Source organism: Haliotis cracherodii, unplaced genomic scaffold, assembly GCF_022045235.1.
Source record: "Haliotis cracherodii isolate W230 unplaced genomic scaffold, xgHalCrac1.p SCAF_8, whole genome shotgun sequence".
In the NCBI taxonomy this organism is placed as follows: domain Eukaryota; kingdom Metazoa; phylum Mollusca; class Gastropoda; order Lepetellida; family Haliotidae; genus Haliotis; species Haliotis cracherodii.
Genome location: NW_027266341.1, coordinates 48,657,120 through 48,729,208, shown reverse-complemented (window position 1 = coordinate 48,729,208; position 72,089 = coordinate 48,657,120). Strand labels below are relative to the sequence as shown.

The 72,089-nt window shown below is 40.0% G+C and overlaps 5 protein-coding genes and 1 pseudogene across 5 annotated transcripts in view; 3 read left to right on the top strand and 3 right to left on the bottom strand.

Moving 5' to 3' along the window:
• The first annotated feature begins 11,670 nt into the window (after window positions 1-11,670).
• Window positions 11,671-12,948, top strand: LOC139451038 (uncharacterized protein F54H12.2-like). Its single transcript, XM_071232850.1, has one exon. It carries the CDS (start codon window positions 11,671-11,673, stop codon window positions 12,946-12,948), a length of 1,278 nt encoding a protein of 425 aa, XP_071088951.1.
• Window positions 12,949-15,081: 2,133 nt separating this feature from the next.
• On the top strand, window positions 15,082-23,204 carry LOC139451037 (uncharacterized; annotated as a pseudogene).
• Window positions 23,205-27,817: 4,613 nt separating this feature from the next.
• LOC139451036 (cysteine and tyrosine-rich protein 1-like) lies at window positions 27,818-32,758 on the top strand. The gene is made up of 4 exons (XM_071232849.1): window positions 27,818-27,866; window positions 29,824-29,941; window positions 31,430-31,620; window positions 32,445-32,758. The coding sequence occupies exons 1-4, from the start codon at window positions 27,818-27,820 to the stop codon at window positions 32,756-32,758; spliced, it is 672 nt and encodes a 223-aa protein (XP_071088950.1).
• Window positions 32,759-39,891: 7,133 nt separating this feature from the next.
• On the bottom strand, window positions 39,892-46,792 carry LOC139450625 (uncharacterized). Its single transcript, XM_071232408.1, has 5 exons — window positions 46,621-46,792; window positions 43,230-43,291; window positions 42,430-42,519; window positions 41,322-41,445; window positions 39,892-40,111 (listed from the first exon to the last, which is right to left on the bottom strand). The coding sequence occupies exons 1-5, from the start codon at window positions 46,728-46,730 to the stop codon at window positions 40,045-40,047; spliced, it is 453 nt and encodes a 150-aa protein (XP_071088509.1). The 5' UTR covers window positions 46,731-46,792; the 3' UTR covers window positions 39,892-40,044.
• A 12,173-nt stretch (window positions 46,793-58,965) lies between these two features.
• On the bottom strand, window positions 58,966-66,084 carry LOC139451035 (uncharacterized). The gene is made up of 4 exons (XM_071232848.1): window positions 65,994-66,084; window positions 63,747-63,914; window positions 60,747-60,870; window positions 58,966-59,017 (listed from the first exon to the last, which is right to left on the bottom strand). The coding sequence occupies exons 1-4, from the start codon at window positions 66,082-66,084 to the stop codon at window positions 58,966-58,968; spliced, it is 435 nt and encodes a 144-aa protein (XP_071088949.1).
• Window positions 66,085-70,349: 4,265 nt separating this feature from the next.
• LOC139449347 (uncharacterized) overlaps window positions 70,350-72,089 on the bottom strand; it is a 3,756-nt gene continuing 2,016 nt past the window's right edge. Inside the window, exons 5-7 of the mRNA XM_071230670.1 lie at window positions 71,610-71,692; window positions 70,852-70,969; window positions 70,350-70,474 (exon numbers count right to left, since the gene is read on the bottom strand). Coding sequence (XP_071086771.1) covers window positions 70,378-70,474; window positions 70,852-70,969; window positions 71,610-71,692 — 298 coding nt within the window. The 3' untranslated portion in view covers window positions 70,350-70,377. The remainder of the gene's footprint in view (window positions 70,475-70,851; window positions 70,970-71,609; window positions 71,693-72,089) is intronic.

The window sequence follows — 72,089 nt, the reverse complement described above, 5'->3', positions numbered from 1 at the left end:
GTCGGGGGACACCAAAAATGAGCTCCACACATTGTACTTATGTGGGGAATTTGTATGACCAGGCGCTTTGTCACGTAAATCTATGACTTTTAATAACAGTTATGACAAGTTGACAAAACGTGTTTACTGAGAGTAACGCTATTTTTCAGGACATTATCATTCATGTCTGCCATTAATGAAGGAGGCTAGTTGAACAAAACAGTGGGTTCTGCAAATGATTGTGCCCTGAAATATAGTGTCAGTTATCATATAAAAAATGAATAGAACTTGTCCTCAGCGTGATAATCAAACAACAACGTTACGAAAGTTATTCACATGAATATCACATAGAAGTTCAGTGTGACACTGACCTAGCCAGAAACACCTCATCAACAGTAAAGACAACGTGCCTTTATCATAAGTCTTTCCATTCTATTTATTGAAGCAGATAATGCGACACAGGGTACTAAAAAGATATTAGCGTTTGGCGGCTGCCTGCTCCAAAGGTCAAATGTAACCACTAAGGGTAGAATTAGACGAAGAAAACTCCCGTGTCATAAAGTCAGCATGAACTTATTAAGCTTACGTTTGTCTGGAGTGATACAAGTTTCTTAAAGCAACCTTTCATCGATCTTACTTCGATCTTAACTCGCTATGCCAACCTTTCTGTTATGGCTGTTTTGTGGAAGGGGCTTTCAGACTTGGGCCCGTCTGCAGGGCAGTGTACACTTAGATGGAGAAAACCAGCTTGTCATTAAGTCAGCATGAACACTATCTTCTTAACTCATACTTACAAAATGTTACCAAGGTAAGGATAACACATCCGATTCGTACACCTTCCATAGCAGCTAATTGGACCGTCGATGTTTGAATACTGTAGGATAGTAGTTGAGGAAGTGTATTGACTATCAACGGGTTGGCCTGTATGCAAGCCACGGGCAGGCAATGGGTCATGACATAATCGCAAACAAACAGGTATAACAATCAATGCCTGCAGACGCGGATCTAGAATGACACTCAGATAGTGACGGCTAATAGCAACCAATTTATCAGTTTAACGGATAAGAAACCGTTTACGTATTTTGTAATGGTAAACGCCCTTAATAAACACAAAAACTAGGTTCATATATGACTGTATCATATATTTTGAATAGAAATATAAGCTGATGTTTCAAAATGAAATGTTTCTTCAACCTAAGACATATTAAGAGGCGTTAAACTCAATCCACTGAAAGTGCTTCTTGAAATGATCATTTAATGTGGTTTCCAACCTGCACAACAACATATATATATAGGGAATGAGGGAACGTCACGAGGATGTGTGTGTGTATGCGTGCGTGCGCGTGTGTGTGTGTGTGTGACAAGAAGCCAAGAAACAGATAAGTGATAAATGTTTGACGAGTTCATAGTAGGCGGGTGGGATGTAATAGCCTTGATCTCTGTTGATTGATGGCTTTTGGCGGCGCATGTGGACTGCTTCTGTTAGTTTCCTTTTAGTGAAATCATGGAAGTTGTTGGCGAGGATTTGGACGTTGTCCCAGTTGATGATGTGATTGGGACAGTTGCTGATATGGTCCAAGATGGCTTACTTACTTACTTACTTTGGAGATTTAACGTGCGCTTTCCGACTGATGCGTATTTCGCACACGGGCCCGGCCAGGCCATTTAATGTGTTTCCGAAAGGGGCGAAAGTGGTCTGTGCAACCCAAGAGGGGGCTTTAGGGGTTGCTTATATAGAATTTGGGAATTTTGAGATTTGGAATAGATGCCGATGGGGTTGGGGAGGAGAACTAAGGGAGCTGGGTATGGTGGATGTTTGTTTGTTTATGTGATTTTGATTTGGTAGGTTATTGTGTTTTTAGATGCGTTTTATTAGTTCCGTTTTTATTAAGAATACGCCTAAGGCCTTGAAGCTTTCTAGTTTATTTTGTGGGTTTAGTATTGCTTCTAGAGTGAGAGCCTTGTTTAGATTGAGGGTGGTTTGTAATGCGGTTCGATGTGTTAGGTAGTGTGTGCAGTGGATGAGTGCGTGTTCTGGGGTTTCTGGTTGTTTGCAGTGTGGGCAGTTACCTGTAGTGTGTTTTTAAAAAAAAATTAGGTGGTTATTCAGGTTGGTGTGTCCTGTTTGGAGTTTAGTGATTACTCTGTCGATTTTTTTTTATGGATGGAGAATTTTTGGTTTGGTTAGTGGTTTGCTGAGCACTTTTTTGATTTGGCTATTTAAGTTTAGATATAGGTTATGCCATTATTTGGTGATTTTTTGCATTTTCACACTTTTAATTTCTGATTTTGAGATGGGTAAGTTTAAGCTTATTTCTGGGATTTTGAGGGATAGCTTAGCTGCTTTATCGGCGTTTTCATTACCGTATATTCCTACGTGGGCGGGTATCCACAAGAAGGATATTTGACTCGTTCCACCTCAACCGACTCATGGAAGCTCTTTGGGAAAAGAATACCCAAAACAGAAGCTGTCTTTTTTTTCTCAAATCGTTATCATTTATATCGTAGTGATAACTTGCATCGTGAATTTGAGTCTAAACCAAACCAATTCCAACATGTGGACCGCATTGCTCAGTTCACATACTACCTAACCCAAAAATCAAATCTAAAAGAGCCACCCTTAACCCGCATGTGTTATATAGATAAACAAGCCAGTGGTTTTAATTTCATTAAAGCAGAACGTTTTAGACACACAGAACAAGTTAAATATTTTTTAGAGATGCTGTTGAGATGGACGACTGATTCCCTCCCCAGCACAGTTGAAAGGAAACACTTGTGTAAACACGACTGTTGTGAAAGGAAATACTTGAAAAACAAGTGCGTTTCTGAGACCGTCTCTAGTTACCGTTACTCGAGCCCTAATGTAATTTGAATACACCTGGTTTTTTTTACCCTATAAATAACAGTGTTGTGACCCAAAATACTGCATTTGGTCTCTATTGGTTCATGAATGAACATTGTGCTTATTCTCCATACCACAGAACTTTTTGGTCTCAATTTGGGAGAGATATATTTTCTGTGTGAAGGTAAGAGTTTAATTTTTTTTATTGATAGACCATATCTTTTTAAAAATGTATTTTAATAATACGTTTTATGTTATTACAAGTATTTCATATCATTGTTTCAATTTAAAAAAACCAAACATTATCTGAGGATGTATTATAATTGTGAAATCATCATGTTGTCTTCATTAGTCTACACAGACATACCAATCTATATTTATTTATTTTTTATTATTTATTTCAGAAAGATAAAAAGTATTCCAAAAACATTGTTTGCCAGACTTTATGTAACAAAAATAATGTCTACCCCATTTACAACACCTGTGTATACATGTGAGTTTTGTCAAAAATCCTACAGCAACAAACAGAACATTGTTAGACATCAGAGAAATTGTGGCCCAGCTTCCAAACATTTTGATTGTCAAATATGTTCCAAATCATTCAACCGTAGTGATAGCTTACAAAGACACATAAAAAGTCAACACAAAGATCCACAACCATCAACTTCTACTTCTACCTTTACTTTTACTTGTCATACATGTTCGACCACTTTCCCATCTGTGAAAGATCTCACTACACACAGGAGACAAACCCATTCAAATCAACAAAGTGGTGGAGGGGCGGCAGCTAAACGTAAGAAAACTAATGTAGATAATCAACAGTCATGTTCCAGACAAGCAATAAATGAAAATGTCAGGGAATTTGATTTTATTCCTCAGGGCCAAGAGGGAAATGATCCCTACTATTATTTTGTGAAAATTCAACCTGACATGATTCATCACTTGAAAACAGAAATTGAAACAAAACATAGTATCAAGTGGGGACTTTGTACCCAATTTAGATTCAGCAAAACAAACTCTGATGGTCTGACTACATTTAGTGAGCCTTACTTTAGAACCAAAATGTCTCCAGCCACCCAAGCTGATGATTTGGATGGGCTGTACACTGAAGTCATAAATACAATCATGAAACTAATGGACAATTACGAAGGAGATAGTTCAAACTTAAACTTTGAAACTGTGTTGAGCGTGAAATTATCCGTGGTTAAATTTCAACACTTTCGCGGAAGTTCATATCTTCCCCTCCCCCCTTCGTTAGAGAAAAAGCGCTGCCTGTTAGACATTAAAAATGTGGACGACAACCTCTGTTTTGCCTATTGCGTTTTGGCTCATCTGTTCCCCGTTCAGTCTCAACTGGTCAGAGAACAAGTGAGTCACTACAAGGACAAACTACATGAGTTAGATTTGAGAGGGTGTGAATTTCCTATGAGCCTCAGTCATATTTCAAAATTTGAAAAAACAAACAATGTAAGTATCAATGTCTATGGTTTTGATGAAGATGAGAACCAACAGCATGTCATCTTTCCTTTACGAATCAGTTCAGTAACTTCCGAAGTACCCAAAGAGCGTCACATCGATCTCCTCCTATTAACTCAAGAAGTGGAGGAGGAAGACGAACCCCCGCTGTCTCATTATGTTCTGATCTCAAGTTTGCCAGCTTTGATCAGAAAAACTGGAGATAGTAACAACAAATTCATTTGTCGAAAATGTTTGGTGTCTTTCACCACTGAAGACAGACTACAAAAGCATACCCCCTACTGTTATCACAAAGCACAGCGAATTAAAATGCCTGAACCAAACAAAGCTTTTCGAACATTTGGGTTGGGCCACTATGCCAAAACAGTCAAAGTCCCCTTTGTGATCTACTGCGATTTTGAATCCGTGTTGTCGCCTTTAGAACATAATGAGACACCGGGGAGGAGAGGAAGTCACCACGTCCATGAGCACATTCCCTGCGGTTACAGTTATCAAATTGTATGTCGGGAACCCGACATGTACACATTTCCATTGAGAACCTATAGCGGGGAACGGGCTTCAGAGCATTTCATGACGCATCTTTTGGAGGATTACGATCAAATCATGGACATCTTAAATCATCCCGTACCCATGACATTAACAGATGAGGAAAAGTTAGCTTTAGTTTTGGAAACCCATTGCTATCTTTGCGGGGAGAAAGTACAGCAGAATGAGCGACACATCGATCACGATCATTTGACGGGTCGAGTCAGGGGTCTGTGTCACAATTACTGCAACGTCAACTACAACGAAGCCAAATTTGTCAATGTCATTTGTCACAATGCTTCGAGGTATGACAATCATTTGATTCTTCAAGCAGCAGAACTGTTTGCCGATCGAAAGTTGACGTGCATAGGTCAAAATTCGGAACACTTCATTATGTTTCAAATAGATCAACTTCGTTTCTTGGACAGTTTCAAATTTTTAAACACCAGCTTACAAAATTTGGCCAACAATTTGAGGAGCAAAGGAGAAGAAGAATTTGTCTTTTTGACAAAGAACTTTCCCGAACATGTGACATTGCTGACTCGAAAGTTACCCTACTTTTATGAGTATGTGGACAGTTTCGAAAAATTAGATCGAACAGACTTTCCGAGTCGTGACGACTTTTATTCTTCCTTATCGGAAGACACCATTTCTGAACGAGACTATGCCTTCGCCCATCACATTTGGGAGACTTTCAAAATTACATCGGTGAGACAGTTCATGGAATTGTACGTTGCCGTAGACACTTTGATTTTGACCGATGTGTTCGAAGCATTCCGTGACATGTGTCTGAGCTACTACAGATTGGACCCGTGTCAGTACTTTACTCTCCCGGGGATGGCCATGGATGCTTGTCTTTTGATGACGGGGGTGAGCTTAGATCTTATGACCGATCCCGATATGTACAACTTTGTCTCAAACGCAGTGAGAGGAGGCGTGGCGAGTATCAATCATCGCCACGCTCAAGCAAATAACAAACACATGTCCGATTTCAACCCCTCCAAACCCGAATCTCACCTGATGTACTTTGACATTAACAATTTGTATGGTGCAGCCATGAGTTGTCCTTTACCTCGAGGTCATTTTGACTGGGTAGACGAAACAGAAATAGAGTCTATTGATTGGTTGCAACTCGACCCCGAAGGTAGCGTGTGTTACATTGTAGAGTGTGATTTGGAATATCAACGTCACCTTCATTCTGTCCATCAGTCTCTGCCCCTCGCTCCCACCAAAGAAAGCATTCCCTTTGAAGATATGTCCCCCTATCATAGAGAATTGCTCGCAGAGCTTGGTATCAAAGGCGTGAAAGCCACGGGAACCAAACTTTTTGGCACATTGATAGACAAAGAAAATTATATCATTTACTTTGCTACTTTGCAACAATATTTACAATTGGGTTTGAAACTGAAAAAAGTACACAAAGTTTTGAAATTTACTCAATCCAAATGGATGAAGCCCTACATTGACTTTAACACTCAGAAACGAAAAGAAGCCATGGATGACTTTTCGAAAGATTTGTTTAAACTGCTCTCAAATGCCGTGTATGGGAAACAGTTGCAAAATGTAAGAAATTACAAACAAATTGAATTAATTGCGACCGAGGAAAGACTGCGAAGGTTTTCATCAAAACCCAATTTCAAATTTTTTTTTAAAAGTGTAAACATCTTTTCGGAAAATTTGGTCGTGGTAAGCATGGAAAACGTGTCTGTAACTTTGAACCAACCCGTCGCCGTGGGCTTCACCATTTTGGAACACGCAAAAAGATTTCTTTATAACTTTCACTACAATGTCATGTTGAAGGAATATGATAGTGACAATGTCAGGGTCCTCATGACAGACACGGATAGCTTGTTTTATCAAATCTGGTCCCCCGTGGGTACTCCTGTCCGCAATCCTCAAGACTTTATGTCAGCTAACACCCACCTCTTTGACACCTCAAACTATCCCGTAGACCACCCACTTCATTCCATGGAAAGACACAAAGTCATCGGTTTGATGAAAGATGAAGTGGGTGGCAAAACCATCAGAGAGTTTGTCGGACTTCGTCCCAAAAACTATAGTTTTATTTTGGACAAAACTCCCGGTGAAAGGGTAGAGAAACGCACTGCTAAAGGTGTGCAGAAAGCTTTTGTCCAAAACCATCTCCGTCACCGGATGTTTAAAGATTGTCTTTTTAAACACCAACAAAACATGGCAACATTTCATCAAATTCGATCCATTCATAACACACTCTTGACAGTCAAAGTGACCAAATTGGGTTTAACTCCTCAAGATGATAAGCGATACTTGTGGGCAGATGGCATTCAACCCTATTTAGAACTTTGTAACTAACATTCCCCATTCCAAGAAAAAAATAAATAAAAAATGAGATCGTCTAGCAAACAATGACCACATCCACAAAATGATGAAACCTCTGGAGTGTTCCTCGACACGTGACAGGTAGTAAACACATTTCATTTTTGTTGTTTTTAAAAATACTTTTGGAAAAATATGTTGTGAAATAAATTTTAAAAGACAGTTAGTAATGAAAGCTTGAAAAAAAATTGGCAGAAACAAATAGGTTTGACATCAACACATAAAAAAAATTGGTTTGACATAAAACTGAAAATAGATTTTATCAAATGAAAAAAAAACACACAAAAAAACAAACAAATAAAATAAAACACTAGAAATATGTTTGAGAGTAACAAAATATGTTTGAAAAAAAAATGTGCAGGATATAAAGTTTTAAAAAAAAAAAAAATGTGTTTTCTATAAACAGGATGAGTGGACGAGCAACTTCCTACCACTACAGGGTGAGAGGGGGAAGAGGAGAACTTATTCGAGATGGGGCACAATCGAGACGATCTCTCCTTGCTGCTTATCTTGCTGGATGTCGATCTCTGGAGAGAACCCTGAGAACTCATCGTCAACAGAATAGCACATCAGCGGATATATTAACAGGACCTTTCACTATTAGCGTCCGGGAAGTGAGTATTCCCGAACGAAATCATAATCTTCGATCAAACAGAGAACAATTTGAAATGGTCCTTGAAAAGCTTTACTTGGACCGCCTGTGTGTCAAAGTCAATGAATTGTGCAATAGTAATTGTTATGGGTGTGAGATAAATCACCCATCGCAACGGCATCATCAGTGTTTGATGATGGAGCCGGATGAACGTGTGATGATGTACTTTGACGATGCTTTAGAAGCTGTGTCCCATGGCAACATCCTTGAAGAGGCGAGGACACAAAAGAATTCTTCTGGAGTTGACTTCCTGGACATTCAAAACCTGCCCTATGAGAATGTTGATGACTTGAACAGACATTTTTTAACTTCCAGTAGGAAGGAACGATTGGAGTCCAAATTGATTGAGATCATATGATGAGATCATGAAAGTATTCATTTACGTATCATAAACTGATGAAATAATGCATAGTCAGTGAATTCAATTGATATATTGTAAATAAATAATATGTCTGTTACTCAGTGTGAATAAAAGTTAGAATAAAAGAATAATGTGTTCTTTTCATGCGTGTTTGTCTTTCTTTGTTGAATGTATTATGAACAAGAGATAACAGAATGGTTATCAGAGAGAGAGTTTGAATAGAATTCAACCCATAAATATACTACATAAACACCCACTCAACAACCAATGAAATGTTTTTTTCATGTAGATCCAATCATCAAAGGTTTTCATGAACACGTGATCAACAAACTAACCAACCAACCAATGAATTTGAAATAATAGAATAGTGTCATGCTCGTCATTGCGCTTAAATCACACGCATTTCATCCTGTACCTTCAGAGACTCGAGTTGTGTCAGAAAAAACACGGTTACTGTATCATGGCACCAAGGTTAGTGTTCACTCCATTTTGATTTACAATTAACATAGCTAATGTCTTTTAAGTTGTTAATCATAGTTTTAGTGTTCACTCGACATAGCTATTGCCTTTTAATTTGTTAATGCTGGTATTTGTCACTTTTTGGTTTTTAAAGAAAAAAATAAAATAAATAAATAACAAAGAGCCGTCACAGAAATTCTAAATTCGGTCATTCTATCTTTAAACAGAGTGGGAAGAAAAGACAAATCTACTTTCTATTGCTGGAAGCAGGTCATGAAAATGCCGCACACCCTAAACGAGGCAGTCATTTGTCAATCTCACGAATGGTTTCCAAGTTGAGACGAATGCGTGAAGGATGCCAAGCGCAAGTTTGAAGACGAATTCAACGTCACGAAGCGAGTCATCATCAAGAAATCTCGCTGGGCACTGTCCGCGGACGAGGTCGCTATGGCGGAGAAGATGAAACTCGTGGAAAACCTGTTGACTCTATGCTACTGTATTCAAGTCACCAAGATAATCGAACGACTGTCTCGTGAACTGTGTTTCGGGTGCATGTTCGATGCGGAAGGTGAACGGGACCACACCTGCAACTTGTCTGAACAACAACTGGTGGAGAAATACTTTAACATGACATTATCCGACGTAGACGATGGAGAGGTGCACGAAAGCTGGAGAAAACTGCTGCTAGAAGACCCGAGTTTTTGAGATGTGAGGGACTTTAACTTGGTCCCGTATCGATGCAAGGACTATCGTGACTCTCAATTTAAAACGTCTCAATGGAAGGAGGGATTGAAAGAACACGTCGAGAAAATGTTAAAGTTAGACAAAAGAATGTGAATGTACATTTTTTTTTTTTTAAATATCCCTTTTGACAGCTGAATGGTGAGATGTTTTCTCGAGCATTATGTTAGTTTGTTTTTTTTAATTATGATATTGAAAATAAAAATCAATGTTGAAAATTTGTTTTGTTTTGTATTTCATCTTCAGACACGCATAGATGACAATGATATAAAACGAAACATCATCCATTATATTCTATCATTACACGATGAGCTCGAGAGAGATAACTTCTGACAAAGTACTGGAAGATTATTATTTCACTCCCAGAAATCCGGGCGTGTTTTGGGGTCTGAGTAAACTCAAAAAGGTGTTAAAAGGTCAATTGAAAGTTCCAACGAGGGGTGTCAGACGGTTTGTCAACAATCAAGGTGCTTACAGTTTACACAAACCAGTCAGATACCGTTTCAAACGAATGAAAGTCAGAGTGAATTCTATCCACGAAATGTTTGACGTGGATTTGGCCGACCTGTCTAGGTTTACGAAGTGGAACGATGGTGTGAGATACTTGCTGGTGGCCATCGACATATTGAGCCGCTTTGCATTCGCCCTTCCGTTAAACGATAAGAAACCAGAAACCGTCTTGAAAGCTTTCAAACAAATCCTCGAGCAGCAACGTCCCGAGAAAGTGAGAGTAGATGGTGGAAGCGAATTTAAGGGCGCGTTCAAGATGTTTTTACAAAAGATAAAACTCACCATAGCTCGCAACGAAAACATCAAAAGTAATTACGTGGAACGTTTCAACAGAACACTGAAATCGCTGATCACCAGATACATGACCCACAATAACACCAAACATTATCTGGACGTTCTGGCGGAATTAGTATCCAATTATAATCATACCCTACATTCGTCTCTACCCCGTCTCTCTCCGGCAGATGTCGATAAAACCAACGAAGTGAAAGTGTGGAATCACGTCTATCTGGAACCTCTGAGAAAAGTCAAACCTGTCATCAAGAAATACTTATTTAAATTGGGCGACCTGGTTCGCATCTCATACCTCAGGAAACCTTTCAGCAAGGAACTCGATCTCAAATGGACGGAAGAACTGTTTAAAGTGGCCCAACGTTACAAGAAACAAACCTTCCCTCAGTACAAGCTGAAAGATTTTCACGACGAACCCCTGGAAGGCAGCTTTTACGCGAGCGAACTGCAGAAGGTTGACAAAGCTGCAGATGTCTTGTGGCAGGTGGAGAAAATTCTGAAGAGAAAAAAAGTGAAAGGGAAAACCTACGCTCTCGTACGTTGGCTCGGCTGGCCTTCGTCTTTTGATTCCTACGTAGAAGAGAGCGAACTGAAAGACCTCTAAAAAAAAATAAAGACACAATGGAAAAGTACATCTTTCTGAAAAGCACAGATTCCAAAACGACAGCCTTTCCGGAGAATTCACCTTATCACTTCCGCGTCAAATTAAATCAAAGGTTAACCTTCGACGGATTCTGGACGGTGTCTTTGGTCGAGCTCAATTTTGGAAAGCTGAATCTGACAAAAATCGCCGGTGGCGACCCCTACGTGGACGTGTCATGCAACTTAGGCGACAGTTTGTTGGTGGGGGAAACTCAACTGGCCTTATTGAGACGCATCGATCTGAGACAGGGACCTACGTACACTGTTGGTACCGAATTTAACATTCGTATCAAATTGAAAGAAACCGACAATATCGAGTTGTATTTAAAGTCGGAAAATACCTCAATGCCTTCATTCTTAACGGAGGAGACCTACGCCACACTTCATTTGAGACGTTATCCTTTCGTGGAGTAGTAGTAGTATTGTGACCATGGATTCGTCTTCCCGTCCGCTGTACTTTCCCGACTACGCCAAGTTTAAACATTACTTTGACAAAAAGAGGTCGCCTAGACTAGTCAACCGGAAATTACAAAGGATGGTGATCCAACCCCATCGACCGACAGCAGCAGCAGCAGCAGCACAAACAGCACAAACAGCACAACGGTCAGATGCATCTAATATGGTCGTTCAAATGACTTCGGAATCCCAGAGCGAGGTTGACAGGGCAGAGGCTCAAGACAAGAGGGTGAAGGCTTTAAAACGAAAGGCAGGAGTCAAATGCGTCACTACGAAGAAAATTCGTTGAACTGACAACATCAACGCCACACCTTCCAAGACGGCGAAAGTGCTCAAGTGTACCCCGGTGAAAGAAGACGATATCTTTAGTTAAAAGTAATCATGGCTCTGTTGAACGATAAAGAATTTGAAGAGCTGGTGCCAGAAACTTTGAACCTCTTCACTCTACCCCCTTATCAGACTAGCGTTCAGAAACATTACTTCGTCAACGTGCGCCCTTTGAGCCAAATCAACGATTCCACGCCTTTGGAATTTCACGTGTCCAATTCCGGAGGCGACTACGTCGATCTGAAGCGCACCCGTCTGCACCTCAAAGTCAAAGTCACTCAAACGGACGGTACGGCTTTGGCAGAAGATGAAAATGTGGCCCCCGTGAATCTGTTTTTGCAGTCGCTTTTTTCACAAGTGACGGTCTACCTGCAGAATCAGCTGGTGTCTTCCACCAACAACCATTACGCTTACAAAAGTATGATGAAGACCCTGTTGGAGTATGGACACGAGGCCAAGAGCACTCAGTTGACCACGCAGCTGTTCTACAAGGACGTAGCCGAACAAAACTCTGACCTGGAGAGCAGCAACGTCACCGGATCTATCAACGACGGAATGTCGTCGAGAGCCTCCTACATAGCGGACAGCAAAGTACTGACCATGTCGGGACCCATCTACGAAGATATCTTCGACGTGAACCGGTACCTGCTGAACGAGGTAGACCTGACATTGAAGATGTACAGATCGGATCCTAAATTCTGCTTGATGAGCAACGTGACCGAGCACGAATTCAAAGTTCAGATCTTGGACGCCTACCTGCAGGTGTGCAAAGTCAAAGTCAACCCCGCCCTGATCTTGGCTCACAACGAACTCTTCGTAAAGTCCAACGCCCTCTACCCGTACACCAAAACCGAGGTCAAGGTCACCAGCATCCCCACCAGCCAGCAGACGCACTCCATCGACAACGTGTCCAACCTGGTGGCCAACAGCGCCAGTTTGAACGGGTCGTATACCGGAAACCCCTTTAATTTCAAGTCCTCCATGCTTAAAAAAGTGACCCTGTACGTCGACGGCGTCAGTGTGCCGAGTCAACCCACGGAGGCGGACGATGTCGAGTCTTACGTCAACATGCTCGACGGCATGGATCTCTGGAAGAAGGACGAAGGAAACGCCATCACCAGAAGCGACTTTCTCTTGGGGAGCGCCTTGTTCGTCTTCGACCTGGACAAGAAGTGCGAAGATTCGGAGTACCTGAACCTGGTGAAATCGGGCACCGTCAGGCTGGAACTGGAATTTAAATCGGCACTGATCAATCCTCTCAGTTGCGTCGTCTTGACTCAGAGGAATTCCCTCATCGAAATCGACCAAGCCCGCAACGTGTTCGTCAAGTAAGCGAGGCGATGAAGGCTTCTCAGTTGATGTGCACCATACAGTGCGACTCGAGCTTACAGAGACACGTGTTAGGCGTTTATGCAAAAGATACTTTACCCGTTCTCCCCCCTTCTTTGCTGAAAAAGGGAGTCGGTCTCATCGTCAATACAGATGTTAGACAAAACAGAGGTCGCCACTGGATTGCTGTGTATCTCCGAGGAAACAACAGAGCAGAACTGTTTGACAGTTTGGCAGAACCAGTTGACGTTGTATTCGATCATTATTTAAAGTCCTATGTCGGTTCTTACACTCGCAATATTCAACAGTTACAATCTACAGATTCCAAGGGGTGTGGGTTTTACTGCTTGTATTTTTTACTGTGTATATTTAAAGATCATTTAAGATTGAACCAGATTGTCCATCAGTTTGATGTCAATGAATTACAATGGAATGACGCCTTTGTCACTAGCTTCATTTGTAACTACTTCAAATACTGCACTCATGTGAGCACTCCTTGTATTGATTTTTAAAAATATTACTGTGCTTGTAAAAAAATAAAAAAAATAAAAAGTAGTTCAATTCCAATCATATCTTTGTTGTGTATAAATAACTTTGACCGGTAGTCATTCAGATCAGTTCTGAGGTCGACAGCGGTAGAGATAACATGGAAGAAAAGAAGTGCCTGATACCTTTTCACACATCAGCTACCATATCAGTGTTAGGTGGAACTTCGAGCGGAAAAACGTTTTGGACCGCTCGACTCTTAAAACAAGCCAATACCACGTTTGATCCGCCGCCCAACCTGATTATTTACTGTTACGCCGTCTGGCAAGATGTCTACAATGACATGGAAAGAACCATTCCAAATATTCGATTTCAAGATTCACTACCTACAGAAGACCAGCTAAATTCTTATTCGTCAGAGTCGGGCAAACGATGTCTTCTCGTGACAGATGACTTCATGCAGCAAGTTTGCAAAAATCAGTTGTTTTTACATCTTTACACCACGCTATCGCATCATCTGGGGATTTCCGTCATCAACATACAACAATCCGCCTATCCCAAAGGAGAATGCAACAGAACCATGTCTCTGAACACCCATTACTTCGTTCTGCTATCCAACCCGCGTTCAGCGCACGAATACAAAATTTTGGCATCGCAAATATTTTCGGGACAGGCAAAATATTTTGCGGAATCCTTTCAAGATGCCGTTGGGGGGAAAAAATATGGGTATCTCGTTTTGGATGTTTCGCCTTATGCTAATCCGCAGTATGGTCGTTTGCGCACTGGAATATTTCCCGATGAAGTGTGTACGGTGTACTTGCCCCAGTGATGTTACTAAACAACAACAAAAAAAAAGGTGATTTTGCACCGGAGTTCCAACATTTCACTTTCAACCCTCGAAGCGAGCAGACCTTTCTCCTCGTCGTCGTCGTCATTATGGATGTATGTGGAAGATTTGACGACGTAGTTCCAGACTGCGCCAAAGCAGACCTCTGTACTGAGGTGTATGGACAAAAGTTTAGTGACAGACTAAAGACTTTTGACAAGTGGCCACTGCAGATGAAGCAGTCACCAACATCGATGGCTAAGGCCGGATTTATATACACTGGGCAATCTGATAAAGCCTACTGTTTCAAGTGCAAGCTACGCGTTCATCGTTGGATACCAGAAGATGATCCGATGATCGAACATTTCCGACTCTCTCCTCACTGTAGCTATATCCACATGGTGGACGAGCCCCAAAGTCAACAAGAAATGTTAGACCAAACAAAAATGCTATAAAACGACATCGGTCAACGCACGCTGGAACATTTGTGAGCGACCATCTCAACATGAGTGAGCTACTAGAAAAACATGTGACTTTTCTTCTGATGTTGAACCAAGCTAATGCCGGACAAAGAAAAGCTTTGTTGAAACATGCGTCGGGCGACCAGTTTATGGCAGTGATAACTCTGATATTTAACATTCTGAGAGGAAACATACACTTACCGGATGAGGATAAAATACGACTGTCGCGACACAAGAAGTACATTCGTATCTTGGCCAGCAAGACGATCGGTCGACGCGTCAAACGGGAGTTGTTAATCACGCATCATTCGATTCTACCGATTTGCATAAGATCCTATCGATCCTACCTCTCAACCCTTCACGATGAGCAAGCCGATGATTCTTCTGACAAGGGATACCTACCAGAGACTGATGTCCGAACAGGAAGAAGAACAGAAGAAGAAGAAGAAGAAGATGATGATGATGATGACACCCAGTCCGATAGCGAATCAAAATCATCGGACACGTGAACACGTAACTGTGGACATAATGCTTCAATAGTGACAGCTACTACACAACAACTGTTCATTCAAGCCACAGACCCCAGTAAGTCACCTAAAACAAACACGGGAACATAAGGTACACGTCCAAATAAGGAACTGCATCATACATAATTTTTGTTCATGATGTGTCACATCTGAAAATTTCCTCCATGTCAACCATAAAACGTTTTTGACACTCTTTGGTATCTTGGTAGAAAGTCCATGCTCGATTGGACCTCAAAAGATGTGAAATGTAGACGCCAAATGCTGGAACTGCTGTAATATTGCTTGACATAAAGGGGAAAGTTGACTGTTGGAAAGTGAGGTTCCCTTTTGTAGTACAGACATGTGGAGACTGTTTTGTCACTCTGAATCTGAACTAACTGTGAGTGAGTGAGCATTTTTCTACGCCGCTTTTAGCAATAACACGACGGGGGACACCAGAAATGGGCTTCACAAATTGTACCCATATCAGGAATCGAACCGAGGTATTCGGCGTGACGTGCGAACGCTTTAACCACTAGGCTACGCGACCGCCCCGAACTAAATGTGAAAGAGATGAGGTGGTTTCACTGGTCTTCTATTCTTAGGTTCAGGCGGGTAAATCAGTGGAAGACAATTGTCTCTATGACCGTTATTGAACGATACAAATGTATATAGCGTATTTTATCCAGATAGTTCCTGCTCAAGAGCGCTCAGTCATATGCTCTTTTCAAGAGGATGGTCTTGAGGGTTGACCGGAAGCTGCTGACCGCCTCGAATCTCATGACATCCACTGGAAGCTCTTCTCATAGAGCAGTGCCAGCAGTGCTAAAGGTTCTGTTTTCACACGTTGTTTCTGGGCTGGTGGTACCGGTTGTTGGAATGCAGATCGTGATGCCCGTTCAGGTTGGTAGGTACACTGCAACCAGACCATTGGGTGATTTGTAGACACATACCAGCAGCATGAACATAATTCTCAGTCTCACTGGTAGCCAATGCGATTCTTTGATGATCGGTGTCACGTGGTCGTTCGATAACGTATGATGAGCATTGCAACTGTATTTTCCACACGCTGTAGCTTGTCCAGACGAATTTGCTGAAGACCATGCAGGAGACTTTTGCAAAAGTCTAACCTTAAAGTGACAAATGCGCTAAGTATTTGACAGCATTATTGTCCACATATAAACTTACACGTCTGATATTCCTTATCTGTTGTTAAACAGCTGAATGTTAACTCTGTCATCATGCCTAGATTCTTTGCGTGACTGCTTGACTGATCAATACTATCCTCATCCTCCCTGCATATTCGGAGTTGAAACCAGGGCATCATTAGTTTTGGATTGATGATCAAAATTTCATTTTTGTCTTCATACAATCTGATAAAAGTGGTCATCATCCAATTTTTGTGTGCTAAAAGCAGGCTGTGATTCTCCAGAATGTCCCATGAACTGGGTGAACCCTTAGTGGTTACATTTGACCTTTCCTTAGGTTGTTTTGTGGAACATGGTTAAGTCCATCAGGCAGCCGCCAAACGTCTATTACACACTTGTGTATATTCATGTAATGGGAATGCATGTTCCTCAATATCTTTTTTTAGTACCCTGTGTCGCATTATCTGCTTCAATAAATAGAATGACTTATGATAAAACGGAAGGCACGTTGTCTTTACTGTTGATGAGGTGTTTCTTGCTAGGTCAGTGTCACACTGAACTTATATGTGATATTCATGTGAATAACTTTCATAACGTTGTTGTTTGATTATCACGCTGAGTACACATTCTGTCGATTTTTTATATGATAACTGACACTATTTTTCAGGGCACTATCATTTGCAGAACTCTCGGTCTGTTCAACTAGCCTCCTTCGTTAATGGCACAATGTGTGAAGTACATGAGTACAATGTGTGAAGCTCATTTTTGGTGTCCCCCGGCGTAATATTGCTGGAGTATTGCGGCGTAAAAGCAAATTCACTAGCCCACTCGCTCATAATAGAAAGTTAATGTCAGATCTGAATGACAGCGCCCTGAAAAATAGAGTTACCCTTATACAATCAGTAAACACGTCGTGTGAACTTGTGATGACTGTTATTAATATTCCTAGATTGACTTGACTAAGCACCTGCTTTTCATGATCTATGTGTTATTGATTAATTTACGTTAAGTAATAGAATGTGAATAATTGTATTATCACGTCCTGGTAGATAATCTTATGAGCAGCCGTGCAACAACTATAAAAATGTACTCTATTTGCTATGTCCCTGTCAACAACATGTCTCGCGCTATCATGACCACATCAGTCATACATTGTAGACACCTCTTTAATGTGTTCATTTGCAGCTTTTGCCTTTGAAATATGCTCCGAGAAACAATTCGACTTATAAGACACAGACCTGCCCTTACTCGTGCTGTGGCAGCATGTACATTAAGTACTGTTGTAGCTCCTCAAGGTGAGTCTTCAATATCTGGTGGATATACAACTCAGCACTGTACTAAAGTATGGTCACACAAAGCATTAAGTGATGTTACTGGTGTACGTAACACTTGGCCCTATACCTAATAAAGTATGGTCACGCGCAGCTTTAAGCACTGTTGTCATACCTCTATGTCAGAATGATGAGATCTGATTGGTCCAAATGATCTTGATAAAATACTATAACACCCGCCCTGGAGGTCACTGCACTTATCAGCGGGGGAATAAATCTCTTTTACTTTGCCACGAGCATGTAAGGCTTCACGTAGATTTCTGAGAGGTAGAAAACATAAATCCCTCATACCCCACTTCAAAGCAAAAAGACGCACGAGTCACGTTACACGGCACAAATTAACCTCAGCGCAATCGTAGAGCTGTTTTCTATCAGTTTTGTATTTGTCTTAATTCTTTTACAATGTCACATAAAATTTGTCTGTAAGATAAATTCGTTGTACCTCTAGGTGCGTCTTTAATAGCTGGTGTATAGAACACTAAATATAGTTTAGTCACACACAGCATTAAGTACTGTTGTTGTTCCAGGCGACTCTTTAATAGCTGGTGTATAGAACACCGGGTCATGTACTAAATATAGTTTAGTCACACATAGCATTAAGTACTGTTGTTGTTCCAGGAGAGTCTTTAATAGCTGGCGTATATAACACTCGGTCTTGTACTAAATATAGTATGGTCACACACAGCATTAAGTGCTGTTGTTGTTCCAGGCGACTCTTTAATAGCTGGTGTATAGAACACTGGGTCATGTACTAAATATAGTTTGGTCACACACAGCATTAAGTACTGTTGTTGTTCCAGGCGAGTCTTTATTAAGTCTTTGATAAGCATTTATAAGTTGGGAGAACATGCATAGATGCCACTTTTTATGGATAGCAATCACTGTACGACGTTTCATAGCTGCTTCATCAGGTGAATGCCTAGTAAGTGCATAAAGTAATATATATATTCAAAAACCAGTTTCTCCCCTAACATTCCACAAATAAAATTTGCCGTTGTTGATCATTTTTCGTCAACAAGCAGCTCCTGAAAAAAACCCACCCTGACAGCACAAGAGACCAGCATACGCACATCTTCCCCACAACCAGACCATCAATTTACATGGATTACAAACATCTCTTAAAAACAACAACACAGCCTCAGCCACAGGTACAGATAATATTAGCTATATCATTCTTAATCACCTCACTGTCATAATTAAAAAATATTATTACAATTATATACTCAAATTTGGATTTCTGTCCCCATCCCCAAAACGTGAATACAATCGAGGTACCTAGCAACAATCTTTTAAACGAGGACATCATTAAATTTGTACATTTGTGAGAACTGTATTCTCCTGTTTTACCAGTGTTTCATGCCTTTTCGAGGTGTAACACAACATCACTATTTGTTGGGAAAAGTAAAAAGTTAGCCTGGCAAGCTTTGGATGACTCTAGACGAAGTCACAGAAACCTTTGAACATCTACCCACCATTCATGAACATTCTGGTGACTTCCAAATGCTTGAGCGCTCTACTGTTGCCATGTTCGAGAAGATGTCCCCTGCAACCAATGAGCTGAGAATGGAATTCTTCTTCCAATTCAAGAAACCTTGCTACTCCATACAATTTCCATTCTCTGAGGGTTTTGGGTTTTCCAAAGTTGGTACTTCATGGAATCTAGTTTGGATTGATGGAACGCACCAAATGTACATGCAAACCAAACTGCACTACTTGTATTAAACTTCACAATAAGTAGATCCGAAACTAAAACCTTATTTAAAATTGTAAATCCACCAGGATAAAGTCGTTGCTTACTCCGCTGTTATTTATGAAAATATTATTATTATTTCAAGTTTACTGTACTAGTCTAGTGACTTTGACTTTTGTGAAACTATGAGCACTTCCGCCCATTTCAGTTCGTGGGAAAGGTTGAACCCCGAGGTCGTGGAACGAGTCATACCCCGTTTGTCAGATACCCCATTTGTTGGACAATTGAGTGGAGATGGCTTGTGGAGATGACATATGAGATTTACCCTTTGTTGTAATTGGCCAGTCATAATAGACTTCATCCTCGGTATGAAATCAAATAAATAAAGACGTTATAAGTTCATGAGTAACATCACCTATTTTATCAAGAACAGAATTGGGAGATTCTACAAAAATGACAATATTGTCACATGCGTTCATCACAAATTGAGTCAATAAATTTATTTATTTTGTCATAATTATTGTAATCTATGTTAACATTTATAATCATATGAATCTTAATTAGTTTGTATCTATATCAGAATTGGTTCTTTTGAAAGTTGCATGCTGTTTAGTTAAAGTTTGCTAGGATAGAGCTTGATTATTATACTGAGTACCAAAGGGTACACCTAGATGGATACGTCACACATTTTATAGTGTACGTATTTCTACATTTCGTTGTTTAATAGAAAATTAATAGAAAAATGTGTTTGAAGCAAAACAAACTTCGAACTGATAACATCCAAAATGAGAAGCAGAATCAACATCTAAAAAATGTGTTATAATGTTGAAACACAGATGTGAAAATTGTGCTCTTAATCAAGAGAATAGCATGTTTTAGTCAGTGACAACATTTTGCCATTTTTTGAAGAATGACCCGATTATGAGATTATCTGTCCACTGGAGATGCGTTATTAAGACATGTACATAAACTGGGTTGACTCAAGTACTCGGTTCCAAAGTAAACCATGAAACAATTTTGATGTATTTATGTGGCTATTACAGCCAATGAAACACAAGGAAAGTATTTTCATTTATATATTATAAGTCTTAATATTCTTATGAGGTGTGTGACAAATGGGGTATCATCGGGACTTTCAGGCATAATACAATGTATCTGATCTTTGGATTAACTATAAGTATATGCTTATTGAATATAGTTCTGTTATCATTTTATCATAATATGGAACACTGTTGTTTTCTCTGCAGTAAGGGTGAAAATGAAACGTGTGCATTCCAGGATATACGAAACAGAAACGTTGGATGTATTGAGTAATAAACCAAATAAGGCAGGAACTGTGAATTATGTAACGTAAGTACAGTTGTTAAATTCCACGGTCTATATACATGTTGATGGTTTTGAAATAATGTTAAGATTGTACATGTTGGTGGCTTTGTGCCTTTAAATGGAAGCTAAGATTGCATTAGTACTTTGTTTCGCTGCTCGTACCATGTTTTGTAGTCATCGTGATACCTGAAAATAGTCTTACCACATCAAGTATTCAGCTATGTCTTTGACATCTTCCCGAGGCAAGAGAGTTAACTGACTTTAAAAGTCCAGTTTCCACCCTTGCCGAACTAGGCTGGAAGTACTGGGCTCGGTCGTAGCGCCACCAGTGGCTATTGCGAGTTATGTCCTTTCTATGCCTCTCCTATTGACCAGTCAGATTCAACCTCTCGTACCACTTGCATTTGCTTCAAACAAAACGGTGGCCCCCAAGCAAGACGATCTGATTGATAATCAAGATATATATTGTGATATAACAAGTTTTACATCGCGAAGTGCATCAAATCACGTGAGCACCGTGATTAAAAGCAAGAAAAGATTTAGAAAGTATCTGTTGACAACGAGTTAGCGGTGCATATGCTTTGCAAATCCTGCAGTCGACAGAAATCTGCATGACACTTTACGAACCGGATTTCGATTTCAGTGCGCGATTTTGATTGGACTATGCATAGACTCGTTAGTCCAGCCAAAATGTAACTCCATAACACCAGCCTGGTTTGGCAAGGATGGAAACTGGACTTTTAGAGTCAGTTAACACTCTTGCCTCGGGAAGATGTGTCTTTGAATGAATATCAATATATGTTTCCATGAAACCCTTGCATTAATAGTCTACATAATTCTTAGAATATTCATAAAACTGTATATCCAATTGAATGTTTCTCTTCATATATATTTTGAATACCTGCTCAATATTTTTTATTTTTTGAAGTTTTTGAATTTCAGAAAACTATGTGAAGACAAAATTAAAGCAAGAAGATCAATAATTTTGAACAGTGTACAAGTTTTCAGTTTTCTAAAAATCTCCACACAACTGTGATTTATTTTCTTATTTTGTTTGCTGCAAAACAACCATAACGGTGTCCGACTATTTGTCACAGCCATATGTATCTTCTTGTTAAACAGTTGGTGTTTCGAACATTGTCAGCAAAACATGTTTTTCTGTTTACTGGACTAATCGCCCTGGTTCGTTTTCAAAGCATTGCCAAAACGTTTCCAGAACCATACTTATTCACGTGAATAAAACATTTTCTGATACATTTCCGGAACATTTCGCAATTATATTTTTCACGTCCTCACATTATCGTGTGCGTTCTCGCGCGCGTGCGTGCGTCCGTGCGTCCGTGCGTCCGTGTATGTTTGTATGAATGATGGTTGATTGATAGGTTCTGAGACTAACATAGAAGGAATTGCGTAATTGTGAAATACTTAGTTGTGGACATTACATGATGTCATAGAGGTTTTTCCACAAAAGCTTGAGTCAGTTGAAAAACTGTTTCGCTGTGACCCGTATTTATATTTGGGATGTGATGAAATGAGAGTTAATTGTGCACAAAGGTGGGAATTCCCACACTCCATATTGTAAAAGTGAAGTAAAATGAATCATTTGATCACATGTCATGTGATAATCCCAATTAATAGTCCACTCCTTGCAGAAGGAATGGCATGACGCAAATGTGCCCTCATTTCGTATCAGTTGCGATCGTTTCTTATGAGAGGCTCAACGTTGAGGTCGCTACGTGTAGTCAGTGTGTCAAGTTCCCCTGACTTAACTGGTATCTCTGAACCTGTCCGATGACTGTTTCAGCTCCGTCAACGTTCATTACTCGTGGACCACAGGAGCTATTATTGGCATCGTCATTGGCGTAATCGCGTTGATCGGTCTCATCGTGGGAATCATCATCTGCTGTGTCTGCTGTTGTAGGTCATCACAAGGACAAAGAGGTCACGTAGTGCAACACCAACAGCAACTGACTGTAGTATCAGGTATGACAACTGCTCGCCATTCACTTTGCCCAAACCAACTTTACCCACGAGTTTATGTGTCCTCGAAGTCTGATGGTATTACTTATGCCATTGTACCCTAATGGAGTTGGTTATTGTTTTTTCGGCTTATGATCTATCACTTACTTTGGAAGTTGCTTGGATGTAGTTGTTCTATTGCTATCTACTGTTGCGAAAACAACATTCACTCGTTCCCTTGACGATTCTATACGTAAGTATCTCCCCGTTTCAGGTACAGCAAACACAGCCTATACTCCTGGGTATGGCTACCCGGTTCAATCCACGCTTGGGGCATACCCGCCTGTAGCAAACTACTCTCAACCATCCTATCCTCCAGAGAAGCAGGGAACATATCAACAGGGTGGAGCATACCTGCCCCCACAAGGTGGAGTAAATCCACCCCCACAGAGTGCAGCATACCCTCCTCCACAAGGAGATGCCTCTCCCACCACCGAGTGAAGTCTGCTAGTCTCCAGCTTATGGTGAAAATATATAATCAGCACCAAAAAATAAATAAAGAGACAAATCCCTTTCCATATCCAATAGAAACCTCTGCATAAAGCAGAGTCTTTTGTACACAAACACATGCAAAGGCAAGTCATGATCAATGCTCTCAAATATCCCAAATGATGCCACACAATATCGTCACTTAATTATCGCACGTTCCATTGCATAACAACAATATTTGTCTTCACAAAATACGATAACAAATGATTCATTTTTGGTAACATTGCTCTAGTTTATGAAAATTTAAAACCCATTATATATGGTAATGAGCGTTCCGACTTACAAAGGTAACTGAGGTGTTTGTTTCACAAAAGGACAAAAGCCATATTTATGATTACGAGTATTTGGCTTGTATTTTTCATTAGTGTGTATTCAGCAGGTCCAATCGACTACATTGCAACAAAACAAATCAATTTGAATCTTCAACAATAAATAAATTTTTCTACATTATGACTTTCTTTCTTGAGACCTTTATATGCAAATACACCCGGTCATGAACAAATCCCACTTTATTTGCCAACAAAAGATTCTTAAACATTTATATTGTTCAGTGACATAGAACCGTAAGCTTCATAAAAGTAGAAGTTTCCTTCACTTTAACGACTCGAACAAGTGTTCAAAAGGGGCATTTCCATCAAGATGCTATGGAACATAGTTGATCCTTAGCCGTATTGTCCTCGCCTGACATCTTTCATGGCCATGGAGTACCCGCCAGCTTGTTTGGTTTGATTGAGATATCAACCCTCACCCGAGAAGCCATAGACATCAGCAATCCTGACAGTCTTAGCAAAGAAATCCGGCACCATAAACACACAACATTTAAAAAAGCCAGGAAACCCAGGAAAAAGGTCCAATTTCCAAGTCCAAAGCATCCCCATCACCCATCCTCGTCAGCATCACATACCAAGACCCTACCAGCCACCAGATCAGCAGTCTTCTCACGAAAAACAACCAATGGATGTGACATTTACCTTCGACAAGACACTTAGAAACATCTTCCATCCCTAAACCCTAGTGGATGTGTGTATGAGATCTCATGCAACTGTGGAGACAAATATATTGGAGACACTTCACGTTCCATTGCCACCAGAATAAACGAAGACAAGACCTCTGTTGAAAATATCTGACAAAAATCTGCCCTTTCAGAACATCTCATCAAAAACCCTATCCATCAATATTTCCAGACAACAAACTAAGATTCTCCATATCAGTCACTGGTCATAGGAAATTATATTGTTATCTTTGTATATTAATTATACCTTGTGTAAACATATCATCATATATTTATATAACATGCAGTTCACACGTGATGCGACTTGTACATTGGACAAGAGACCAGTCACATGACAGCAAAACTGACGTTCATAAGAGTCTGAATGACACATTTTGATGTTTACACGGTTTTCACAAGGTTATATTCCAATGCCTCCAGAACGTCTCTTTGCTTTAGAACGATGTTGCAAAAATATTTTATAACCATTCAACCTGAATTCATCAAATGAGTCAGTTTTTGTTTCCTGAAAACATAAAATATCATTATGTTCAATTAAATCAATAAACTCGGGGTACTCGAGTCTTTTTCGTAAACCCAGCAATTCAAACTAACTAAACGCACACCTTCCTGAGATAACGTATTAAAGTCATTTTGATCATTTATTACACTCTCACTATGTGAGCTGGAGACGGTTATCAACGTAGAGCTTATCTACAACGATGTGAGCTCTCTTTTTCTCAGCTCTTGCAACTTTCATCAGGGGCATAAGAACATTTCTCCTATAATCTGAGACTTCCCCCGGGAACTGTTCTGAGATTACATATGGTGTACCGGCCAGCATTTTACCGCATCTCTTCACTGCGTCTCGTTCCTTTGTAACCAAGAATTTGGCGATAATCGGCCGATGTTTGACTTCACCCGTGTATTGAGGGGTACGTCTCCTGCCTATTCTATGAACTCGCTGAAACTGTCAGTTCTCACTGTCAAATTTAAGATGTTTTTCAATAAAGTCTCTCAGAACCTTCTCTGTGTTCTCAGTTTCAAAGCGTTGAAAGCGGCGTTAAACCCAACTCACTCACACTCTTACTGAAAAAACATTATCCCGTATACATACACAACTGTCAAATCTTCCCAAGTAACAACACAGTACAGTAACACATGTGATTAGCAGCTGGCAGATGTTGTGAGATGGCAGATTTCCTCCTGGGTGGGATGGGTGATTCAAACCCTCTGACCCCAGGGTGGCAACTTTACACCAAGCCAAATCTCCTCTCTTAGGAACGATACTGGGTTAGGCAAAAGAGCGTAAAATTAACTTATAATAAATCCGAAGAACGTAATTTGGATTTGGTTGTATCGAAACCTCGAATACTGGTTTGAATATGAAAACCCAGAAATATTAGAAAACTTGAGTTTGGATATTGTTTTATGTAAGATACACATTTAGTGTGACAAAATCAGAATTTTAACTACATCAAAATTTGTAAGTATTCATTTAGTTAAATTAATTTAAGAAAAGCAGATTTTGGAAATGATATTTACATACAATCTAATACAATACGATAAACATGTATGCAAGATCTTTTCAATGATATTTACCATGCGCAAAAAGATTACCCCAGTCATACCCATATCCTCTGCAATGACTGCACTGAAGTGTGACCCTTGATTCACGCAGAAGTGCAGCAAATCAGCTAATGTCCGTGCTTCTTGGACATGTGTACAGGTATATATACAGGTAGATACACAGGTAGACAAACATGTAGATACCTATGCAGATGTACAGGTAGATAAACCTTCCTATTACGTAGATCATATGCTCTTTTGAAGAGCATGGTCTTGAGAGTTGACCGGAAGCTGGTGACATGCTTGGATCTCCTGACATCCACTGGAAGCTCATTTCCTAGAGCGTGCTAACTCTGCTAAGGATTCTGTTTCCATTTCTTGTCGTCTGGGGTATCCATGGAGTGACTTGTAAACAAATGCCAGCATCCTCAACTTGATTCTCTGCCTCACTGGTAGCCGAAGCAATTCTTTGAGAAACGGTTGTTCGACATCCTGTGATGACCTGTAGTTTGTATACACTATAGTTTGTCCAGCTGATGTTACTGAATGCCATGCAGGTGTAAATTGAGTTATTCTAATGATCTTGAGGTGGCAAGTGCATGGAGTAAGGATTTGGCAGAGTCTTTATCCACAAATCTCCTTATTTGTATGATAGTCTTTATCGGATGACATATATATTTGTTATATGATTTCTCAAACTGATGGTTGGATCATGCTTAGAATTCCCATGTGACTGCTTGGTTGGACAATTCCATCACGAACCTGTATATTGGGAAGATGCAGCTTGTGCTGCATTAGTTTAACTGATGATCAACATTTCCGTTTCGTTCTCATTCAATTTGCGGAAGTTTGACATCATTCAACTTTTGACATCAACAATGCGAACTTAGATTCTCTGAAATGTCTCACTAACCGACGGTTTGTATCTAAAATAGAGCTGCGTACATTTTTATTATCAGCATACAAATCACGTTGTTTTGCTAACCTTTCAAAAGGAAAGGTCTACGTAGATCCCTGTGGCACTCCAAATTTCAGTTTCCTCCTAGCTGAACTCATTCCATCAATGATCATTGACTGTTGGTTACCTGTGTGTTATGACATGATTACCTGATGCTTTTGCCAATATGAAATATGCAATTGTGCTGGTTGGTTAGAATGAGGTGATGTGAAATGGGGCTCAACGCGGTGTTCAAGATAAACGCACTTGTATATCGTCGTGTATGCACGTGTCTGTGTGTGTGACTTCTTGTACTAGTTCGAACTAATGCCAATTTTATAGTGCTAGTTCACTCTATCAAAGTGTTAAGTACATACATGTAGTTACATGCCATGTTACATAAAAAACAAGCTTGTTTGATTTGACTAGTTGCAACATGATATCAAGCTGTCAACTCACACCCCAGTAGCCCGTTCTGTGTTTACTGCCCTAACCGGAGCCTTGCCCGCTACTACAAAAGCAAACTTTGCTGCTGTTGGAGGTGGCATGTTCTCCTGATCGGTTTCAAGACTCAAACGTTAAATTAGCACGATGTTGATATCACCATGATATTCCAGCATATACAATAATCGTTAAGAAGGATGGGCTGTTGGTAATATATTTTGTAAAAGGAAAGTCTCTTTAGTAGTTTCTCCACACATACAAACATCTATATACCTACACTGTAGGCGTGAAGGTTGGAAACAGCATAACATCATCTGTTCAAATACTTTGAATTTTTTCAGGATGATGCACTTAAACAGTTGAAGCATTTGGAAACAGCCTATATTCTTTCTTCACAATGTTTTGATACAACCATGAACCGAATATGTAAACGGTTTCTGATTGGTTACACTGATCAATTGGCGACCATTAGCCATTACTATCTGAGTATAATCCAAGATCCGTATCTGCAGGCGTTCATTGTTATACCTATTGTCTGATGTCCCATTGCCTGCCCGTGGCTTGCATACAGGCCAACCCGTGGATAGTCAATACACTTCCTTAACTGTCATCTAATAGTCTTCAAACATCGATGGTTCAGTTTACTACCATGTGTGGTGTACGAATTGGATGTGTTATCCTTACCGTGGTTACATTTTGTAAGTATGATATTGTTCATAATGACTTAGTGAGAAACCGATTTTCTTTATTTAAGTGTACATTGTCGATCCCAAGACTCAAGGGCCCAATTCCACAAATCAATCTTAACGCTAAGGTTAGCATACCGAGTTAAGATCGATGTACGATCGATGTAAGGCTTTGTTAAACTGGTGTCATTTCACACTAAAGTAACATTAGTTCTAACCTCTGTGGTTACAATTTACCTTACCTAATGTTGTTTTGTGGAACGCGCCCTCATCCATCAGGAACGGCCATAGTCTGTTACAAGTACACCCATGTAAAGGCAAGCCAGTATAATTAGTTAAGTAGCAGGTGTTGCATAATATGCATTTCGAGCTATAATGGATAAGTTTTTATGAGGTGTTACTGGGCCAGTGTCTCACTGACCTTATTTGTGATATTCGTGTGAATTACTTTCATTTCTTTTCTTTCTTTTTTTTCTTTTTTTTGGGGGGGGGGTGGGTGGGGTGGGGGTGGGGGTTGGTTTTGGGACATTGCACCGCTAGGGACACAATCAAGCTATCAAATTGTTTTATTCATTGCAAACTGAAAGGCCGAAGGCCCATAGTTCAACGTATTTACAAGGTATGGGTGTTTCTTCTAACTAACAATGCATGATGTATGTACAATGAAATATTTTGTAATAAAGTAGTATTTGAAGTTGGCATGAGTATGCAAAAGAAATTGATATTTGGGTAAGTTATAAACATCTTTGGAATATACTTGTTTCTTAATTGACGATAGACTTTACACACAAGCATAAAATGATACTCATTTTCTACAACATTAAAGTTACAAGATGTACATCTATATTGTTAGACTTTTTAAATATACCTTTATAGATCTTTAAATGATAATATCCTGCTCTGAACTGCGCTAGCGATACTCGATTTTTTTATTGTAAAATATATTAGATATTCTTCGAGTATAAATTGTTCTTTGAAGAGAGAATACGTACGTATATGTACATTTGCTATTTTTAGATTTTCTATCCACATTTGCTCTTTCGAGTAATAATGACATAAACATCTTGACACTTCCAACACCCTGATCCATCCAAGCGTATCCAAGGCCTCAACTGAAAAGGGTGATTTTGATATTTGTTGCCCACTTATTTTTATTGCGTGAGTGACTGGCATTTTGATGCAGATAGAAGAGCATGTTTACTGCATGTTTACTGGGTATCGCGTGGATGGAAGAGTCTTTAGTTTTAACCAATAAGTTATACAGCGCTTAAGCGAAAATATATACAATGGATATCTGCCACATTCCCCAAGTACAATACTATTTGGGGTGGAGGATCGAACCCCAATTACACCTTTACACGCATAAAGATGAACTTTTTCTATACACTCATATTTTCTATTACCCCATATTTGTGATCCATAAAGTAAAATTGGCATTATCCTTGTATCAAAATTGAAAGTATAAATTACAGGGTAGATTATCATATTTTAGCAAACTTTGTTGGATTGACATCAGCACTTCCTTAGCTTTAACAGATGTAGATTCTAGATATTTATTCCAACTCAAAGTCCTAGTAAACAACATTCCAAGGTAAGTATAAGATGAAACTACCTCTATATGTGCGTCTTTGTATATCCATTTCTTTGATTTTGATAATTTAAAAAAACAAGAACTTTAGTTTTAGATTGACGGACAGTGACCACTTGTCTTGTGAACTTATGATGACTGTTACTGATATAGTTCTAGATTGACGTGATACGTGAGCTATTGATTTTTATGTTTCATAATAGAAAGTCAATACTTGAATATGACGATGAAGGAAATACGCTTATGAATAGCCATGCAACAGCTTCTACTCAATTTACTATGTCGGTATCAACACATGGTCCCTCGCTATCGTGACTGCATGAGTCATACAATGTACACATCTCTTTAATTCAATGTTTTCATTTTCTTGATCATTTGCAGCTTATGCCTTTGAAATATGCTCCGAGAAGCAGTTGGACGGGACTTATAAGACAAAGGCCTGCCCTAACTCGTGCTGTGGCGGCACGTACTTTAAGTACTGTTGTAGCTCCTCGAGGTGGTGAGTCTTTAATATCTGGTGTATAGAACATTCGGCCCTGTTCAATATAAAGTATGCTTACACTCAGCATTAATTAAGTACTGTTGTAGCTCCTCGAGGTGAGTCTTCAATATCTGGTGTATAGAACATTCGGCCCTGTTCAAACTAAAGTATGGTTACACACAGCATTAAGTACTGTTGTAGCTGGAGGTGGATCTTGATCAGCTGGTGAATATAACAATTACACCGCTGTAACTATTGGTGTGGCTCGAGGTGAGTTTTCTTCAGCTAGTGTATATAACACTCGTCCATCTACTAGATAAAGTATGGTTACAAACAGAATTAAGTATTGTTGTAGCTAGAGGTGAGTGTTTAATAGCTGTTATATATAACAATAACACAGCAGTAACTGTTGTAGCTCGTGGTCAGTCTTCTCGGCCCTATCCTACTGTGTTTCAGAACCTTCCACTACTCTGATCTTGACTGTGATCGCTGTGTTTCAGCACCTTCCACTACTCTGATCTTGACTGTGATCACTTTTTTTAGCACCTTCCACTACTCTGATCTTGACTGTGATCACTTTTTTTTAGCACCTTCCACTACACTGATCTTGACTGTGATCACTTTTTTTAGCACCTTCCACTACTCTGATCTTGACTGTGATCACTTTTTTTTAGCACCTTCCACTACTCTTATCTTGACTGTGATCACTTTTTTTTAGCACCTTCCACTACTCTGATCTTGACTGTGATCACTTTTTTTTAGCACCTTCCACTACTCTGATCTTGACTGTGATCACTGTGTTTCAGAACCTTCCACTACTCTGATCTTGACTGTGATCACTGTGTTTCAGAACCTTCCACTACTCTGATCTTGACTGTGATCACTGTGTTTCAGCACCTTCCACTACTCTGATCTTGACTGTGATCACTGTGTTTCAGCACCTTCCACTACTCTGATCTTGACTGTGATCGCTGTGTTTCAGAACCTTCCACTACTCTGATCTTGACTGTGATCAATGTGTTTCAGCACCTTCCACTACTCTGATCTTGACTGTGATCACTTTTTTTAGCACCTTCCACTACTCTGATCTTGACTGTGATCACTTTTTTTAGCACCTTCCACTACTCTGATCTTGACTGTGATCACTTTTTTTAGCACCTTCCACTACTCTGATCTTGACTGTGATCACTTTTTTTAGCACCTTCCACTACTCTGATCTTGACTGTGATCACTTTTTTTTAGCACCTTCCACTACTCTTATCTTGACTGTGATCACTTTTTTTTAGCACCTTCCACTACTCTGATCTTGACTGTGATCACTGTGTTTCAGAACCTTCCACTACTCTGATCTTGACTGTGATCGCTGTGTTTCAGCACCTTCCACTACTCTGATCTTGACTGTGATCACTGTGTTTCAGAACCTTCCACTACTCTGATCTTGACTGTGATCACTGTGTTTCAGAACCTTCCACTACTCTGATCTTGACTGTGATCAATGTATTTCAGGATCAGCACCAGCTTCGACACCACATCCTACACGTGGACCACAGGAGCTATTGTCAGCATCGTCATTGGCGTAATCGCGTTGATCGGTCTCATCGTGGGAATCATCATCTGCTGTGTCTGCTGTTGTAGGTCATCACAAGGACAAAGAGGTCACGTTATACAAAACCAACAACAAATGACTGTAGTATCAGGTATGACAATCGCTCACCACTGACTTTAACCAAACCTTTCTCTTGATTATTCACCTTGTCCTTCATGTGTACACGTATCCTACGGTGTCTAACAAGGCTGATTTACAGATGCAGTTTACCCACCAGTGTTTTCCAAAAGATAAGGAGACAATGCACATCACAGAGTCGTTTTGGCAACCAACAAGGTGTCACAGTATTGAGAAGGGTACACATAGACGTTGGTGGGGATGGTATTTTACCAACTCTTCATCTGGTTCACTTGGTGGCCATCACAAGGTGTACCAGACAATGCGTCACACACAATGCTCAATTTTCGTCCTTTGTATTTTTCAGCTGTTTTAAATACTAAACATATTATTAAAATGTGTATGAGGTGTACAGCAACCAAGTGTATTATCTTCAATCCACGTCTGTCCGAGTATGTACTTAAAAACATTTATTGAAATGTTCAGTGTCAACTATAACTGTTCCTGTTTCACCATTAACACATCAGGGAGATTGTGGTTCTGGGTCCTGTTGGTGATGTGTGTGAAGAGACGGGCGACCCCAAGAGGACCCTCACCCATCACCCGGCTGATTGTGTGGCATTGTGCCATGCTGACCTGGATCACTTGTGTCCTCGTACCCAGAGTGCAATGATCACGTCTCCTCGTAGCTTAATCGCATCGACCATCGTGACACTGTACGCTTATGGAGCTGGTTATTGTTTCATCGGCCAATGATTTGTCTGATCTAGAATTCCGTACTTTGGAAGTCGCTGTGATATAGCTGGACTATTGACAACTACTGGTGTAAACCACTTGTCCGCTTGTTGATTCTTTCAGGCAGAACCAACACAGCCTATACTCCTGGATATGGCTACCCAGTTCAATCGGTTCCCGGGGCATACCCGCCTGCTCCAAACTACGCTCAACTAGCCTATCCTCCAGAACAGCAGGGAACACACCCGCCCCCAGAAGGTACAGCAAACCCGCCCCCACAAGGTGAAGCATTTCCACCCCCACAAGGTTTGACAAACCCGCCCCCACAAGGTGAAGCATTTCCAACCCCGCAAGGTTTGACAAACCCGCCCCCACAAGGTGAAGCATTTCCACCCCCACAAGGTTTGACAAACCAGACCCCACAAGGTGGAGTATAACCGCCCCACATACAGGAGTAGACCCGCCCCCACAAGGAGCTGCCTCACCCCCATTAAGAGAAGTTGACCAGCGTCCAGTTTACGGGGAAAATACGACACCCAGTTAATAATATTGATTGTTATTTTTTGCCAATACATGCCTTCACACTTGATTATGTTGTTGTACCATGTCACACAGTGTATATAATATGTGTATAGCAATTGAATTTATTTCCCTTTAGTTTTCGTATGTACAATAAGCACCGTAAAAGACTTATCTAACGCTTCATCTCATAGTAGCAATATTTGTCTTTACAAAATACGTTGACAAATGATTCATATTTTGTAACTTTGCTCCAGTGTATGTATATTTAAAACCCGTTATATGTGATGCTAAATCTTCCGACCAACAAAAGTAACTGTTGTGTTTGTTTCATAAATAGACCAAAGCCATATTTGAGGTGTGTACGAATGCTTGGCTCACATTTAAAACTATTGCATTAGTGGTTTCCTATTCAACAGGTCATATACTTTTCTACACTGTAACTAAACAAGTCCTTTTTCACTTTCAACAATAAACTTATTTTTCTACATTATGACTGATTTTTCTTGAAAACATATCGGCAACAACACTTAGTCACCACTACAGTCAGTGATACCTGTACTACACCACGTTGGACGTGGGAGACCGCCTCTGTTGTCATTACAGTCAGGGACACTTGTACTTCAGGTTGGACGTGTGTGTGTGGGGGGGGGGGGGGGGGGGGGGGAGGGGGGTTGATGGGGTGGGTGGGGTGGGGGTGGGGGCGCCTCTGTTGTCAATACAGTCAGTGATACTTGTACTACACGTTGGACGGAGATCTTCTTTATTTCCTCCATTTAAGTGAAGAGTACAGTGAAAGGACAACATCTATAGTATAAATGTGCACACACACACATATATGTTTATTACATATATGTCAGAAGTAGTTCATATACATATGTATCATATTGACTATGTGTGTTATTAGAAGGACAATTAGCATGTGTTATTTACAAATGTACACTTGTTTACATTACACACATTGTTTAGTATAAGCAGCTTCGGATGACTTCATCCCACTTTTTAACTGCACCACCAATATTTATCATGCTCTCTGCCCATACATTGTAGTCTAATTCTACTTCAAGTTGTTCAGGTAAACCACCAAGCAGAAAAGTCAGAAAGGTGTCATCGTCTGCCAAGATTCTCACAAATATTTTAACATCAAGCAAATAAATGATTTTATCAAATATGATATTTCTTTCTTCTAAATTCTTTTGACATGACATGAAAACGTGTTTCACTATATCATTCGCAACTGTTCCACAAATACATTCATTTGATTCCATTGGCATTGAACCTAAGCGAACTGGTCTAGCTAAGGAAGTAAAATATTCTGGTCTATCGAGAGCAAGTTTCCATAACCTATTTTCTCGTCCAGATCGTATTGTTATATATCTTGACAGAGATAATCTGCTCAGACGCGCCTTGTTTAGTAATTGTTTTTCGTGTAGGTGAATCTTTTTTTTCACCAGTTTTGAACATAATCGTTTCTTGATGAAAATTGAACACATCATATATATCATTAACTCGTCAGATAAATTATATTTGGAGACAAGATGTAGCATGGTAAAGATAGGTGATTTCGTGTCCCGACTGTTCTTATTAACTAGTGTTGTTTTATATCTAAACTGCCCAAGCCGGGCTAGAAACATTTGTTTGAAAATATACATTAGTTTTCAATTACATAGCTTACCAAGGAGCAAAAGCTTTTGTTGATCAATGTATCCTTGTACTGATATAACCCCAATTGTGTCCCTCTCTATTTCTTTGGGCATACGCTTATTAAAACCCTGGATTTTCTTACATAAAATAGCGTTGAGTGATTTCTAGCATTTCATATTCCTTTAAGGATAGTTTTCCCCACACATTACATCCATATAAGCCACAGGGTAATATCACTCGGTGCCAGATGCGCACGGCGGCTATAGGATAAAGTCAAACAAAGTACAGGCCAGAATTATGGTATACATTTATCAATTTTCTCAGTTTTTCACATGCTAACCTCGTTCTTTCTACCGAAGTTTTAGCAGTACTTATGTACACCCCCGCATAGACAATTGCCTTTTAAACGGGTAATTTTATCTTACCAATGTAAAGATGTTCAGGAGACACTGTTTGTTTACTACATCCAAAAGTTAGGACAGCATATTTGAACACATTGCATTTTAACTGCCACTTGTTACCATAATTTTCTGCAACGTTTATGAGCATTTGAAGACCTGTTGAGTTACAGCTGATCAAGATCGTGTCGTCTGCTAACAGTATTCCTGGGCAGCGTCCCCATGGGAGACATAGTCCACAACCGGAATTGCTTAGTTCATGTAGCGAATCGTTTATATAAAGTGTAAAGAGCCATGCTGATAAGACACGACCCTGACCCACGCCCTGTTTAACAGGGAAAACATCAGATTTGAAGCCGGCACAGCTAACTCATGAGTACATAGAATTGTAAGATAAACGTAGAATTCTCCATAATTTACCATTGATACCAAATTTATGTTATTTGTAGAAGAGACCGCAAGCAAAACACGATCGAAGGCTTTCTCGTTATCGAGGAAGGCACAATAAACTGCTAAGTTTCTTTCGTTAAAGTATGAAATACTTTCTAGAAGAGTGAGAGCCGCCGTTTCAGCACCAGCATTTTTTCTAAATCCAAACTGTAGTGGGTGAGGGAAGGTTACATCGTCGCTTGTCCATTTTTCGATTCTGTTGAGAAGCATTCTTTCGGAAAGCTTACTTAGGACTGAAGTTAGTGTTATGCCCCTGTAGTTAGAGGGATCACTTTTACTTTTTCTTCGTCCCTTATGCACTGGTAAGATTTCGCCAATATGATACATTTTGGGGATATATTCATGTTTAATGATCGCATTGAATAATACCATAATATGCTTTAATAAAGATCTTCCCGCATACTTAATATGTTCGTTTGTGAGCCCATCAGGTCCTGGAGATTTATTGTTTTTCAGTCCATTAACTGTACTTACTACATCTGCAATGGTGAATGGTCTCTTCAATGGATGGATAGCAGTTACATCGTTATCAGCATAAGATGTTTCGTTGTTTTCAATATTTTTGACTGAGCATATTACTTCATCAGCAAAAAAGCAGTCAAAATGACTTTGCGTGGTTGGGATTGACAAGTCTCGAAAGTATTTTTCCAAAGATTCCACAAATACCTTCCGCGTTACTACTTTGATTACATTAATAAAGAAGTTTGTGTACTCGGCCCTTAGTTTTGTGATATCGTTTTGCAGTTTTAAAGTATTCATGTACATATAATTCAGCTGCCTCATAAAGTTCTTTCAGTCTGCTATCTATGAGCGATTGTTTGGATCTACAATGCTGTCTTCTAAAACAACGCTTTGCTTCCTTATATTTAACAAAATTCTCATCGTTCTTAGCATGTGACCTGCCATTCTCTTGCCAATGTCGTCTTTTACTGCGCATTTCATCATGTAATAACTTCAGGTTGTGTTTTTTTCAAGTAGGGTTTGAGGTAGGGTTTAAACTTCGTTGATGGGATACTTACTGCAGTAGATGCATGGAGGGCTTCTGTAATGTACTTATTATACGTTTCAATATATTCATTATGGGGTGGGAATTGGGACAACTTGCATATGTCTTCACGAAAGTAATTTTCAGTTTCATAGCGATACAGCATAAGATCAGTATCACACGCTTTCTTCCAATTGAGCTTATATCCAGCATATGTTTTTTTAGGACAGTCATTTGTAGGCAGACAGTATATGGTATATCAGTATCAATGGTATAACCAATAACGTTATTCAGATAATCAACACTCACAAACATATAGTCTATCATTGTTCTCACATCTTTACATTTGTTTGAGAACGTATACTTAGTAATATCGTCTAATGGTACAACTGAATATAGGGTTCGTTCATTTAGTACCCTTTGAAGACAACGAGATCTCATTCCTTGGACAGCAGATTGTCGTATATCTGCTTTAAAATCTCCAGTAAGGATAGTAAGACCATATTGCGAGTATATGTCATACAATTCCATCACATAATCCAGCTGTTCGAAATATAGACTGTCTAAGATGTTAGTGGAAGGTAATCTCGTTCCTATCACATATAATGTGTTACTACCTATTTGTAGACTTACTCCGATCACATTTTGGCTTTGTGATGTATTGATTACGGATATCCTACACCAATCGCCTTTACGTATGAAGGTTGCTATACCACCTGACCCACGCTGAGAAATACTGGTACAGCTGCATTTATAGTAAACATCAAAATCATCATGTATAGTGTTCATGAGGGAGGCATTTTGTTCACTTAACCAATGTTCAGTCACAAAGAATAGATCTGTGCTGTCTAGTCTTGTACATAACTCATGTGTACCATGCCTAATGCCTCGTATGTTCCTAGTTGCTATTCGAAGCATAACGAGTAGTAGCAGTGCACTATGTATAACGTTTATTATTGGTATGGCTTTTAATTCTCGGCTCCTGAGTTGTCATATGTACATGTATACCCAGAAATTGTTGGTACCCATTCTCTGCAGTTTACATTTTCTGGCCAGAACGTTTCATCGGCCAATATTGCCTTTGCACATTGTGTTGGCATACTAACACGCATTCTGTAAGTTGGATTTCGGCCTTCCCAATGCTTAACGAGCTTCATATAACTACTGGGCCCGCCAGAAACCTATGAGCGTTGGTTTCTAGGTTTGTCAGCACCATACCCGCGCTCGTGGGTTTCACCAAAGGGGTAAACGTCAAAGACCCGCATCACTTCAGACTTTCCTCCCGAATCAAGCTATCACGTCGTGATATAACTGGAATGTTGTTCAAAGTGGCGTTAAACCCAAGTCACTTACTCATACGTCACTATGGAATCCTTCGAGAGAGGCACGATTCTCCATTCAACTTGTCCCCGAATGACACGTGTCGGTCACGAATGGTATAGCTCACACATGACATTTTCCTATCGCATCCTCGCCCATAGATAATATGTCCATTGACCAGCCGTTTTTTTATATTATGATCGTGACCCTTGACGTGACTTAAAATGTGTAAAATGCATTGGCTATAAAGGAGAACTGCTTCATGAAATATCCCTGATATTTGCAATTACCGCTTGATTTGGTCTCAAAAACAAAACGTGACCAAATTGAGAAAACACTTAAAGCCCCTTCAACGTGAGTCTGTTTCTTGACTCAAATATAGACGAAAATAGAAAAAAAAGGATAATTATTAATCGGTATTTTGAAATACAAGGGGAAACCATGCATGATTAAAAAAGGCGTGTTTGTTGTGCGAGGACACTGGTTAAAAAAAAGTAGACAAGTGAAACGCTTACTCAAATGCAACTGAAAATCTCTTTCAAAATCAAGATTCTGGCCAGTTTTGACTGTCTTCTAGTTTTTAGATTTGTCGAAATACGACTGGAATATAGACGCAAACTGAATAAGAGCTGCGGTGACATTTATCTTAAATCATGTTAATGTTATTAAATTAAAGGTTGCGTGTGCGCACAAACCTTACCAAACTTGATACTAGGGACCGAAATCTCATGGAATTCTAATAATTAGATCCCTTAAGTACCTTTACTCCAAACCCGAGATAAATAAATAACATTTGTGATTACTGTGGTTTCGAGGACTGAATCAAAAGTACGAAACAAATCATGTTCCATTTATCACAGCAACTGCTGCAGCGATGGGGTCGAAAGCCATGGTTCATGTTTTTCTGTTGCACCAGGAAGCCAGCTCAATATTTGCCACAAGAACATGCTATAAAAAACTGTTTTACCTAACATTCACTCCACTACAGCTTCAAGATTATCACAGTACAGATTAACGCGACGTGTTCCTTTTAAAAGATCATTTGTCACAATTCATCCCGTCCAATGGGGAAACGACAGCTTGACAGTCGCGAGACATGACGTCAGTGGAAAAACCAACCATATAGATACTCAATATATGACCATGTGTCATGTCACCGCCATTTGCAACCAGTATCCCCGGATCAATCCATAACAAGTAACAAAGACTGTAGAATGCATTGGACTGTCGCTATGGTTACGTTATGACATGTTTTGTTTGTTGACATCATGGGCATCGATCTACGCAATTGAATATGCATGTATAACACGATCAAGAAGGAAATACAATGTCATATGATCGATCGGGTTTGCTTCTTACAGACAATGGGTCACAACCGGACCTGATCTTGAGTTCGAACATGCAACCAGCGGATCAAAACATCTACATGATATATTATTATTATTCTAATTTAACTTTACCTTTTGTCAATAAAATACCGCTGTCACATTGAACATGTCACGTGTGTTTATTGGTACTTTGAATGGCTGAACACAGACAGATAGACGCGTACAACGTGAGCAGTATAGGAACTTATACCTCAGTTTCCTTAAAGTTTAAACCGTAAGTATATTCACCCATACACCCCTCGTTACTGAATACCATGTCGCAGTGTAACATGAACACCCCACTCAGACACAGAATACTCCGAGTCGACCAGGCCTTGTTTCAGCCACTTAATGCCGAGGACCAGGCAGGGTAAGTACCATCTTTTAACGGGGTTTTTTTCATGACGCGGCCCGGCATCGAACCCCGACCTTCCGCTCTTCCGGTCATGCGCTGTATCCACTAGACGCCAGATGTGCAATAAATGTGTGTTAATTCCAATACCAAAGCTGGTTCTACAATTCGGCTTGTTTTAAGACACACGCAGTAATTCGCTGTTCAAAGTAGCATCCCTTAGTTGTGCATGTATCCATTGGTCGTGGTTCAAATACCAGATTCACCCTCGCCATCATCTCTGGTTTGTCTGCACCAATACCGTGGTGTGGGTATACGTTCTGCAGCACCTTGATTGCCTTCCACGTTAAGTGAACCACGCCGTAATATAAATGATATGCCAGTCAAAGTGGCGTAAAATCCACACTTACTCATACACGCCATATGACAAGAGGGCATTGTCATTAACATCTTAACAATGGATGGAAACAACCAGACTCAACGACACAACACATGCACATTAACAAAACGAAAACATTTAGTTCAATGTAAATTTTACAAGACGATAGGTACAAAAATATTAACTGGAAACATGTAACTGAGGCGTCAGGTTCGGTGACTTGGTTGATTGCATATCATCGTTCCCAGAGAATGATTTGACGCTTGGCCTACAGGATATACACAGGTGTGGTTATGGTACTGAGCCTTCTTAAACTATATCATAGTAATCCCGATCAACCAAGACACGGCCGTCGTTTTGGGGATCCTTGCGACATCTGAAATATAAAACGAACACAGTGAGCATAGTCAACAAAACAAATGTTAGATAACTGGCTTATTATTACCTGTACCTTGAAGATCCGGAGTAGAATAAGTTTTCAGCAACCCATGCTTGCCATAAAAGGCGACTAACGGGATCGGGTGGTCAGGCTCGCTGACTTCGTTGACGCCTGTCATCGTATTGCTTGGATCGATGCTTACAATGTCAATCACTGGATTGTCTGGTCCAGACTTATTTACAGAAAGCCGTCATATGGCTGGAATAGTACTGAGTGCAAACAACAGACAATCAAACAACATGTACCTAATTGGCACCGGGGTACCTAAAAGCTAAAGCTTTCGCCCGTCGTGCCGAAGGCCGAGGTTTGATTACCTACATGGGTACAATGGGTGATGCCCATTTCCGGTTAGGCTAAACCTCAAATTTCCTTTCCCTTTTATATACAAAGTTTGAAACAGCTGTATATTTCTAATGGTGAATGAAACTACATGTATGCACACATTTCACAATTTCTTGTGATGTAGGGGTAGGATTGCGGGTATGTGAACAGTTGGTTCATCATGCCAAAGACACAGGTTCGATTCCTCTTATTGCTACAATGTGTGAAGCTGATTTTCGGTGTCCACCCGCCGTTATATTACTGGAGTATTGCTAAAAGCGGTCTAAAACCATACCAACTCACTTACTAAAGGTATGTTTGCTCAAGAACACGTGTCAAAAAAATCATTTAAATTGACGATGGTGTTAAGAAACATGAGCTCATAAAATCACTCTGAAAAGATCGAGCATCCCTTAAGACCCAACCAAGTCCATTGTTCTCGGAAAATAGTACTCCAAAGCAATATATTTTTAGATATATTGTCTAAATATTTATTATTTTCTTGAAATCGTGTGCATCGTAAACAGTTATTGATTCTTCCATAGTGGTGGAAGGAGTGATGCCGGGTTGAGCAGTATTTTAGTAATGTTACGGCATGTCAGGTGAATTTTGGTGATGCAGATCCTATGATTAGAGGTTAACCACTTTGGTGAAACCCACGTCCAAGAGAATGACGGAACAAGGGTCATAGTCGGACCGAATATCGTGTTCGAGCCCACGCCCATCGGAGTCTGGCAGGGCCTAGGGTCGTACCATGCAAAATGAATGCCAGTGCCTCAGACCCCGTTAGATAAGGAAGTTTTTTAAATGGTACGTGATTACTAACTTGTAGCCGTATTTTCTTAGGTGTTTCAGGATAGCCGGCTTCAGAACGGCACGTCCATCGGGGCTGTGGTTACCTTTCCCTGGTATGATTGCAAGTGTCTTGCTGCCATTACTCCGCCCTCGCTCTGTAAGAATAAGGTCGAGTTGTAAAGAGGTATAGATTAGGCTTAAAGTTACGGAAATAATGCAATATTGTAAGAAATGTATTGATGACTGTAAACTAGCCATTTGTCTTTCTTATTCTGGTACGTTTTGGTCATTTACATAACAAGACTACTAACAGAAAAAGCAAGTTTCTGTAGGAGAAAATCTAATTGTGACCTCTGTGACATCATGCTTTAGAATACGTTTGTACTGCCCCATTTTTATCTCTTAAGAATTGCCCATGTTAAAAACATTAGGAATAAGAGCTTTCTGAAAACATCTGAAATGAACCACTTGGAGATTGCCTTTCCTCGTCATTTTATGATGGAACCCAAAACCACTTATATTTTGCCCAAAGTGTTGAAAAGAGCAAAACAAAGTTTCTGATTTTTTTCAAAATTATTTCAAAATTTCTGAAGGCATGTAGATCCTGTGGGACAAGGAGTTCCTAAGCAAGCCCTGATTTTTTAAATTTCTTTTATAATGTCAATTATATATTGTTACACTCATGTCTGATTGCCAGAAAGTCATTAAATTTAAAGCATATGAGGAATTTGGTAATTTTACTAAGAAATTATTGCAACCGTGTCTCTGTTGGCTATATTGTATATTCAGGTTAGTCTACGATAGCACCACGTCCATGGTCCGGTGGGTAGAGATTGCCCTGGGTGCGGAAGGTCGGGGGTTCGATGCCAGGCCACGTTATACCAAGACGTAAACGGATACCCTGCCTGGTGCTAGGCATTAAGGGTACAAAAACAAGAACTGGTCAGTTTGGAGTGTACCGTTCTTGTGCGAGATGTCAATGTTACACTGAGGCATGGTATCTCTGTAGGTTATCACTTTATAACCGGCATGGGTTCGGCCACGTACTAGCAGACATACACACGCACGCTAACACACACGTACGCACGCACGAACGCACGAACGCGCGCACGCATACACAGACACACAGTCACACGTACCTTGTTTCTTATTCTTGAGAAATTTGTTCACGCTGCGCTTCGCACCCTTGACAGAGTGCCCGTGTAGGTCGAGGGTGTTTGAAGTTCGAACTGGATATATAATATAACATAGTAAAAGCACAAACAAATTACATACTAAACACATACAGGTGTTTTATTTATAGATCCAGTGTACTTAATTCGTCATCTTCAGCTCATAGAAAACAGGGGGCATGGGTGGCCCAGTCGTCTAAGACGCCGCGATTCGCTGTGCAGAGTTGCGTCCCTTGGGTACACCAGAAACCTAAGTATAATTGTTGGTTCGAATCCCGGTTCGCCCCGATTATGTTTCTAGGTTTGTCAGCACCATCCTCGGGCTCGTGGGTTTCACCGAAGTGGTAAACGTCTAAGACCTGCATCACTTCGGGCTTTCCTCCCACATTAGACAGACACGCCGCTATATAACTGGAATACTGTTAAAAAAGGTGTTAAACCCAACGCACTCACTCGTAGGAATCTGGTATTTGTTTAGGCACTTATAATGTTGACAGTTGAACTTCCACGTGGGGTATTTCTGGTCAGACTAGGTCCCCAGCAACATATGCTGGTCGTAAGAGGTGGTTAGTCTCAGTGTCTAACAAGCACGTGGGTCGGTGTTCATGATATCAACCACTGGTTTTTTTCTGATCCAGATTCGATTATTAATAGACCGCCATCATACAGCTGGAATATTGTTGAGTGCAGCGTTAAACCACAAAGATATTTGTGATCATTTGCAGGTTCCGTTGGGAAGCATTTAAGTGGTTCATTTTGTCAATTACCTCGTTTTCCCCGTTTTACGCTACCAGCTTTCGTCCTGCGTTTTGTGTTAGTTTTCCGTTGCCTGTGGATGAGAAAATGATCATAAGGATATGCTTTGGCTTGTTGGTTAACGCCGCACTGAGCAATATTCCAGCTATATGACGGCGGTCTGTCAGTAATCGAGTCTGGAACCGACAATCCAGTGACAGATGTCATGAGCATCGATCCACGCAATTGGGATCGATGACATGAATCAACTAAGTCAGCGAGCCTGACCACCCGATCCCGTTAGTCGCCTCACACGACGACAAGCATAGTCGCCTTTTACGGCAAGCATGGGTTGCTGAAGACCTATTCTGCCCCGGAATCTTCACGGGTCGCATCATAAGGAAACTAGGTGAGGTGAAAAAGGGTTTAACGTCGCGTCCAAGATCATTGCACTTATATAGCGACGTACATGTACGTATGCATGTGTGGCTGCCTTGTACTAGTCCGGATTGATTCCGATTACTAGTATATAGTGCTAGCCAACTGAGATAACATGCCACAGTATTCTAAACTCTGAGCCGACCAGTCCTTGTTCTAGCCCATTAATGCCGAGCGCTAGCATAAACGAAACTGACGTCACGTCACAATATGGAACTTTAATCTAACATTACAGCCAAGGAGGCCCTCGAAACCAGCAATATCATATAAAGTATATCGTAAACATTCAAAAATGTCAACAATTGGGAATTAAATAGAACTAGAAAACAGCACAACTGGGAAGAACTAAAGTATTTGAGAGTTGTCTCCCTTAGGGTGGTGAGTGCAGAATGACGATACAATGTCAATTGTAGAAGTCTTCAATGCCCGGATAAAATCTACATTAAACTAGATTCATAAGTCTAACCAGTTCTCTTCATTATCCGATTGCAAAATGCAACGGCAATTATTGTCCTAATACCGTATCACCTAATCCGTTTCTTTTTTATTGTCAGTTTTTCTGTCACTTCTGGAGCAATGATCGTCCCGTTAAAAAACATTTACAGCGGACCTCTACATCTTTAATCCTGTATAAACCATCAAATATTTCTTTTCATGTATATATACTTATCATCTCAATAAGCATAAAAATTCCAGGCCGGAAGAGAAACCGGTACGGGTTTTGAAAACAAGATGGCGGGCATCTCGAAATCAACCAGTTTTTCTTTTCGATCTGGAATTCCTATTCAATTTTTTTAACGTGACGAACCGTAGTCCCTAGTAAAAGGGTAACGGAGACTTGTACAAGGAAGGGATGGGGGGGGGGGGGGGGGGGGGGGGATACCTGAGGGGATACGGTAATCATATTTCTAGTCTTAATACTTTTTATTTTAAACTGCTAGATGTCGTGCTAAAATGACTTTTTGCATTTTCTGTATTTTAGTGGAAAAACGAAATCTTAATCTCATTTTTTTCCTGCTACACATCACGTCAATTATTCAGTTTCTGATACTATGCAGTACACGTTTAGTTAAAAATTATGATAATTCTTATAATAGTCTTCAGTCCTTTGCCCTGAGCAAATCAAATTGATATTATGATAGTCACAGAGGATAGGAGAACCTCCCTTTCCAACCACTGGAAATTTCAGATTTTAAAGTTTCGGATAATTTCGAAACATTGTAAGGAAATGTATCAGACATTTTCGAATAGCTGACAGCTAGTCACATTTCTATTTGTCACTTTTGACATGACACAATAATGTCTAAAATGACAGAAAGGGGCTGATTTTTCGAATTTGGGGAGACGATCTAAATATGAGGATATTCACTCACCAAAGATGAATCTGTTTCCATGATAATGTTTGTACTAATTGCATCTACATGTACAACTATCTAATTAGCTTGAGTCAAAGACTTGCTCATTTTCAAATTATACAAAACCGCCCAAATATCCCCAAAACTACTAAAACCAGCCTTTCTGGCATGTTTCAGCATTATCGATACATTTGGTGTTGTTTTATAAGAAAAAGGATCGATCGATATGCGGTTTGCCGTTAAATTCTGTAACATCGCTACTGCCTTGCTACCGAGGTATCATGTTGGTAGCCGGAATAAGCCGAGTGAGGCTGAATGTATAACACCGACATTACTCCTCATTATTTTAATTTTATTTCTGCATATCTGTACCTTAAGTAGACATGGAACTAAAGGTTTTGTTGCAATGGCGCGCGATACTGAATAATGATGAATAATTTGTCAAATGCCACCAATATAAGACGCTCTTTATATCAAACTGAGATTCATAAATATCTTTTCACTTGATTTTGGGTTTACAAACAAATCACTTTTAAAACTTTTTACTTTTTACGCCACAATTTATATTACTATGTCAGACCAACTATGTATAGTCTGGCTCGGGACTTAGTTGATGGCGTGTCGTACCCCGACTGGCTAGATCGATGCTCATGATATCAAACACTAGTTTGTCTGGCCCAGACTTGATTATTTATAGGCCGACTTCATTCAGCTAGAAAAGGGCTTGGTGTGGTCTCAAATAGCAGGCAAATATGAAGTGATATGTTTTGTGCAAGTGTAGCCTGAATGTATTTCTCAGTCGACATGCAACTGTGAATGCATATCTTGCTGTTCCTACAGGCCCTGTGCTTTATATAATTTTAGTTTGAGAAAGTCACAGGGGTAATCTGGTAAAAGTAACAGCGGGATAGATGTTGCCATGTTTTTAAACGTGTGCTTTGTCTCACACATGTATATTGTCTTGTGTAGATAAGGAAAACTCAACGTAAGTATATTTTGTAAAACATTCCTAACTATAAATCTATACACAAGTAACTTTTGTATTAGTCCAACACAATAATCAGAGGGAGGCACGCTCTGTCTGACCCACCTCCCGGCCCCGTGCAACCTATTGCTTAGAACTAACTATACATAGAAATAGTGTACCCATATCCATGCTACATGAGTAAGCACAGTTTGTTTCTTTGTTGCTTAACGCCGCACCCAGCAATATTCCAGGCATATGACGGCGGTCTGTAAATAGTCGAGTCTGAACCAGACAATCCAGTGATTGACATCATCGATCTGCGCATTTGGGATACGATACATCAACCAAGCCAGCGTGCCTGACCACCCGATCCCGTTAGTCGCCTCCTACAACAAGCATGGGTTGCTGACGACCAAGGTTAACCCGGATCTACACGGGGCGAGTTATCATACTAGGCTAAGCATTAGAGGGAAAACTGTTACAGAGAAGTGTGGTTCCTGTGAACAAAACAAAGGCATTTATTATTTTTCACATTAAAATTGTTTCAGGAATTCAAACAAAGTGCAAGTTGTTTTCCATGAAATGTTTGTTTCAAATTGTTTGTGTCATGTTCTCATTCTTGATTCAGAATGTACCACATTGGAATTAGAATACGTTACTTACCTACAACAGCAACAGTAGACGCATCCGATTATTATTCCAATCACTATAAGTATCAAAATAACAACAACAATAATAATAACTGGTTCTGGGAAGTCTTCAATTTTGATCATGTTGCTGATTTTCTGTATTCAAGCAAAGACGTTAGCTCAACTACGAGATGTGATCGTGTATGTTTTCCACGAAACCGAGAAGAAAGGTCCGTGGAAAACCATATGCTATAAATAGAAGTAGAGCTCACGCTTGTCACTGAAATTTAAACCAATCGAAAAACGACAAGTCGATATTCTTGACTATTCGTTACCACACGCATCTTTCTGCGCACATGCTGAAACCATGTGGATTTTACCTAAATGAGTTGGCCCCGAATGAGTCACTACGTGAAGTATTTGTAAATCCCAACACCTGAAATAAGTCCGAAGCTTTGTGGCGACTAAGCTCGTTCCGTGCAGTGCGGTGCAGTTGTAGTGAGCATTCAGAGGCGCTTTTTTGCCATTCGTCATGTGAATAAACGAGCATCGTGTACCGTTCAATGTGTAGAACCAGATAGCGCACTCCATTCATTGTTTGTATAGTGTAATAATTAGAGTTTTAGTTAGACTTAAAGTTTTGTGCAGCAAATGTTCTCAGTGATGCTATGCCACCTTTCACCGCACCGCCTGGCTGTAGCAACCCCGAGGCATCGTGTTTTCATTGTATGCTTATATTGTTTATACCGCATGATCGGTGGCCGAAATATAAATACTTGTGGCATTTAAAAGATATTTTATTTCGTTTCTGAAAATCTTGTTCTTCGGGTGAAAAGGTGAAATAAAAGTTTTATTTTAAGAAAGAAAGGTAACTCGTTCCCACTTTGATCTACTTTGATATATTATGACCGTATATAGTCAATATAACTGACTTGGGGGTGGATTGGAGGAAGAGAGATTTTATAATTATTTTTTTATCAGAAAAGGTCATGTGCTATCGATGCGATAAACCAATTCGATAAACTAGTATAATGATCAGATAAATATGCAAATGAGGAACTACTTTCATGCGCCATGCGTCACGAATGATACGTTATGTGTCATCGAAGCATGGTGACAAATAGGACTGTAAGTATTAGGCACTACGATAACCTGGGCGGTTCACTCACAACTTGTTTTCTTACACGACTTCTACAGTCTATTTATGAGTGAAATAACGCCTTATACATACATTATTTTAAGAATGACATTATATGATGAAGAGATTATCAGCCTCGTGTGTTACCGTATGGTTCATATCATATACGGAATAAAGGAATATCGATTATGTTCGCCAAATGCTCGCATAATACGATTTTTATTCATAATACACGATATAAACGATACGAAAACACACTAATAATATACGCTATAATCTCTCTCTCTGTCTGTCTGTCTGTCTGTCTGTCTGTCTCCCTCTCTCTCTCTCTCTCTCTCTCTCTCTCTCTCTCTCTCTCTCTCTCTCTCTCTCTCTCTCTCTAATTTGCTGTTTGTGTACAGTGACTCTATCTTTTAATTCCATGCCTGTTTCTCCGATGTAGTGTTCGCCGCATCCCGAACATCTCATGATATTAGTTATTAGGATTGAAGGTGGATGCAAACGGAATAGTTTCAGCGCCCACATATTTTTCATCAGGTTTCATGAGAGTATGTCTTGAAATTTTATCGACTTTTCCATGTCGTCATTTATGACGCGAAGCGGATATCCTAGCTTCTTGAGATAACCTATGAATTGTTTCAATCTTAAGTCTCTTGTGTCCGTGTCCGACACAACGGTGCATACATTCAGCGCAAGTAATAAGGAATGTTAGTTCTTGTATGCCTGGGGTGACATGAACTGAATTGTAAGTATTGATGGGTATCCGTTGGTTTGTAGCAGATATCGGTTTTCAGTTTAGTATCTTCCTTAACTACAAGGACGTCCAGAAATGGTACTGTAAAACTGATGGAAGGATGGAGCGTATTAATAATATCCAGAAAGGTGTCTAAATTTTTTTTTCACTGTCTTCATCTTCCTGTAAAAAATATCCTCTAAATAACCCATCATGGAATTAAAAGATAGAGTCACTGTACACACAAATAACAAGTTAGAGACCCTAATGTCCAATGCCTAAGTGTCAGCAAACACATTGATGACTGAGGAAACGGGATCTTTATTATTTTTCCGTTTTATAAATTGTGTACCAACAATAAGCAGCTTAGACTAGAATGTAATTAATATTTAATATATTTGCCATTTCAATCGTCAATGTTACACTGCTACTTTGCAAAAACTGTAGATTTTAATTCAAATGAAATGCATTATGACGTCACATTTGTAATTTATGACGCCATCATGAGTGAGATATGTTCATATGTTATTGTCAGTTTCACTGAAGAGCTGTCATGAGACAATGAAAGTACTATGTCTGAAACTGATATAAAGAAGATGTTGGACTAACGTGGACTTTATAATATATGTATAGAGAGGATATTCCATGTGTCTCGTGAAATATCACGTTTCTCTCATTGAGTGACGGGGAGAGGGGGGGGGGGGGGGGGGGGTTGGTGGATATGAAATATCTCCTTTTCCTCCGTCACGAGATGAGAGAAACATGATATTTCACGAGACACATGAAATATCCTATTTATTACATTTTTGTGTAGTCTACCGGCAATTTTATTATTTCATTGCAAATATAAAACGTTGAAACGTTAATTCTCCCTTCTTAAAACACAAGGACGGTTCACCTCCCCTTGTATTTGTAGTTTCGTGTTTGCAAAATCTTAAAAAAATATAAACAAAAGAAACAAACATTATTTAGGGGCACGAAAATTACCATACATATAGCTATGATTATGTACAAAATTAACTTTAAAAATGTACTTGAAAACTACCAAACTGCTGTTAGAAGCGAAAGAGCACACGCTGGTCAAGTAACAAAAATTGCGCTTTGCGAAACGAACAGTCTCAATTGATGAGTAAAGTGAGAAATTTACAGTGTATAACGAAACATTTTCAAGAGAACAACAAACAGCCTGAAGCGATATCAACTCCATAAATTGTCATCTGTCATTATTTTGCCTTGTCAATGGGGAACTAACGTAAAAAGGAAGTCAACAGTTTGTGTACGGGGAGGTCACTTGTCAAAAGTTCCATCAAAGTGTTATTTTCACAGCCTTTAAATATTAATTGTTATCCCCACTGCTATGAAAATGTCCCTCTTCTCCACTTCAGAAAACTCAGTCATTCACACTTAAGTATATTATAAATGTGTTGATGTCATGGTAGAAAAAACATAGATCTAAATATGAAACTGGTCCCTTTTATTTCTGATTCATGTGGGTAAATCAATGAAAGTGAATTGGCTATTTTATTGTTATTAAACGATATCAGATGCTCAAGTTAAACTTCTTGGTCAAAATTCCTGGTTTTGATTTTTCAATTCGAACAGAAATTCATATTCATGCGCATAACGAAACAGATCAACAAGAAGAGGAGCACACTTTGTACCCATGCAGACGCCCACTTCTCGCCTAGTTGTTGACATAGGTGTTATCAATGATGAAGTCCAACATTTCACATATTCTTTCCGCGGTAAACTTCAGATGCCATTGCTTTCATTTTGACAAATTGTCATAAATCTCTGAAGATAGATATGTATCTATATCTGTCTATGGTTATCGTGTTTAGTAAATAAAGCGACAGAACCTTTCCATAGCCAATACAATTGATTGTACGATTCTAACTGTATCATTAGCATGTGTTTATGAATCACTATTAAATAGTAATGATACTAGGTGCTCGCGAAAAGGTGAGCGTATTCTGCCCCACCAGGGGCATCCGTCACAAACACATACAAAGGCAAGTCAATTGTAAACCTGAAAAAACACGGAAATAAAATTATGCTACAATTCAAAATGGGGAATTGCATCGGACATCATTTTCGTCACCGATGCGTCAAATTTGAAATTGTCCTCAACATGACTGCCATAAAACTTTTTGAAAGCTTATTCTCAAAAGTTGTGAAATGTAAACACCATGGGCTGGAACTGCTGGAATATTGCTCGACATGAAGGGAAAGTTGACCATTGGAAAGTTGTCCCTCTTGTCATACAGTCTTGTTGAGAGTGTTTTGTCACTCTGCATAGATCTAAGTAAGCAACAATTAAGGCGGTCTCACTGGACTCCTTTATTTCTAGTTCAGGTGGGTAAATCAGTGGACGGGAATTGGCTATTTGATTGGTATTGAACGATAATGCCCCATTGATCAAGGAATGAAGTGTTCCTTATGTGTGTAATGTGGGATAGTGGTGTACAAAATTGAAAAATCAAATGGTTTTGGCAGTATTGAACTTGGTTCTTTTCTGAGATTGCAAACATGAAAGCAGCAAATCCTTTGAGCTTTTAGAATCCACATGATATTAATTCCACTTTTCTCAAATACTTTCTGTGACAGCATTGAGGATTATGACAATTAGACCAGGGATTTAGTGGAACAATTGCTGACCCGATATATATCAACCAAGTCAGCAAAACTTGACCACCCGATCCCTTTAGTCGCCTCTTACGACAAGCATAGCTTACGGCAACATATTAGGGTTATTGAAAACAAATACTTCTAAGATTTAACATGCTTTTATATTCTTTCAATGTAGCAAATCGAGCGCTAACAGAGAATTCAAATTACAATAAAACAAGAACTCGTCTGTGTCTGACTGGGGTATACATGTTGAAGTGCGGCATGGTGTCTCAGTGGGCCAGCACTATAAAAACAGCATTAGTCCCGACTAGTACACGCAGGCACTCACGCAGGCACGCACGTCTTTACAGTTAAAGTCTATGACCTTTCCGCTTCTGGACCCCTCAAAACCAGCCGTGAAAGCATACATAAGTTCATCCCCAGGGCACTGCAACCACGGGAAAACAGGTCTTGGTTCACGGATGCATACAGGATCTCAAAAGGCACGCCACAGAAGTCGTTATGACCCAGAAGCCGAAACGTTCTTGTCCTCACTCGCTGTCCACCGTATATACCTCCTTGTAGAGCGAAGGACTTAATCAACTTGACCGAACGAACAAGGTTGTTCCTGAAACTCATTAAAGAAATACAAACCAGTGTAACGTGCACCCATTGACTCTGGAATCCTTCTGAAGGCTGTGTATGCAGCGGACCTCCATGATGAACTGTGTTCAACAACCTGCATTGCAGCCGCAGTGACAGCCCTTACACGAAAAGAGTGGGATGAACACTACAGTAAACTACGGAAATAAAGCGCTAAAAGGGGCCAATGATTTTAATTCGTTTTAACCGTAGTTCGTTATGAGCATATAGACAGCATATATACAAACCAATCGACGGGGCCCAAAAATAGTTAGTTTTATCCGTCATTTCGTTATAAGGGTGTTCGTTATAAACATAGTTTACTGAACTTGGAGTAATTGAAATTTAGTTTTAGAAAAGTGAACAGATAGGTAACGTCGTATTGGTGACGTCGCCCAAGGCGACACAATTATAGGCTGGAGTCGTGAGAACATGCTCTGTGATTGGCCGTCTCGGGTCGCGGCGTTGCGTCAGGCTCGCCATGCATGTAGGTGCAAGCCTACCCGTTGTGACTTGACAAGGAAATTAAGTACAGTAAACTACGGTTATAACGATCAGTACTGAAAGGTACCACAAATTTTTAGTTCGTTATAACCGTAGTTCGTTATAAGCATATAAGCATTAAACAGCATATACAGTAAACTACGGTTATAACGAACTCAACGGACCAATATTTTTTATTCGTTTTAACGGTAGTTCGTAAGAAGCACACATACAGCATATATACAAGCAAATGGACGGGGCTAAAATAGTTCGTTATATCCGTCAGTTCGTTATAAGAGTGTTTGTTATAAACGTAGTTTACTGTAGCTTGATATATCTACTGATAAATGTTTTAAGTTGGATGCATTTGATGGGAACATAAACATATTACATTTGTGGATTGTTGGATATTTGTAATAGGTTAAAGTACTGTACAAACGTCGCAATACGTATTTTTAAGCAAATGAGTAAGTAGTAATATGTGGAAGTTTTCAGATATTAGATATTAATCTTTCATTTCTAGCCTCTCCAATACACACACCGTTTTCATTCATAGTTTATGAGAACCAGATCTAAACTGAGCAAGAGCACGTCTGTGTTTGAAATGGTTGACTATGTGGAATATGGTTCAACACCGAAACTGGGTTTAAACAAGGAGTATCCACATGCGTCATTTAATGAAGCATGCCAATCTTGTTGATTCGAAACTTTTCGTCCGGTTCCTAAAAATTCATTTTTCATTAATCAATCTTTATTGTATGAAAGGCCATTGGCCCATATACACATACAGATAAACAATATTATTTACAGCTGTACAGCGCATTTTATAATTATTTGATAACTAATATGATGCTTGACATATAATAAGGGTATTGTAATAACATTGGTAATAACCACAGTGGCAGCAGTAGTAGTAAAAAATACAAAAGGAATACAAAAGGAATGGAATGGAAATATGAAGTTTTACGTCGCAAAGGCTTTCAGCCATAGCGCGACATTCAATACAAAAGGATCTATCAGGAGGATCTATCAGAAATATACTCATCATGTCTGGACAATTTGACAATTTAAATGTATATGCATTTCTAGTAGAAACAAACAGACAAAAATGAAATGTAGATACTCCTGATCTAGATGCGAAAGTTTCAAAACAAGCATTTCGTAGCATTTTTTGGGGATTCGTTCCCGCGACATCTCTGTTATTTTGAGCCAGTATCTGAGTAAACGTAAATATGAACAAATATATAACGGGTATCTGCCACATTCGCCATAGACCATATGATTTGGAGCCGATTTAGAAACATTTAGAAATCTTTTACATGCAGTTAAGTGTACCTTTTCAATATTGTAATAGGTTTCAAAACCCCAGACCTCTGATCCATATAATAAGATTGGTTGAACTTGAGCATCAAACATTTTGAAGAAGATAGTAGGTGAGATAACACGCAATTTATCTAGAACGACAAATAGATTTATTAGGGCCTTTTTTGCTCGTAGCGCGAGATCGTTAACGAGATGATGCTTGACATATAATAAAGGTATTGTAATAACATTGGTAATAACCACAGTGGCAGCAGTAGTAGTAAAAAATACAAAAGGAATACAAAAGGAATGGAATGGAAATATGAAGTTTTACGTCGCAAAGGCTTTCAGCCATAGCGCGACATTCAATACAAAAGGATCTATCAGGAGGATCTATCAGAAATATACTCATCATGTCTGGACAATTTGACAATTTAAATGTATATGCATTTCTAGTAGAAACAAACAGACAAAAATGAAATGTAGATACTCCTGATCTAGATGCGAAAGTTTCAAAACAACTTATTATTTCTGGACATATTGGATTTACTAAGTAGTTTACTACGCACTCGTAGACTTTGATAGATGTATTGTAATATCTTAGTTAATTTTTTACTAGAGATACCATTAAAAGATAATATTTTGTTCATGGAATAGTGGTTCTTAGTTATATCAGGCATATATTTCAATCTTAGGTTGTCGTAAATTGGACATATAAACAAAAAGTGTAATTCGTTTTCAATATGGTTTTCGCAGAATGGACAAAAACGCATATCCTTAGGAATAGAGGAGAAGCGACCCCTGTTGCACATCAAATCATTTAACCCTAGCCTAAGTTTAATAAATGTGTCTCTAATTTTTCTCTCTGTTATAGTATGCAGGTAAACCTCTGGTGTTAGACAATATTTAAAGGGTTTATAAACATAGTAGCGTGTACTGTTATCTAGTGACGACCTCCAATTTTGAGTAAACATATCAATTGCTACCTGCTTAAAAGAGCTAAGAAAATACATTTTGTCTCCAACGCTTTGATTAAGCCAAACATATCCAAATCCGTGAGAGAAGAGTAAATGCTTAATGTTTGATGCCCAGGTTACGTAACCAACATTATCACGATAGACAAGCATTTCGTAGCATTTTTTGGGGATTCGTTCCCGCGACATCTCTGTTATTTTGAGCCAGTATCTGAGTAAACGTAAATATGAACAAATATATAACGGGTATCTGCCACATACGCCATAGACCATATGATTTGGAACCGATTTAGAAACATTTAGAAATCTTTTACATGCAGTTAAGTGTACCTTTTCAATATTGTAATAGGTTTCAAAACCCCAGACCTCTGATCCATATAATAAGATTGGTTGAACTTGAGCATCAAACATTTTGAAGAAGATAGTAGGTGAGATAACACGCAATTTATCTAGAACGACAAATAGATTTATTAGGGCCTTTTTTGCTCGTAGCGCGAGATCGTTAACGAGATGTTTAAGATTAAGGTTAAACGGTAAAACAACACCGAGGTATTTATACATGTTTGTAACATTTATAGGTTGGTTATTAAAGAACCATTTATCTCTCGATGCAAGAGGACCTCCCCTCCTAAATACGATAATATTAGTTTTTTCCAAGTTAACAGATAGCTTCCATGTAACAGTGTCACTGTATAGTATATCAATTTGTTTCTGAAGTCCGATAATAGAATCAGAGATTAGTGGTAATCTTCAGAGACATCCGGGAAGATAAGTCGGTACACTCTGTGGAGGGAGATTTGGCTACCGTCCTCGGAGATCTGAAAGCAGGGGGGGGGGGGGGGGGGGGGGGGTTTAGCACGTAGAGACGTAGAGGTCATCGGAAGGGTTGTAAGCGTACCTGTAGTCGGAACTGTTGAGTTCAGGTATGGCATCCCACACAAGGGGAAGATGTTGTATAAGGATCCGGAATCGACATCTACAAAGGTTGAGTCGGATTCGACATACACAGAGGCTGAGCCGGATTCGAAACACACAGAAGTTAAGCTGGATTCGATTCGACACACTCAGAGGTTAAGCCGGATTCGACACACACAGAGGTTAAGCCGGATTCGACACACAGAGAGGTTAAGGGATTCGACACACACAGAGGTAAGGGGATTCGACACACACAGAGGTTAAGCCGTATTCGACACACACAGAGGTTAAGGGATTGGACACACAGAGGTTAACCCGGATTCGACACACACGACACACACAGAGGTAAAGCCGGATTCGACACACACAGAGGTTAAGTCGGATTCGACACACAGAGAGGTTAAGGGATTCGACACACACAGAGATTAGGGGATTCGACACACACAGAGGTTAAGCCGGATTCGACACACACAAAGGTTAAGGGATTGGACACACAGAGAGGTTAAGGGATTCGACACACACAGAGGTTAACCCGGATTCGACACACACGACACACACAGAGGTAAAGCCGGATTCGACACACACAGAGGTTAAGCCGGGTTGGACACACACAGAGGTTAAGCCGGATTCGACACACACACAGGTTAAGCCGGATTCGACACACACAGAGGTTAAGCCGGATTTGACACACACAGATGTTAAGCCGGATTCGACACACACAAAGGTTAAGCCGGGTTGAACACACACAGAGGTTAAGCCGGATTCGACACACACAGAGGTTAAGCCGGATTCGACACAGAGAGGTTAAGGGATTCGACACACCCAGAGGTTAAGGGATTCGACACACAAAGAGGTTTAGCCGGGTTGGACAGAACTTGAGCAATTCGCTGAGAATCTGTCGTGGTAAAGTCAAACTTAATTCGTATTTATCAACAGACTTCGACTAGTGAATTAACTGTAAAGACTACACCATGTTGGACTTAAAGCATACACTTTTACCCATAACGCACCATAGTTGTTGCAGTGTCCTGTGTCACCAAGGTGTCTGCGATATCAAGCAACTGGGAAATGTCAAATGTTGACTATGGTTTGAGCCAACTCACTATCTCTAGGGTCATATCCAAACTCTTGGTTCCCTGCAAAATCACTGTATCCTGCGTATATTTGTAACATTTCCTGTGCAACCCCAAGACATACGATGCCATCAACGCCGTGTTTATCAGACGGCCAACTTCCGGGGTATTGTTGGTGTACTTGACAGCACCCACACACAGATTCACACCCCATTGAAGCTGAAGCTGACGGATCTGTGATGCTGATGAACTGTGTTGCTACTGCACCGCTTTGTGAAGATATATGTGTCATGTATATTGTTTTACGACGCCTCCTGGGAATCTCGGATTAGAATATATCCTCATCAAACCTTTGCTTGATTGTCTGGTCCACACTCAATTATTGACAGGTCACCTTCATACAGCTGGAATATTGCTGTGTGGGGCGTTAAATAACAAACACAAGTGTTTTCATAGAGCAGCTGTGAAGTGTCTCTGTTAATACATCCGTCCAGATTTAATATCAAACAAAGTGTTCTCATAGTCGCTGTCAAATGTCTCTATTTGGATATATATATATACTTTGTTTATTGGAATTTGAATATATATATATATATATATATATATATATATATATATATATATATATATATATATATATATATATATATATTCAAATTCCAATAAACAAAGTGTCTTCATTGTGACTATCAAATGTCTCTATTTGTCCATGTTTATCCATCCAGATTCCAGTAAACAAAGTGTTCTCACAGTCGCTGTCAAATGTCTCTTTTTGTACATATTTATCCGTCCAGATTCCCATAATCCACTCCTCATGGCCGCTGTCAAATGTCTGTTTGTACATTTATATCCGTCCAAATTCCATCTGAGAACAAATAATGTATTCCCAGTTATTTTTTCTATAATGAATACTTCATTTAGGTTAAACGCCAATTTGCACAGTAGGCATATCTGCTTTATATGGGAGGCATGCCCGCAGTGACGCAGGCCTCAGACGTTTGCCACTTCGATTAATACCATAAACATCGGTCTGACAAACCAGGAAACATCATCAGGGAGAACTAGGACTCGAACCCACGATCAAAAGATTCAGGCGCCTTAGACTTATGGCCGCCTGTTCGCTGACACGTGGTGAGATACATGATGTCAGAAAATACAACACAGATCTATTATATAACAAGAGTTTTTATTGTTGGTTTTAGACACACGCAGTAATTCAAGGTTCAAATTAGCACATTTTGGTAGTGCCTTTATCCATTGATCGTGGTTCAAATATCAGATTCACCCCCGTCATCATCTCTGGTTTGTCTGCACCAATCCTGAATCCTGTGGTAAGGGTATATGATCTGCATCACTTTGAAATTTCCGTCCACGTTAAGTGAACCAAGCCGTAATATAACTGAAATGCCGTTTAAAGTGGCGTAAAACAGTCTCCAAGTTACAAGATATAATCAGCTATATGGAGGTATAATTTATTGTTATACAATGTTGTAATTGTTTCAGTCAAGATTGATTAGAAGTTCACAACATTGTGTTTTAACAAGAATTAGTTGTCAGGGATGTATAATAGTCTAAAGTAAGCAGTGCTGTGGAAGATACTATACTTTGATGCTTGTGGAGTCAAGTGTAATCTGGAATGTTTTAGGACAGCTATGGACTAATCCAGCATGGTATGGAACTTTCTAGAAGGCATTTGGACTATGTACATGTAAGTGGGCAAGTGCACACCTCTCTCATCTCACATTACTTCAAGACCAGCGGTTGTGTGAAGATACTGGATATCCAGCGTAGGCCTATTTAGGAACCTTGACAGCTGTAGCTGATAGGGGAATTTTGTTATCACTGAGTTTGTTGCTATTATCACTGCCAATGTAACTGTATTGCCATTAAAATTATATACTGCCATCCTATTGTGTACTGCCATTGACATTACTTTTATTCATTACTAATTTGTATTTATTTGTAAACCTAGTTAATTTTATAAGACATTCTAAAATTGTTTATTTGTATAACATTTCTTTGTTGTGTGTGGGTTTCACACTGAATTCGTTTGCGTAATACTGTATATATTTCTAGGTTAACATTGTGTTTCAATTTGGAAGTCGATACGTTATCACAACACAGATAAAACAAAAACGTAGTTCAACATTTATTTTACAAGTACAAAGAAAGTAATCGGAAATATGAAACTGTGGTAAGCGTATTGTTTCAGTGACAGGAAAGGTGGTTCCTTGAACACAATAAAAACAAATGAAAAATGAATACAAAAAAAGATGACTGTGACGAAATGTTTTATTTATTATTTATAATGCACAAAGTATCAATACTATCATCAAAAATGTCTCCAGTCGTAATATGAGGATTGGCACACATAATTTCATTAGATGCCGAGCGCAAGACAGGGTAACAACAAGTACCATCTTTTAACGTCTTTTGGTAACCTGGACCTTCCCTTCCCCGGGCGGACGCTCTACCACGGAGGAGGCGAAAAATCCTTCCTTAAACTACATCATGGGAGCTGAACAAAGAGACGACCCGTATTTTTGGGATCTACATTATGTCTGAAATATAAAAAGAACACAATGAGCACACCAAATAAAACAATTACTAGTTAACTGTCTTGTTAATCTAGGGGCCTAGGACACCTAGTAGATCAAGCGTTGGCTCCTCACAACGAAGGCCCTGGTTCGATTCCCTTGATGGATACAATGCGTGACGACTATTTCTAGCTCACTCCGACGTGATATATTGGTTATTAGAGTAAAGAGGAAAGTTAAACCTCAAATGTTCTTTCTCTTTTATATATAGTAAACTACGGTTATTACGAACTCAAAGGGGCAACTTATTTTAGTTCGTTATAACCGTAGTTCGGTAAAGCATATACACAGCATATATACAGCAAATGGCCGCGACGAAAAAAATAAGTTCATTATATCCGTCAGTTCGTTATAAGCGTGTTCGTTATGAACGTATTTTACTGTACACAGTTTGAAACAGTTGCATATTTCATTCAATCTCATTAAAATCAGATCTAAGTTCTTGCTACCGCTAAACAAAGATCTGAGCTCGAGGACATCCCATTAGGGATCACATCAGACCGACCTTTCATCCGACCAACCAGAGCGTCTCTTACCCGATCATGAACGTGACAGTCGGAATGTGATTTCTAATCATGCAACCAAGGAAACTTCATACACGGGGTATTCCGAACGATAGTTACGGGTTACACGACTGAATCCATACAATCTAGACCATCTATTAGCCATTCCATAATGTCCTTTTGTTCAGGTTTCCTATTTGTAACCGATAATTTGTCAAAATATGTTTCGACGCGTAGTCGCCAATTTGAAATTAGTGCCGTAAAGCACGAGAAAGCACCCTTCTAATTGGTCAATCCATTGGTCGGTCAAAGTTCGAGCAATGTCGGTCTGACGGGACCCGAAATGGGATATCTTCAGATCTTTGTTTAGCGATAGAGAGAACTTAGATCTGATTTTAATGAGATTGATATTTCATTAGGAAATAAAACTGAGCAGACATGTCACCATTTCATGTGATATAGAGTAGCCTTGTGAGCATCGTCATGCCCAAGACCCGGGTTTGATTCCAAACATAGGAACAATGTGATAAGCCCATGTCTGCTGTTCTCCCGTCGAGGATAATGACATTCGTGCCTTAGAGTTATGGAATATATAAAATATTGTAGGAAATGTTCAAACATATTTATGAATGAAAACTATTTCTTTCTTGTTCTGATTTTGGTGAAAAGTGTCACTGACATCAATAGATAAAAAGAAGATCTGCGGGAAAGTGCGAAGTAATTTGACTTAAGGGGGCGGCGGTGTAGCCTAGTGGTTAAAGCGTTCGCTCGTCACGCCAAAGACCGGGTTCGATTCCCCACATGGGTACAGTGTGGGAAGCCCATTTCTGGTGTCCCCCGCGTGTGTGGGGGTGTGTGTGGGTGTGTTTGCTTGTACTAGTCCGGACTGATGCCGATTTATAGTGCTAGCTCACTGAGATACTATGCCGCAGTTTAACAAGAATACCCCACTCAGACACAGTATACTGACTCCGAGCCGACCAGTCGTTGCTTCAGCCCCTTTATGCCGAGCGCCAGACAGGGTAAAAACAAGACAGTACAATCTTTTAACGTCTTTTGGTATGACGCGGCCGGGCGGACGCTCTACCACTAGACCACGGGGGCGGTCAAGGATGAGCTATTTATAGCAAATACAGTATATAGACCCTGTTAGATTAAGGAAGTTGTGTAAAAGGTATATGATGACTAACTTGTAGCCGTTGTTTTCCAGGTATTTTTTTACTACCGGATTCAGAACGGCACGTCCATCGAGGCTGTGGTTACCTCTCCCTGTTATGATTGTCAGTGTCATGCTGCCATTACACCCCTTTCGTTCTGAAAGAAAAACGTCGAGGGATAATGAGATTCGTGTCTTAGAGTTATGGAAATATATGAAATATTGTAGGAAATATTCAAACATATTTATGAATGAAAGCTATTTCTTTCTTATTCTGATTTTGGTGAAAAGTGTCACTGACATCAATAGATAAAAAGAAGATCTGCGGGAAAGTGCGAAGACCGGGTTCGATTCCCCACATGGGTACAGTGTGTGAAGCCCATTTCAGGTGTCCCAGGCCGTGATATTGCTGGAATTTTGCTAAAAGCGACGTAAAACCATACTCACTCACTCACTCACTGTGACCAAAGACAGTGTTTTACAATACGTGTGTGCTTTCCCTAAGGAATTACTCATGTTAAAAGCAGCTGAAAAAAACACATTTTGAATCTAGCTCTTCCTCTACATTCATTGTTGTAGCCCAACACTTCAAAATATGTGTCCAAAGAACAAAGTTTCCTTTGCAAGTGAAAAGGTTCCTAATAATTTCTAACAATTTTGCTTATTTCTAAAGGCATGCAGATCCCGTTGAACAAAAAGTACCTTAGAAAGAAGTGTATTTTAATTGATTTTATAATGACAATTAAAAATCGTTACATTATTGATCGCCAGTAATTCATTAAATTTAAAATTTGCGATCGAGCCTCCTCTCATGGTTATATTGCATATTGAATTTACAATACAGTTGTACATCGGTCTGTGGTTTAGCGTTAGGCCCTGAGAGCGGAAAGTGCGATCTCCTGGCCGCGTTCTACCAAACGACGTTAAAGGGTGGCGCTCTGCATTAAGGGGATAAAATAAGACTGGACGGGTCGGAGTTAGTACACCGCGTTATCCTGAGTGAGGTATCCATGTTAAATGGCACATAGACACATACAGACATCAATCAAAAACACACACACACTCACTCAGACACAATCACACATACACACACACACACACTCATAAACACTCAGACACACACACTCACGCACATACCCACAGACACACACACTCACTCACAAACACACAGAGACATACACAGACACACGCACAAACACACAGACACTGACAGACACACACACACACGTACACACAGATAATCATACACACACGCACTCACAAACACACAGACACACAAACACTCACACACATACCCACACACACACTCACAAACACAGACACACACACACACACACACACACACACACACACACACACACACACACACACACACACACACACACACACACACAGGGGTAAAATAAAGACTGGTCGGAGTCAGTACACCGCCTTATCCTGAGTGAGGTATCAATGTTAAATTGCACATAGACACACACACAGACAGCCATCAAAGACACACACATACTCACTCAGACACAATCACACACACACTCACACATACAGACACACACACACACACACACTCACGCACATACCCGCAGACACACACAAACTCTCACAAACACACAGACACTCAAACACACTCACAAACACACACACACTCACACTCACAAACCCACAGACACTCACACATACACACTCACAAACACACTCACACAGACACACACGCACTTACACACATCCACACACATACATTAAAACACACATACACACACACACTCATAAACCCACAGACACACACACACACACACTCACGCACATACCCGCAGACACACACAAACTCTCACAAACACACAGACACTCAAACACACTCACAAACACACACACACACACTCACAAACCCACACACACACTCACAAACACACAGACACTCACACACACATACACACTCACAAACACACTCACACAGACACACACGCACTTACACACATCCACACACACACACTCATACACACACACACGCTCACACACACACTCACAACCACTCATACACACTCACACCCTACACACACTCACAAACACACACACACTCATAAATACACACACACACACACAGGGATATTACACAGACTGGTTGGAGTCAGTACACTGCGTTATCCTGAGTGAGGTATCAATGTTAAATTGCATCATTGTATCACATGCACACAGACACATACACACGCACACACACACACACACACACACACACACACACACACACACACACACACACACACACACACACACACACACACACACACACACACACACACACACAAAATCATTCACACACACAATCATTCTCTCTCTCTCTCTCACACACACACACACACACACACACATACCTACAGGGGTAAAATAAAGACTGGTCGGAGTCAGTACGCCGCATTATCCTGAGTGAGGTATCCATGTTAAATTGCATCATTGTATCACTCGCACACAGACACATACACTCACACATACACATGCACTCGCACACTCAACCAAACACTCACACAGACCCACACTCACATACAGACAGACACACAGAATCATTCACACACACACACACTCGCACACACAGAGAGACAGACACACACTCACATAGAGACACACACTCACACACACTCATTCACACAGATATATTCACACACAAACTCACAATAAAAAAAACAGACACTCACACTGACACGCATACCAACCACACACTCTCACAAACACACACATTAACACACAAACCCCCCCCCACACACACACACACAGACACACTCTCACACACACACTCACACATAAACAAACACTCACACTCTCTCTCATACGCACGCACACATACATTCACACGCACACTCACACTCATACGCACACACATGCTAACGCATACAAAATCACACACACACGCACACACACACACACACACACACACATTCAGCTGGTAATATCGAGATGTCACCATGATGTATACTTGAGTTTGAAAGTAGCCCATTTGTCCTTGCATGTTCTTTGTCACGTGAACACCGAATGCAGCGTCATGTACCTTGTTCCTTTTGTTCCAGAAACCATTCCAGTTTAGACTTCGCATCCTTGGCTTTCATCTCGTGTAGGTCAAGGGTGTTTGATAGCGTGTCATGTACCCCGACGGGGGGGGGATGCCAAGGACCAGACTTAATTATATACAGGCCGCCGTCATACGGATGGAAAATTGCTGAGTTTGGCGTCAAACAAGTAACAACTAAAATGTGTGTGTGTGGCTGCTTGTACTAGTCCGGACTGATGCCGATTTATAGTGCTAGCCCACTGAGATACCATGCCGCAGTTTAACATGAATACCCAACTCAGACACAGTATACTGACTCCGAGCCGACCAGATCTTGTTTTAGACCCCTAATGCCGAGCGCCAGACAGGGTAACAACAAGTACCATCTTTTCACGTCTTTTGGTATGACGCGGCCGGGGATCGAACCCCGAACCTTCCGCCCTCCGGGCGGACGCTCTACCACTAGACCACGGAGAAAGATACATGGATAATCTGAGATGAGTAAAAGTAGGAAAGACATCATACACATTTTGAAAACGCGTTTGCTTCGTCTCACACTGGTATAGTATAATGAGATGTGTCCATAGGATATGTCGTTACTCATTATGAATTAGTGGTGTAACGATACATCAAACTATCGATTGATTGCGATTGCTCGTCTCACGATAGTACACTATCGATTGCAACTTGAAACAATCGATACTATTGGCGATAGTTTGTCTCTCTATCGATAGTTTCGATAGTTAATTTGTTTGGTACATTTACTTTCTTAAAAAATATAGAAACAACTCCTATGATCATCTAACCGCTGTCGTGCTTTCGTTTGGATTGCACCACTTTGTCTGCTTGATTTAGAGTTACGTCCCTTAGCTAATCGTCGCTAGACAAGATGGCAGACGCAACATGCCAATTTGAAATTGTCGCCAATAAGGCAGGCAAATCGAGGGTATGGGACCATTTTAGCTTTGTCAACAGGCAAAACGAGACAGACAAGCAATCTGTCGGATAATTCTAAAGTATTCAGGAAATACTACAAATCTGACCGACCACTTGACAAGACGGCACCCAGATATTCGTCCACGTGAATTCGAAAAAGGGGGATCCCGGTCTTCAGTCTCCCGGTCAATAATGTTTTATTCAAGCACACTATTGCTGTTAGGAGTCAGAAGCCAGATGGGTCTGTCTACTTTAATGCAACTTTGGTCAACATTGTTTCCTAATTGATATGTTGAATGAACTTGAATCGTATTTAGTCATTCAGTGAATGCCAATGTGACAATTAGTTTGACAGTTTGTATATTCAAATACTAGTCATTCAATCACATTCATTCACATTGGTGCTAAAACACTGCAGTAACCTAAGACTTTACCAGTTACATGAAGTGAAATTTTGTATTAAAATGTTTTTGAGAGGTCAATTTGAACTTGTTTTCTTTCCATTTCTTGTTTTCTTTACAAATAGTATCAGAAAGTTATAATTATTTTGATGGTGTCAGTCAAAGTTTGGGGGTTGGGGCATTTCAGGAAGTCACTCTTGTGAAAGAAAATGTTCGTTTGATCCCACCCCACCCCTCACCCTCCATGATATGTTTGTTTCTACTTTTTAAATGAAATAAAAAATTCACTCATGTCTGTAATGTTTTTATTCCTGATTCTGAAGTACCACGTATAAGCTACAATTTGTTTCACCTTAATGGGTTACATATGTGCGAATTATCACAGTAAATCTGCTTGCATCAATACCTGATATGCCACTAACTTCCTTGATGTTGTGTTGATCCACACAATCTCATTAAAATCAGATCTTAGTTCTCGCGACCGCTAAACAAAGATCTGAGGACATCCCATTACGGGTCACGTCAAAACGACCGGTTCGAAACTTATTTTGATGTATTCTCGATTAATTTTTTTAAAACTGATAAAAAGAACATTCTGGAATGGCTTATAGATACCCTAGATTGTATGGATATAATAAAAAAACGGAACTTCCGTTCGGAATAACCCGTGTTAAATATTTCGAGGTTGCTTGATTCCGAGGTACACATTCCGACTGTCACTTTCATGATCTGGTAAGAGACGCTCTGATTGGTTTGATGAAAGATCGTTTTGACGTGATCCGTAATGGGATGTCCTCAGATCTTTGTTCAGCGATAGCGAGAACTAGGATATGATTTTAATGAGATTGGTTGATCCACAAGACTTTTTAGCTAAATGCAGGCATACTCATGGACCAAACAACCTATCAACGCCAATAGTAGATGCATCCGACAATACTTGAAATAATTCCGACGATAATTGTAATAAGAATAAAAGGATGCTGTTGTATGATGTTGTCCATCGCGATAATGTAGCTGTGTTTTCTGTTTTACAAGTCTGGAATCAAAGACGTCAGCTCGACTACGAGAAGGGATCCTGTATATTATACATGAAGCCGAGAAAGAAAGTCCGGGAAATTCCATGATATAATCAGAAATACAGCTGATGCAAGCTGATGCAAGCTCGCAATTATAACCAATCAAAAGACGACAAGTCGATAATCCTAACCAATCGTCACCACTAGCATCTGTCACCACTGAACCAGAACATTCCCAAAAGACGTGTTGTGAACCCCGACATGACGTATTTGTAAACCCAAATACCTAAAATGAGTCCAAAGCTTTGTGGCAACAACTCGTACAGTGCAGTTGCAGTGAGCACTGAAATATGCTGTATCGATCCCCATTTGTCATGTGAGTGACAGAGCTTCGTGTATGGTTACAGTGTGTGGGTCCCCGATAGCGCACTCCAGTGAATAAATTCTTAACGTTACAGCTGGTTACAGCTGGTAGTCCAAAGTTATTTGCAACCATGTTTACAGTCTGCCGGTCATGCTTTTCAGAGCACAATTATTTGATCCACCCTACCATAGGAAGCATCCCCGGTGCTATATTCTACACTGATCAATCTGGGCTTATCACTGGAAGACTCCTGCTGACTGGGTTGTGCCGTCACCGTGAGGCAATGCTGGAGTTCACTCTGTGGGTGCAGGCCAGGGTAGTTCATGTGGAGGGCCAGCGGTAGTCCATGCAACAGTTTCCCTCCTGTTCTTGGCTTGTTGACATATACAAGGGGAGGGAAAAATTCAATACTGCTTGGTATCAGAGGCGTCTCAAGAGAGTTTTCCATCTCCTGGAAGAGAAACCATCCAAGGCTGACGAGACCCCATGTCCTAAGTATCTGGTGTTAAGATGCCAGATAGAAGGATTAACCTAATAATGGAATGTTTCGTCTTCGTAAGGTGCTAATTAAAACAATCTTTCAATGCTATTGTTTAATAATGCATCTACACGTAATAATCATGGCATGATACCTTCTTTGATTATATATCATTAAAGTTGACAAATACTGAACCATATTGTCTTAGAGTTATTGTATAAAAATACTTCTCGGGTTCAAGCTTTTATGAATATTTTCTGACAGCGAACTACAATTGTGGTAAAAAATGGTTAACCAACATATTTTTGAATACTTTTAGAAACTCAAAGCTGTATCCCCAACTGTTTGGGATAACCCTACAAAACCAAAACCAAAGGAGAAAAATGTTCGAACATTTGTGACCCATGTATTATTTCCGGCACTGTCATGCTACAAGAGCAATGTGTACGACATATTTGGTATTCTCACTTTATGAATTATGGCGTCTCAGACTAGTGGCCAACCGTGCGCTGTCACGTGATGAGAAACACGATGTCAGAAAACACAACACGGAACTCTTCTATGATAAGAGTTTTTATTGCAACATGTGAAAATAGCTCCAAAAATGGAGGGGGAAATATATAGGTAATGCCCTGGTAAGTGCTCAACGGTGAAGAGGCAGAACAGCAGAAAATAAAAGACATCATATCACGGTTTGGTCAATAATAGCATCAGTAAAAGCAGCTGAAAATAAACATAAAGTCATGGTCATCGGGAAGAATACATGAAGACAAAGCACGGAAAGACCCAAAACGGCAATACTGTATTAATATGAGCATAAAACAGTGGACACGTGACTTACGATAGTGTCTGGAAATGATTTAAAACAATAAAAAAGCATGTTTGGGGATGTTCGCCCGAAGGACATATTATTTGTTAAAGCAATATTTCTTTTGGAAACTGGTTTCATTCAGTGGAAACAACGGATCGTAGTCGGTGCCACCAAAGAATAAGGATCTCTAAGACACATTGCATGCCAACATGTACAAAACATAATGGAATAGGGCCACGTCAAATGCTAGTAGGTCTTCCCAAAATGAGGATTCGATGGAATATTTTGTCAAATCGGTCTGTTTCCCGTCGCAGTAAGGGATCTGTCATTAGTCATGTCTCTAAGGAGGGTCATAAAAAATAATACACATACTTTGCAGGGCCATGAGTACATTCACATTTTTTGATAAAATATAAAGTTCTTTTGAAATCTATCTTTTCGGACAGGGTCATGAAAAAGTATACAAGGACATGTAGGAGGACCATCCCAAAATATGACAAGTCATTATTTTCTGTACAAAATTAGTGCATGAAAAACCTCTGACATCTGTATGCGTATCTACCTGTAAACGGCAATTAACTTGGCAAACACGTAATGAGGACACCATACATACACACGACGAACGTCTAAGGGCACCGCATATAAACACGGATTGACGGGTGTGATCGTATCAGGTAATATATTTGGAGTGAGTGAGTGAGTTGGGTTTAACGCCGCTTTTGACAGGATTCCAGTTATATCACAGCGTGTCAGTTTAATGTGGGAGGAAAGCCCGAAGTGATGCAGGTCTCAGACGTTTACCACTTCGGTGAAACCAACGAGCACGGGTATGGTGCTGACAAACCTAGAAACATAATCGGGGCGAACTGGGATACGAACACACAATCATAGGTTTCTGGCGTGTCCAAGGGACGCAACTCTGCACAGCGAATCGCGGCGCCTTAGACGACTGGCCAACCTGTGCCCCTTATATATTTGGAAATCAACCTGTAGAGATATTATTCCCTCTGTGTGGTACTCATGGATCACTATCTACTACACTGGTGAAAAACAACTAATCAGTAAATGCTGTTGTTCCCACGTCATCCTAGACTAACATCCAGTCTCTGAAATGAACATATCTCACAGCAAAAACAGTTGTTAACTTCTAGTTATAAAATATAATAAAAAGGAGCCCAGAGACTTTCTTCATACTGCAGTAATCTAGACTTGCCAAACATTATACACTGGCATGGGCTGTATTGGATATATTTGTTTCAGGTCTGTATAACACACTAACATCATCCTACAGATTCAACATTCCATATTTTGCGAAGGCAGTGGAACATGGCAGTACAAGCATGAAGAACTATTCTAGGAATGCATGTCAGTAAACAATAAAACAATATTTAAATATCGGGGCTATTTGTATGCACGTGCTCCATGAACACAGCAAACGTTTTGCAAAAACAACTTGATAAACGTTAGATATTTACGGACTGTGGACACATCATCCCGTCATTCCCTTTGTTTATGCGACATGTCACTTCTGGGACAACGGATCAACCCGTCAGAATAGCCTGCCAATGTGCTCTATAGGAATCAATCTGAAGTGAACTTTGAATAAGGATTCCTGATCGAAAACCACACCGGTGATGTTTCCGAGGCGGCCGCCATCTTGTTTTCAAAACCCGTGCCGATTTTCGTTGTCGATCTTGAATTCGTATTACGAGAATAAAGTCTACTTACTTGAAGTAAATAAATGTTTATTTCTGATGGAGCTGGGTAGTGATAAGGGAAGAATGGTGTGGAGATTTAACGATATTTTTATGATTTGTAGCCATTCGGATATGGAGAAGTACCTGTGAATCCTACAGCGAACATTAGCAGACATTGCTGACGAGACGATCCGTAGCCCCAAGTACTGACATACAGGAAAAACTCTGTGAGTGAGCGTGTATGGTTTTACGCCGCTTTATAAAATATAACATAAACCAGAAATTAGCTTCACGCAGCATACCCATGTGGGGAATCGAACCCGGGAGTCCGGCGTTACGAACCAACGCTTTACCCACTGAACTACCCCAACGCCCAGAAAAACTTCTACTTAACGAGGGGCAGATGGAGGGGGTACGCGTACGGCAACTACAGCTAGGGCAGTATCTACTTGATTTTCATTGAGGCACTGCTGGTACACCATCATCGTGTTTATTATGATTATAGTGAATGAATGTTGTTTAACGCCGCAGTCAGCAATATTAAAGCTATATCCAATGACCTATGGCGCGCATTTCGAGCTCATACATTTCCGGTAGATTTCGTAAACCTTCGGCATGGAAATATGTTTTTGGTTTAATGCACGTGTATTTATAATGAGATTGAAAAAATAATACAGTTCTTGAGCAATACCGAATACACCGAACTCCATTTGAAGAGTAGACATATAGAGATCCATTTTCGCACAAACGCTTCCCTGAAGTTGACGTGTTCTGTGAAATCGTGCATTCAAAATGACAACTTCCTATATGTAATATTAACAATATGAGTATCAGTAAAAATATAACTGACCATAGCAAAGGTCAAAAGGTGAGGTCGGCAAGTGTTGGATGGGGAGAGGGGTGAGGTCGGCAAGTGTTTGGCAGAATCTTAACAGATGACGCAGCACTCCTCCTCGTCCCCCCGCGGTTTTCGAGGGGCAACTGTCTGGATGCCGACTTCAATCACACCTGGACACAGTGTGTACCTGTGAAAATATGGAATTAATGTCACTGAAAATATGATTTCATAATCACTTCTCATGAAACATTTACGAAGTACAAGTTCAACCACATGTTTACACACATCTCATAGACGGATCAGGCCAGCTTCTAAACGTACAACGTACACAACTCCTTAAAAGAACGTATATATATTTACTCCTCAAAAGAAGTTAAAGAATCCAGATGTTTTCATATGACAATAGGTAATCTTTCACACCCGATTTTATCATATGTGCACAGTCAATCCTTCTTGCCAAGAAAGACTAACTGTAGTTAAATGAAAAATCTGGAGTTCATGGAGTTGTATATATCGAAACGACAAAAAAATGGGGCACACACAAGAAATATATTTAGAGCGAACCTGTAGTTATGCTTCTCCAGGTAGCTGATGACAGCTGGGCGTATCCTAGCAACGCCACCCGTGCTGTGTAGGCCCTTCCCAGTGATGACCGTCAGTTGGTATGTGTCTGACTGGTCGGCTGAAGTGCAGAGCAAGTGCCATCAGTAGTCTCAACAGAGTTGTTTCCCTTCTATGTTTAAATTTCCAAACTCCATTCACAACTTCGTTCGAGATATCGCTGTGAGGAGCTTGTCATAACAAAAATGAATCGCTTAACTATCACTGACAGATCCATGACAGAAATATTGATATATCACATATGATGAAAATGTATTATGTTTTTGATTGAAATATTGTTACCTACTGTTTTGCGGTATACACTACACTGCTTTCTACAGAGATATATACTGGGAGTACAATACATGAGTCGGGAATCGCATCGGGCGATGGGACCAAATAAAACACACTACGTCTGTGGCGGAAGCAACGAAATGGACAAGGTAGTTTGCCTCGGGGACTTGTCTGATGGGGGCCATCGTACCGGACGGCGTGATCGTTGCTCATAATATCAATCACTACATTGTTTGGTCCAGGCTCGATTATTTACAGGCTGCCGTAATATTGCTGGAATATTGCTGAGTGGGGCGTTAACATAACAAAGTTAACAATAACATATAATGTTCACACACACACACACACACACACACACAAACGTGCATACGCGTGGTTATATAAGAGCAATATTCTTGGATGCGACGTTAAACCTCATTTCACCTCACCTAGTACATCTCGCACACAATCAATGGCTTCGTTCACATAGAATCCGTGAAGATCGAGCTCTCCCTGGTTGATCGACGCTTGCCTAAAACAAATCATTTTCTGTGAGCAAAAAACAATTCTCTGAACGTCTTTGGCAAAAACACAACAGGCACTGTATCGGAATATATGAACGCTGGTCTTCCGTCTTTGAATTAAACAATGATGCTGGTCAGGCATTACTTATGGATGTTACCAACCTGATAATGAACCACAATACTTAGTAACAATCATCATCATCATTAACATCATCATCATCATAATCAACATCATCATCATCATTATTGTGTATCCGTGAAGATCCGCGTTACAGTTGGTCTTCAGCAACCCATGCTTGCCTTAAAAGGCGTCTATGCCTCGGGTAAGTGAGTGAGTGAGTTGGGTTTTACACCGCTTTTAACAGTATTCCAGTTACATCACGGCGTGCCAGGTTAATGTGGGAG

What these genes read in the sequence shown, in the direction of transcription:
- LOC139451038 (XM_071232850.1), top strand. Translation starts at nt 11,671, where the DNA reads ATGGCTCTGTTGAACGATAAAGAATTTGAAGAGCTGGTGCCAGAAACT.
- LOC139451036 (XM_071232849.1), top strand. Translation starts at nt 27,818, where the DNA reads ATGTGTGGTGTACGAATTGGATGTGTTATCCTTACCGTGGTTACATTT. An exon ending in CCTTACCGTGGTTACATTTT is followed by an intron (nt 27,867 to 29,823) that starts GTAAGTATGATA and finishes GATCATTTGCAG; the next exon opens with CTTATGCCTTTGAAATATGC. An exon ending in TGTTGTAGCTCCTCGAGGTG is followed by an intron (nt 29,942 to 31,429) that starts GTGAGTCTTTAA and finishes AATGTATTTCAG; the next exon opens with GATCAGCACCAGCTTCGACA.
- LOC139450625 (XM_071232408.1), bottom strand. Translation starts at nt 46,730, where the DNA reads ATGATCAAAATTGAAGACTTCCCAGAACCAGTTATTATTATTGTTGTT. An exon ending in GTCTACTGTTGCTGTTGTAG is followed by an intron (nt 43,292 to 46,620) that starts GTAAGTAACGTA and finishes TCTCATCCACAG; the next exon opens with GCAACGGAAAACTAACACAA. An exon ending in CGTAAAACGGGGAAAACGAG is followed by an intron (nt 42,520 to 43,229) that starts GTAATTGACAAA and finishes TTATATATCCAG; the next exon opens with TTCGAACTTCAAACACCCTC.
- LOC139451035 (XM_071232848.1), bottom strand. Translation starts at nt 66,084, where the DNA reads ATGGACAACATCATACAACAGCATCCTTTTATTCTTATTACAATTATC. An exon ending in TCTGGAACAAAAGGAACAAG is followed by an intron (nt 60,871 to 63,746) that starts GTACATGACGCT and finishes TTTTTCTTTCAG; the next exon opens with AACGAAAGGGGTGTAATGGC. An exon ending in CTGGAAAACAACGGCTACAA is followed by an intron (nt 59,018 to 60,746) that starts GTTAGTCATCAT and finishes TTTATATTTCAG; the next exon opens with ACATAATGTAGATCCCAAAA.